Here is a 72,089-nt window from a genome sequence, read left to right on the forward strand (position 1 = left end):
GTTCTGCCACGCAGATCCGCATCATGCCGTATGTTCGAGTTTGTACAGTTTGAATTGTAGCATTAGGTTTTGAGTGCACATCCCGGAACGATAGAAAATACAAAAAAAAACGAAATCAAATGAACAAAAAAAACCTGATTATTGCATGCTCAAACAATGTACCATCGTTTATCCTCATCCTAATCGAACGCGCCAACCAATATACAAATTGTGTGTCTATATTTGTCTATTGTTCGGCATCGGCAAAATTCTATTGATTCATGTATGCAGTAGTATCACATGCCTCGACTTTGCCGCGGTATAGCATCTAGGGTCCGGCGAATTCAATGATCCGGCGAATTCAATGAGTGTCGATCACCCCTCTGAAGAATTGTCAAGTCATGACCAGGTCTAGGGTGGACAGAACAAGCTGTACTTACACAAGCTTAAGGCTACCCAGTAGTATCTGCATCTAAGTGGATTCTCAATAATCGAAAATGGCTTCTTTTACATCTAATCAATGGTTTGTTGGACTGAAAGAATATTATGCAAAAAACGTATCAAGACTGAACATGAGGGGAATGTTCGAAAAAGACCCATCTCGTTTTGACAAGTTCAGGTAAAAACCTTTTTTTACATCTAGAAAAAAAAGGAACAAAAGTCGTTCCGTAAAACAGACTTCGTGGCCTATTAACTCACTTTCTTAATGGTCATAAATTAATTATAATTGTCGAGAGCCTAAATTATCGGAAAAGGACAGTCGTGGGATACGCTGGGCGGTGGTGTCGGCTGGTATCCAACACGTATAGGCACAAATTTGGGAATTAACTCATACTGAGATTGGACATTCAAGTGATAACTATTTTTAATCAAAATCGCCCCTATTCTTCTTACATTGTAAAAAATAAAATAAAATAAAATGATCTCATCAAGTCGTCACATTCTCTAAAAGAAACATCCTGCGATTTTAACTTGTTGACAATAACAATACTTTACCGGACACAAACTGTCCTTGATTTAAGATACTGTACAATAATATATTCCGATGATGTTATGTTGATTCATTTCACGAAATCGTAGCTCCCTAACAGCGGCTGGACATTACATACATAAGCCAGCGATAAGAGCATTGATACTAGCTTGAACTTGGTATTGTTTGTATTGACCAGAATTCAAGAGTAAACGTCCATTTCTAAGCCGTCGTGTCGCACCATGCTGTACAGAGATCTTGTAGGACTCTATCTGAGGAAAAAGAACTTACGAAAGACTCAGGAATTACTTTCTGGTTGAATGACATATACGATTTTCCAGTAAAAGGAGTGATTCAACCGAACTCCCTAATGTATTACTTGTAGCCGAAAACCAAAGTTCAGAAGGATAAATTTGTCTTCATGAAGTCCTATTCACGAAGCGTGTCCAAACCAGTGTCTCTTATTCAAAGTCCGTTCTAATCTGAAATGTTTTGCTGATAAAAATCCACTGGCTCTAACCGTGAACGTTATCAATATTTTATTTAAATTAATGTTCACGCCATAATACAAATTGGTTAGCAAACAATCCCTTCACAACAAGCACTCATTTCTTTACCTTATTTAGAAATATTTATACACACAGTTAATCAGATTCAGAAGCAAACAGTTGAAAACTCAGTCTAAACTCAGACCACCAAATTCGTTAGTAGTCTGAGGTCTAAAACACCCATATCTATACAGCAGCTGAAATCACTAGAGTCGTAATTTATCACTTATTGTAACACTCGCGACCTCATTTAATGACATAGAAGAACGTTCATTGACCCGACTTGCTGATCTGTTTTATTAATCAATCTGACCTTAATACATGTGTCTTCTTCTTTGATTTGATTTATGTCTTGTTTAACTTTGACCCGTAACAGTTTAATGATTATTTATGGTACACCTTTCTTTTCCCATTCGAAGTGACTAAATCACACATAAAAGACGAACTCCTGGCATGTACGTACAATTTTAGGTCGTGGGCAATCTGATCTAAATCTGAATGAAAATGAATACGGCTTGAAGAGGCGACAACCCAAAAACAACAACAATCTAACGACAATACACGAAGGAAATAAAGATAAATAAGGGAATCTAGCCGTTTTTAGCAGATTTTAATCAGGAACTTGGTCTATATTCCCCTTGATTTCGAGTGTAAGATTCGTACTGATGGGTTTAGGTCATTCATTCTTAGTAATAGTTCGATTTTGTTTCTACCCCACTGATGATGCAGGAAACTGCTGAATTTCGATAACTGAATCTGAAGATCAGATTCAAGGCCAAAGGTCAATGTCTCAAAAGAAAGTTTAAACCTGGCATGCAATAAGGGGGTAGATATTTGAATGTAGTCTCAATGTATTAACGTTTTTGAGTTATGTGGTAAATCATGCTTGTTCACTACAAATATGACTACCATTCAGTAAAAAAGTGATATGAGCACCTCACATAATGCATGTGTGTGTTTATCTAGATCTGGTTCTCCATTATCTATATAATCATGATCTGAAAATCATTAGCCACACATAATTGCTTCAAAGTAATAGCTTAGAAACATAGCAATTGCTAAGTAATAGCTTAATTTTGATGGTCTTCACTGTAGGTCAAGGTAAAGGTCAATATACAAGAAAGCTTGCATGTGATTACATTTGAATATATTAGTATTAAAGTTATAGCTACAAATATGCGCCCCCCCCCCGCAAAAAAATCGGTCAAATTTGCATATATAAAAAATACTGACGTGCATATGTCCCACATGATATGTCACCTTTGTGTCAGGTTTGCATGAAATCAGACATTGGATGTCTAAAAAATGACGTATTACGGACGCACGACGCACAGACGGACGGACGGACGCGCGGATGGACGGAGCCATTTTAATAACACCCATTGGGGAAAGGGCTAAAAATAACTTTAAAATACTTCTTCACTTTTTGGAATGGTTTAATTCAAATCATGGGAGATCGAAGTCTTCGAATTCCATATGTAAAACAGACTACTGAATTGGTTTACCTTTTAAAAAGATGCGAATTATTATTCTTTATTTGATTATTATTTGTCATATGGTAACGACCAACTCGCTATGATGTCAAGTGCCCAGCAGAAAACTGTCGGTAATAGCTTCACGAACTCCGTACTTTCTATTTTGGTTCTTGTTCATGATCAGATGAAAAATGTAGATTGGAAATGACTAAATTGTTGAATGTATTTATCTGCTATTAAACCCTCGTCACCAATTTCCTGACAGTTTGCTCTTCTACTAGCCGTCGAGGACATTTTCAAATTAAGAGTTGCGCGATAGTATAATTATCAAATCTATTTTAATACTCGAATATATTGACCTTAATTTTTTATGTGTAATGGATATATTTTTTTAATAGTAAATTTGAACTGAGGTTCAGTAATGCTGTAAGCATAGTGAACTTTTCGTCTGTGAGGTTGTGCACGCATGATCATGAATATAACGTATGATTCAGTCAAAATTCTGCATACGGTTAATCAGGAACAGATTGGTCTGGCAATCGGGTCGGATGATTTGGGGGATATCTAGATGACGAACCGTCCAAGACAACTATGACCAAATCATTGATAATTTATGCAAATTGGTTCAAAACAAGGTCAAATATTTGGTCAAATCTAAACTCTAAAACAGCTAAGTTGTTTTAATCTGAAATTTCACTTGATTTTTTGTATGTATGTCTAGATGAAGAATTTATTTAAACATTATAATCCCTATCATTGATATGCAAATTGAGTCTAAAACTGTGTCAAAAATCTAAAATTAAAAAAAAAAGACTAAACGGTTAGGACTGAATTTAGTTGGGATATTCCGAGGAGTGTCTAAATTCAAATTTAAGTTATTCAACACAAGATGACCTCTGACCTCATATTTGCTTTTATTCGGTCCAATAAACAAAATCTTGTGGTGTCGAGTGTACCGTCATGTGAAAACACATTCGATGGCTGTAAAACTGATATCATAATACTAATTAGCGTCTTCCCTCCAAACTTTTTTTTCCAATACAAACCTCTTCCGTCTAACCTTGCTTTCTTTCTTTCTTTCATTCATTCATTCATTCATTCATTCATTCATTCATTCATTCATTCATTCATTCATTCATTCACAGCATCAAACTAGAAACAGAATCGGGAGATCTGTTATTGGACTACTCGAAAAATCTCATCAATGAAGAAGTGCTTAACATGCTTATCGAACTGGTAAGATATGTTACATCTTATCTCGGTATGTTCGTCAACGGAAAGTGTTAACGTTGTTGATGAAAATGATTGAAGGCAGAATAAATGTAACAAAAAGCCATCTCAGAAACTACATCCACTCGTACAGGGTATATGAAAAGCAGCTATGGTAAATTCTTTTACCTTGACTTTTCTGAAAACACACTTAGCATTGCGATTTATATATAACGATCTTTCTTTTGTATTTTAGGCCAGGTCTTCAGGTCTTGAGAAGAAACGAGATCGTATGTTCTGTGGCGAGAAGAGAAACTTCACAGAGAATTCTGCAATTTTGCAGTTTACATTACGTAATCGATCTCACAATGCGATCAGTGTTAATGGACAGGACATCATGCCAGATGTAAACGCTTTCTTGCTTCAAATGAGAAAGTTCACTGAGGTAATAATATTGATTGTGTAAAAAGTATACACTTATTGCCTGTGAAGTGTTTTATAGCACATCATATTCCCACTAAGGTACATGCTCTTTCTATGGTCAAGCCAAATACATGATAAGACTCCCATGCTACATGTATATTGCCCTGGGGAAATAGAACGCGACTAGTGTGCCTATATGCAAATTAAGGTCAATATGGGAAAATAGTCTATACCTCGTGATATGCCAATCATTGAGTACCTCAAATAGGAGTCAGAACGGTTTCATCTCAATGTATGTCCTAGCCTTGTTCGCGTGGATAAAATTTCTTGTTCCTTTGTCTTTTGAGAGATGTGGATGTGGTTGAAGTAAAGTAAAACCCTATGCACATTACATTATGACAGAACCACATACACAACGAGCGATTGCCATTGTGACGTATACGTACTCATGGTATTTGCACAAGTGTTTGCAGCAATGTTCTCGGTGGCCGTACGCGAGTCCGATCCTGGATGTGGGTAAAACTACAGCAGAAAACACTGCAAGCATGGATTTACCGTGTGTAAACCCACTCCTTCACTGACGCGTTGCGGGGCTGTTATTTTCTTTATCTGAAACAGAAAACTTTGCAAAACTTACAATTGTGACGTCATATTCTGTGTGTATGGAACACGCATACATGTGTTCACTTGCATATAGATATTTAATAAATGCATATAATGACAGTGCAAAAATCATCGGTGTGTGGCGGGATCACCGATGCAACTAATCATAGGTAATCATATAGTTACAAATCCGAAACTCGTGCTATTCTACTACTGTACGTGGGAGTGTGAATGCATCCTGAATTCCTCCTGACGTTGTCAGTAATAGATCTCCTAAAACATTCTGACAATCCCAGAGAACTTTGTAAAATATGACCCACCCACCCCAATTCCCCAGGCCCTTTCCACTTGTAATTCCTAAAGGTGTTCTTACATGTCATTCACTGGATGACATAACTAAGTCTCATCGTGACAGATATGTGATGGGATTACAATATGTCTTATGGGGCGGAGGGAGTATGCATCTTATCCCCCCAAAAAATTAATTAATTAATTAATTAATTAATTAAAAATTAAAAAAACAACAGTCTGACCATGGTCGTAAACCACAGCCGTTTTTCCGGCAAAGTCCAAGACGCACTAGGTATTTTGTCGCGGAATAAATATCAGCTCTGTTTGCGAGAATGCAGTCTGATATGATCATATGCTGTACAGATTGTTCTGGACACTATTGAAAAGGATGGAGTTCAAGAATAATGGAAATTCAGCATTTAAGGTCTTTGAGTTTATGCATTGTGACATGTTTATTCAGTTTTAAGTATTACATGTAATGTTGAATGTATAGATTAGTCATTGCTTCAATTAACTTCTTTGCAGTCTGTCAGGAGCGGAGAATGGAAGGGGTATACTGGTAAAGCAATTACCGATGTAGTTAACATTGGTATCGGTGGATCTGATTTGGTATGTTGCTAGTTTCCTATTAGTGATTGTGTGAAAGGTGTGAGCTCAGTTTGAGAAATTCACATTTAAAGGAGAACAAAATTCTGAAATGAATTGGAGATTAATGTTAAAGTCTAGATAGACCTGTACTGGTGGAGAATCGAGTTATAAAGAAACAGGCGCATGAAAAAAAAAAGGATGAACCAATGCATCTGTTCTGCCCTACTGTAACAATATTTTCTCTACTCAAATATGAAAAAACGGCATCATTACCCCGGTAGTTTGTTAAATTTCAATGAACATTTGTGAAGCTATAAAACATAAAAGATTTTTTTAAATACCTTAGTATCAGTTGTGATTCATATAATATAGCCTGTCCGTAATATTTATGAAGTAGCAATCCTTATCAAATTTCAAACATATGAATATAAGAAACATTTTCCAATTATATCAGCCTCCCATAGCACGGAATTAAAGTGATCATTCATAAGTGCTAATTTTGCCAGGTTTCTACCATTCTTTATCGTTTATTAACAGACCCATCTCTTCTTGATACTGCTAGACAATATCTAAATAAAGTTCTGTATCACTAAACAGGGTCCAGAAATGATCACTGAAGCTCTGAAACCCTATGGCAATGGTCCCCGAGTACACTTTGTCTCCAATATTGACGGAACACATTTGGTAGAAACTATGAAAAAGCTTACTGCTGACACTACTCTATTCCTTATTTCTTCTAAGGTGAGTTGTTCTATTCCAAATTTGCATTTCATCCATGACCTATACCTCCCGTAAGGGGGGGGGTGTTATTGTTCCGTCTGTCTGTCTGTCTGTCTGTTTGTCTGGCTGTCTGTCTACTTGTTTGTCATTATTTCCGAACTTTCGTCGTTGTCATTTTTTCGTCGTTGTCATTATTACCCCAAAAAGCTGCCTTAAATCATAGACAATGGCGTCTATGCTCAAGTAAAATTCAACATCTGTATTTTAGGTAGCTAGATTCTATAATTTTTAAAATGAGAGAAGACATAATTAGCATTATGCTGTATCCATTTTTGCTATTCTGATGTATTCAATTATCCATCCATCTGCAGTTACAGTTCTTGGGCATATTTGTGCAAATAAGATTGTTTATCTATTAAAATGGAGTGTTAAGTAATTAAGCCATATTCTTTTAAAGATTTTAATTTGCCATATCAATTTTTTTTTAACTTTGAAAATGGTCTTTTAAGGGTACACCATCTTCACAATGATTTTCCCCTTTTCTCCACTCCAGTCATTCACAACTCAAGAAACTATCACAAATGCCACTTCTGCCAAGGATTGGTTCTTACAAACAGCCAAAGATGAAACTGCTGTGGCTAAACATTTTGCAGCTCTCTCAACAAATACTGTAGGTTTTTTGTTAAAGTAGTACTTTCAAATGAACGTCATAAACCAAAGACCTCTTTACGGCATCATCCGAAACTACCCTTGCCAAGATATTTCCATTTACATAACAATATGTTTGAGCCTTTCTATATCGGTTTACTCACAGACTTGTCTGTGGTTTACCTGATTACATCACATTTAGAATATCTTCAGGAATTACTATCAAACCAGAAAGACTATACAGTTTCAATTAAACGGCAAGATGATTTTAGTTATGAATTATACAAACAAAATACAGGCACTTATAGTGCGCACACATGACATGATACATTTCATTTCATTTCACTGTGAACACAAATAAATAGTTTTGTGTAACTTTGAATATTCCTTTGTTTTATCGTACAGTGATGTTGATTTACGTTGATAGTGAGATACAATGTATCATTTTATATGTTTGTCCGCTATCAGTTCTGTATTTTGTCATATACTTTGTAACAAAAAACCCTTGTGCGAGACGTAAAAAACATCATACTGCCTAATTGAAACTATGGTCATTCTCTGGTGTGGTAGTAACTGTACACTGCAAGTGTGGAATGTTTACAGTACAGTAGTGATATCAGACAGTGCAAGAAATAACAACACATTGATCATTTGTTTTTGCACTTTGCTAAAGCAAATTGTAATTCTTGCTTTTCATGGCTTCTATTTTTCACAAAATACAACATTTATATATTGTTGTTTTACAGGAGAAAGCGCAAGCCTTTGGCATTGATAAGAGAAATATTTTTGGCTTCTTGGATGTAAGTATAATTACAATCATTATGTCTTGATATACTCTCAATCAAACCATTTTATAATTATCTATGTTTCGTCACCATTGACCTAAAACAAATACAAATAACAAAGTTAAATTCTACTTTTACTAATGATTATCAGGCTGGATCTGAGCACAAATGGTTTCATTTGTTGTTAAATGGCCTAACCAATTGATAGATCAATCAATAACTTTCCATTTGCTGCAAATGTACTGAATTGTTTGATAATAAATCGATCATAAAATAGATCAATTACACAACCTCAACATACATTGATGTTACAGTATTAAATATGTACCAGTGTGCTACAGTATTAATCACACACATATACGTTTGCAAATTGTCAGCCCAAGTATACGAAATCGTGTGATCGCATTTTTAGGGAAATTTGTTTTTTCGGATTGTCACTTTTATAATAGCAGAACCCCATGCCTCGCGACTGCAATTGTAGGTACTCACGGGTGTTTTCACTTGTGGTTGCGATGTTTCTGCTTCACTAATACCCCGGACTAATACTTGCTACGCTCGTGATGAAAGTACGACCGAATTCGAAGACAACACTGCAAGCGCTAGCATGCATGCAAATACCCAGTACGCCACACTTGCACTCGCGCGTCATGGGGTTCTGTCATAAGCCGGAGCCAAATATTGCCCTTTATTGAGTTAGTAATACGTTTCTAGTTGTAAGTATACTCCTTTTAAGGATTGAGAGCAGTAACTCGATATCTCATAGCCTACATGTGCACATGAACCAAACTGATATGCCACAATGATAAACACCACCTGCCCATCACCCGAAGTAAAATCTGATTAAACGTACGCATACCATTCTGCATTTTAATAACACTGGTTTAGTGTAATTATTTATAACAACATACTCACCAATGAAATTACTTTGTAGGTTAGTGGTCTATGGTCTGCCACTGGTATGTCCATTGCTTTATACATAGGTATGGATAATTTTGAATCTCTCCTTGCTGGTGGTTATTACATGGACAACCACTTCAGAACGGCACCACTAGAAGCTAATGCTCCTGTCATCCTGGCAGTACTTGGAATTTGGTATAACAACTTCTATGGTGCAGAGACTCATGCAGTGTTACCATATGACCAGGTGAGTTTCATCAAAGTACTTAGTCTAGAGGCTATCCGTGACTTCGAATCTTTTCTCATGTCTAGCTCAATGAGGCCCTGAGATGACATTTCAAATTCAAACAAATCGAAGCCACTCGTGTCTTTGTTAAACAATCACAGAATTCCCAATGATAAGTTAATGTTCATTGGTGGCAGTTACGTGAAGTCCAAATATGGTATATTTATCAGGATGCTACTTACATTGTTTACACCAATCAATCTAACGGTGGGAGGGGGGTTACTCATTTACATGAAATTTAAAACGTTTGGTTCATGATTTCTCATTGAGCCAAAAATGGGGACCCACATCCAAAGTTCAATGTGGGATAAAAATGTGATTTCTTAATAAGTTTTGCTTCAAACCCTCCTTTATTAACAGGCTAGTTTATACTTTTCAGATTACAGTCAAGTACTCCTAATTCCATGTTTTTTTTCATCACTACCATTGCCTATCGTTACTGTTTCAGTACATGCACAGATTTGTAGCATATATCCAGCAAAATGATATGGAATGTAATGGTAAATATATCACAAGTAATGGCACCAGAGTAGATCATTCCACCGGTCCTGTCATATGGGGAGAGCCAGGAACAAACGGACAGCATGCATTCTTTCAACTCCTTCATCAAGGTAGGTAGGCCGTTCACCCCCACCACCCCCACCCCTCGCATGCATAAATGATCCTAATGAGCATTTTGGCGTATGTGCGTGACAGATATCTATAATTCCAACCTTGAAGCGACAAAATTTACAAGTTATGACCGCCATGTTTTCTTTTTTAAAGGTACTCGTTTGACCCCTTGCGATTTCTTAGCGCCAGTGGAAACTCACAATCCAATCAGCAATGGTTTGCATCATGAGGTATGGTAATATATGTTTTGTAGTCAGCGTGAACTATCACATGTACTCTGATGCAATACATCATTCAAGTGGTGTACTGTTGGCAGGGGCAAAACACAATACTGTCATCAAAGTGGGCAAACGAGCTGAGATGTCAGTTGATAACTCGTTTGCACATTTCTACTTCAATGTACATGCGTTTCTGAAATTCTGAATCAGATTTTGTATCACATTTTATATAATTCCGTGATATATGTGCCTTTTAAATCTGTAGTGTCTCCCCCCAACCCCCGTTCACCGGTTTATTTCTGCAAATTGTCACAAACATTGATTTAAGAAAGTATGTAGTAGCTCCCTCTTTTCATGTACGTATGTATGTATGTATGTATGTATGTATGTATGTATGTATGTATGTGAGTGTGTGTGTGTATGTATGTATGTATGTGTGTATGTATGTATGTATGTATGTATGTATGTATGTAGACAATCTGATTAAAACCTGATGTGGTGAAAGAGGTTAGATGTCTTTATTTACCTCTATTATAATTTCCATCGTTTTGTGTCGTTTGTTTTGTTCCGAGTGGTTGCCGCCTTCCCACAAGCGGCGATCACTTTGAAGAAAACAAACGACACAAAACGATGGAAATTATAATAGAGCTAAATAAAGATATCTAACCGCTTTCACCACATCAGATTTTAATCAGATTGGTAATAGATTGTGTTTTGTTTTCCTCTTATCTATGTAGATATTACTCGCCAATTTTCTCGCGCAGACGGAAGCATTAATGCGTGGCAAATCCAGCAAAGAGGCAAAGGAAGAACTAGTTAAAGAAGGAAAGTCTGAAGAAAATGTTAAAAAGATTCTACCACACAAGGTAATTACAAAATGTAATATGTGGCGTTGATTACTTAATGTAGACTGTTGCTTAATTAACTGTTACGTTATTGTTGCTAGTCGAAGTTGCACCCTCTCTAAGAAACCGTTATCAAGGGTTTAAGCATTATTACTCCCAAGATAGCAAGCACTTCGAATTCGTAAACTTTGCACATGATATCAAACGATGTATCAAGATCAGTGAGAGTACTGATCACAAAGTTTCATGTTGAATTGAGAAAGACACAATAAAGATACCACACAAGTATCCCTTATATAGTGTCTGCTTTATATTGTGTTACATTTTGTTTTTGTTAGCATTTACAAAATACGGTTTCTGTGTTATCTTTGCCGTGTCTATCTCTACATGAAACCTTGTGGTCAGCCTTACTGATCTTCCTACAAGGTTAAATAGTACGTGCAAGCTAAGGCCTAATAAAAATAATCGTCTGGTTCCGGTTACCCGACCCCGCCTAGTTTTTCACTGCCGACCCTTTACTCTTTCTTTACGTATTCTAGAAAAAAAAAAGTAAAATCGCAAAAATTGTGTGAAGTCTCACGAGAAATAGTGGATGCGGAAACTGACATCAACTTAAAGAGACAATACAAAACTGTTCTTCCAATCTGTAATGGCTGTACATCTGATGGGAAGAAATAAATAAAACGGAGACCATTTGGAAAAAAATAGAAAACCTGAACTAGACACTCACACATGAAAAATTGAGCGTAATCGGTACCACACAATTTTTTTATTAGGCGAAACGAAACGAAACGAAATACAAAATCTCCTGTAAGCATTTAGTTTTATATATTTTATAATTATACCATAAGTAACTTATTGAATAATGTATGATTTGTTTCCCTGGAGGTGTTTGAAGGCAACAGACCTACCAATTCTATCGTGTTCCAAAAGTTAACTCCTTACATGCTGGGTGTTCTCATCGTCATGTATGAACATAAGATATTTACACAGGGTGTGATATGGGACATCAACTCGTATGATCAGTGGGGGTAAGTCTGTTATAGAATATTGTCCTTCAAGATTTGTGGTCGTACGTGACACCAGGGATTTAGTCAAGGTTTGACCCGGAAATAATTGCCACAGAAATTATGTTAGTGCATCTTACCTAGAATTGTATGCTGAACAACATTACAAAAAAATCTAGCAAATTCTTCGTGGTTTTTTTTTGGTTAATTAGCATAAATTGCTTATAATTAGCTTTGGTATTTCGCCTATTCTGCATCACGTAACCCATTATAGAGTTTTACAATCTACAAACACTTAAAAGAGATCATTTTCAAACACAAATAGGAGTTCAAAATCGCTTGAAACAATATCCTCAGCATTGTTTGTGCAAGGATTAAGGTACAATCGCACAATATATCGCACAACCTCAATAAACGAACTTCGTTCATTTAGGTCAACACCCACCCCTCCCCCTTCCCCTAAACGATGTTTACGAACGTTCAGAAACTGAAGATCATGTTGTCAGTAATCGGGCCATCAGGCTTTAGGGTGAGAAATCAGAGTTTCAAATGGTAGGGACTAACACAGAACAGAATATGAGCATGTTTTATTTTCACTTTTAAACAAATTAAACATAAAGCCCAGAAGGTATGAACAATGCAAGAAATACAAACACACTGATACTAGACTAATTGTACTTTTCAAATAGAGTACGTTCATTCAAAATAAAGAAAACTACCTAAAATGCACAATTGGGAGCAGATAATGACAATGTGTTCCTACACCATCAATAATAGCATATATATGGTTAACTAGGACCTAAATACAAATCAATCAGTGCTGCCTTAAAAGCCAAAGGACAGCCCTGGTAGACCCATACAATGAAGACATATTTATAGGCAAGCATACAATCCTATCTAATGATCGCAAACAGTGACGAGATATTGATAGAATCAAGGTATAAGTAGTTTTCTATCTCAGTACCTAATGATAGACATACTACTCACAAGAGCTTTCAAAAAAATGTATACTTATTGTACGTTACATATAATCATTGTCCTTAATTAAAGTAAGTTAAATTTAAATTCAATAGGAATGGTTGTACGATCATACAGTGACTCAGAAGTAATTCCTCACCTTCAGACCTACCCATAGACATGTTACTTACATGGGTTTTTCAACAAATGATATTTCACGAATATTATTTTTTCACTAATTATGCTAATTAAGAAACGACATTTTTCACCATATTCCACCACTTAGATTGTTCTATACTTTTGATATGTTATTCAGCATAACATTCTGAGCAACATGCACTAAACTTATTTCTGTTGCAATTTTGTTGAGGTTCGGCCTAAATTTCAGCTAGATTGATTGGACTAATTAATAGATTCTAGAATGAGTGTAAAAATCTGTAGTCATACTCAGACTTTGATATATATACATGTACCTCTGAAATTCTTGATGATGATGATGATGATGATGATGATGATGATGATGATGATGATGATGATGATGATGATGATGATGATGATGGCTTGTTGTATGTCGTGAATAAAAATATTACGAGCTAGTAGTTTTCTGTTTTATAATTGTAGAATTATAATCCTCATTTTCAGAGTTGAGCTGGGTAAGCAAATCGCTAAAGAGATACAGTCAGAATTGAGAGGAGTCGAACCAGTTAGCAGTCATGACTGTTCCACCAATGGTCTTATTAACTTTGTCAAATCTCACCGACGCATCGACCCAGTAAAATCTGAACTAAAACTCAGTTATTTAAGAAATGATATAAAACATACATAAGACAGTCTAGATGTTTGTTATATGTAGGGGGATTTGAAGCAACCAGACAATATCAATTTTTTGCAGACATACCGGTAGTACAGTGTGATATAGTGATAGACTTTTATTGATTGAATATTGTACTTAAATTATGTACATATCAAACACTGTAAATTATAACACAAGTGGATAAATATGGTTGATATATTTTTGAGTTCAGAAGTTTATAGGGCTAGGCCACTTTGGTAATGATTTTATATATCGAATTGATAAACAGTGGTCGGTATTATCAATGGCATACAGAAACAGGTTGAAAGTATGATCGTCGTCGAGATTTTGGGTGCGGACCCGTAAATCAATTTGGTTTGATTTATCGTGTATACACGTACGAAAAATACGTTTACCCACAGGCGATGCAATATTCTTCAAGGTGTATGATATCACGAGTAAGTTTTTGTATTTATCAAAATATTTTTCCCAAAAAAAACGTTCCAGTGCAGTAGCAGCTTTAATTACTTTAATTGTAATTCAGAAGTGTGTGTAAGCTTATACATGTTTCAATATAATCACATTGTCAGAACGTTAAGTCAGAAAGATAATACATGAGCCATTCGATGATGAAAGGTCGGGATTTTAGCGATAAATACAATCCCGAAAGGTGCTTGTCCAGCTTGGTACCATGAGTCAGAGCGATCTCTGCCATTTTCGTGATGTTACGATTTTTGCAAATCCGGTCATAGAGGGCGTCATTACAAAAATGGTCAGATTTCATCCCATATTGAAGGTCGAGTGAGTCATGAGCAGTTGCTCAACATAGAACAAGTCAGTGAATTCAAATTTGTAACTGTAATCAATTCCAATTGTTAAAAAAAATGTTTTTCAATGTGTAAAACGTTCTTTGTGCTATGTCCGTAGACAAACTAGCTAAATGCAAGTTATTGCGAATTTCACATTACCTTGCAGCTTTTCTGTTTGATACAACCACGCAGAAATCAATAAGGAACGTGACATGCTACATTTTAAGATAGCAAGATTTAATGAGTATAGTTTCTTGCTACATTTTGTCTACCTGGAATGAAATACACATACCAGCATACAAAGACATCAAATGAACGCCGCAAAGGACATTTTACGCTCCCTTCATCTGGTGTATGTTTGATATACTAAGAAAAACATTGGCGTCTGAATATCTGCATGGAATTACAATCCATTTAAATGACTTTGGTTTATTTCATTTAGAATAAATATAGCAAAAAGTGCGATCTTGCTATGAAGTGTGGCACATGCAGTTTATTATTGGTTTCTGCATAGTTGTATCAAACAGTACTGCTAGGTATTGTGAAATTCACTGTATCGCTTTTGATCACAATTATAGACAGGTAAGCAAAGTATTGATGAATTAGTGATGTTTCAACATACTAGCAATGGGATGTGACGTACGCATGAACAGCCTGGATGTGACGTAACGTGGTGATTAGCCTACAAAGCCGGACTTGATTTTTGATTTTTGTTCATGTTGTTTCAAATTGTTACTTGGATTTTTTTATATATTTTTTTGTATATTGGGTTTTTTGGGTTTTTTGGTTTTTATGTTTGTTTTTGTGGTTTTTTGTTTGTTTGTTTGTTTGTTTGTTTGTTTGTCTGTTTGTTTGTTTGTTTGTTTTTTTGTTTGTTTGTCTTGGGGTTTTTGTTGTTGTTGTTTGTTTGTTTTTTGTTTTTTGGGGGGGTTGGTTTGGTTGGTTTGTTTTGTTTTGTTTTGGTTTGGTTTGTTTGGTTTGGTTTGGTTTGGTTTGGTTTGATTAGGGGTTGGGGTTGGGGTAGTTTAGCTTGGGTTTTCAAGTAGAATCGGTAAAAACATTATTATTTTCAATAAAAACTTTAAAAACGATATCCATTTCTCATTCATGACCATTTTACCACTCAACAGGACATTGACACACACATGACACAACTAAGCAACAACAGTTCGGAGTTAACCGCCTACACTGCGCTGCTACCTTACAACACATACGCGCCTTCTCAGAGAGCTTGCCTAACAGGCATCATATTATACATATACCCGATTAGTCTGTAACGTGATGTGGAACTGATGATCGACGGCCATATATAAAATTTCTTACGTTTTCCCACTTACTCTATTATGATCAGACTGTCATCAGTCGTTTAGCCTGCATGGCTATTCGCCGCTGTTCACTTTGTAAATTACAGTCAATCTAAATCTCTGATAGAAGGACTGTGCATAAATAGACCACCATAAATAGGCTCGATTTTGAATGATCATGAAAATAAATTACACAAATTATGACAAATCCGTTTTTGTACATGAGTTTGGTAATACATTGTATGTTTTACATTTACAATGCAATGACAGAACAATAGAGCATTTGATTTGATGATGAATGTATGTATGCAAACGCCATGTGGAGTAAAATTTAAACCAACAATCACGTGACCTTGGAGAAACAATAAAACCACTTTGGATGTCTTCTGGTCACCTGACAGTTTATACTAAGCATCACATGACTATACATTGCGTCATATCATCACAACTTGACGAGCGAGGCAAACGATCTCCGCGCGATGACCATACAAGTACGCATTGCAGGCATCATAATATTTCAGCGGTAACTCTGTGACCGATTTCCGCCCATCGAAGACGATGCCTCCAAGCAACTACATTAACAGGATATAGAACGTTCACTGTCGATATGTCCCGTCGACTTATACGCATTTTTCTCCCAACATTAGTGCTGTTAAATTCAACGTTTTCGAAAACTTCGACCCCTTCAGGTAAGCACATCACGTTTTTTCATAATAGTGTACACATGATATGGTATCGGCATCGTTTATTATGGTTCCTGTGCCATAGGGCAGCGACTAGCTTTAATGAAATGAATGCATAATAGTAATACGTATGAGACAAAATGGTATTTTCCTACATTGATCACTCCGTCATCCTTTGGGTTTCAAATCAAAAGGTGAGTGCACCGTTGCATGATGTATTGTACACTTCTTCGAGGTGGTAGCTCGTTTTTCTAGTGTTTTTCTTTCCCTGACTAGTCTTTTAAGTTTTACCTAATCAGTATGCAAAACTGTGTTTATTTGGTGTGATAATCTTCCAGAGGATATTAGAGAACACGTAAACCGTGAATGAAATTCAAACCTGAGTAATTACAAGGTGAGAATTCAGTGTTTTCATTTGGGCAAAGGGAATGGAAATAAAGAATATTAGGACATGTCGTTATTCAGTCAGTAAACATACATTGATCAAGAGAGTGAATATTCAGTCACGAAAAAGTCTACCCATGGAAAGAAAAACAATTGAAAAATAAGTGGTACTCAACCACCAACAATAAATCAAATCTGATCAGATCAAATTGTTACTAATATTTTCGCTGCCCCGTGACATTACATGGCCATATCGTGGAAACTGAGGGAAACACCTAAAAAAATTAAAAGGAATGTGTGAAATGAACGCAAAGCTTTCATAGTAGTCAAAACTTGACTTTAGTATTAACCATAAACCCCCCACGTGGAGGGTCTATGTATGAACGATGCAGGGTAGTAAAGACAAAGGGTTAAACTGTGTAAAAGTGTGAACTGGAAGGTTGGTGATAACATTCAGTGACCTCTTCCTGTTATATAACATAATTACATGTGTTTGTCTACGTTTGGCCTTGTCTGTCTCTAGTGATAAAAGGATAGTATACAGGTCTATACAAGTTCTGAACTTGACAATAGACATTTCTCTAGATGAGGTTTTGCTGTGGTGCCACTATTACACATCATGGATGTATTACTATATTGGAGAAGGATTATGAATGCCTTGTAAATTTCCACTGCTGCCCTTTGTTAAGACCAATTAACCCTTTGTCTTTACTACCCTTTGAAGTAAAATGTCTGTTGTCTACCCAGCTCTCCCCTAATACATGTACATTCATGGACACATTTAGTCTATACATGGAAGTATAACCCACATTATACTTCCATGTTCTATATTTAGTCTTAGCATGGAAGTATAACCCACATGTGGGTTATACTTCCATGGTCTTAATCTAGTACTAGTCTGGATACCAACATGGTTTCTAACTATAAACACACTGTGAGTGGAGGTGTAAATCATAACAATACTTTATAGAAACTAGACTACAGTCTAGTGCCCTGCACTGAATCTCCATCTCAAGATCTCTCTTTACAGAGATGATTTGATACCATTTTAATAAACCATGAATGTATTAGTACACTAATACATCCATTAATAAACATAGTCTAGTTCAGTAGTTGTGAGAAACAGAAATGAGCAAAGCTTATAAGTCAATAAAATTCTTGTCATAATAAAACCACAGCCTCTTTTATGGCACCACCCAAAGATGCACTTTCAAAGTATCACAGAAGAAAAAAAAAGCTCTGGTTTGCAAGAATGATAAAGACATATATATATATAGGTTTTATTTGCGTTTCACGGCCACCGGCCCAAATGCAAAGGTGGATGCATCCGAAAAAAAGAAGAATGAATGTATGTATGACGTAACTGGACCAAGCTACATGTGGTAAGATCGACTCTCCAAACTCTTTCTGATAATTGCGTCCCCGATATACTTATAGCTCACTCAAAGCTAATGTATCGTCTATAAGTGTACTTAGTAACTACCCATCACCATGGGAATATCTACTTTTCAATATCGAGCCAAAATTGGCGCCTTTAGAGGTGGAGACCCAGCAAGGCTCAGAAAACCATTCAAGATGGCCACCCTCGTCATTCCACTACTGAACTGTCACACCTCATTGTCGATCAAACTATGTCTTGTCTGTCTGGTGCTGATTGCCGGTGACGTTGAAAGTAATCCGGGGCCTCCAAAATTACGATCAACTGATCCAGTCACAAAGGAGGATATCACTGGTATAAATGCTAAACTGGACAAAATTATCTCAGAATCAGAATACGTCCATGAAAAGTTAGACCAACTACAAACCAGGATGGATTGCATTGAGGACGATATGGTAGAATTAAGAGACAACCTTCAAAGTAATACAGCGAAACTAGCGGATGTGGAATCAAATAACGAAGCCATTCAAGAGATTAAATCGGTTCTGGATAAACTAAGGAAAGACAACAATGATTTGAGGCGGGCCAATGACGATTTAGAAAACAGAGGTCGACGTAATAATCTTATCTTCTATGGCATTCGACAAGAAAATGCAGCCGAAAGCTGGAGTGCTTCTGAAGCAAAAGTTAAATCTGTACTTTCGAACGAGCTTGGTATTTCGGAGGAGATTGAACTCGAAAGAGCTCACCGAATAACAAATGCACGAGAAGTACACGGAATGAAGCCAGTTATCGCCATGTTTACACGCTTTAAGGACAAGTCAAGAGTACTCGCGGCCGCCACCAAATTAAAGGGTACTAACATCAGCATTGGGGAAGATTTCTCCAAACGAATACGCGCAATTCGTTCGATAAAGACATATACAGGCAAAGTTGATTTTGTCCCCATTTGTAAGTCTACCAATAGCTCTGTCTTCACCACACTGGATCAAGTTCAATGTGAATTCAGTCTAGCTTGGCATTATGTCAGTGATCTTGCCTTTACAATTTTAACCACACTAAACAACCATGATTGTGATCCTGTGAACTGAGAAACCTAAATGAGCTTTGAATGAAACCACCTACATAATGACTTGCTAGTATACTAGTATAGACTTATAATTTGGGATAGCTGAACTATTTCATTGACATCATGAGACAACTGAATTGCCTGATTTTTGTTGCGGCAACTCGGTTGATAGATTGAAAGTCTAATATTGCTGTGACAATAAAAATCGGAAGCAAATTTTTGTTAAGCTTGACAAAGACATCTGAAACTAGTTTGTATCAATGTATTGTGATTTTGACATTGTCAAGGAGTGTGTATATTGACATGTCAACCAAAAGGTACAACTACAAGTTTAAGCCTTTGTTTAAATAATTCTGAAGTATGCAGTTGTGTTTCAATCACCCCATTTTCACACTTCAGGTTAAAAAAATCTTACTTGTCCTGTTGACATTTAAAAACTTTCAAAAGTGTACCAATTAACATTCAGCTGAATTACCAAAGTAAACACATTTATAGCATCAGAAATAGAGGGGGACATTCTAACAAAACAATGAACAATGCAACAATGTTATTACCTGCACAATCAAACAGTGATTTACAATTTTTGTACTACTCTACAGTATTTATCAATCACAGTAGTACAAACCAACAATAGAGTGACTGGCCATGGAGACAAGATTAGGTTGCTGAGATTCATTTTGTATGTAGTCAATAAATGATTCAAATGTTGTCAACAGTTTTCCTGTCCCATAGTCAGTGTTCTAGATAACATACTGGAATTTGAATAATTTAGTTTCATATATATATAGTCAGTCATAACAGTAGAAACAGAAAATAAACTTGTAACAATACATACACATTATCATATGCATATACATGTACATTATTACATACATACATACATACATACATACATACATACATACATACATACATACATACATACATACATACATACATACAAGGGTGAACCCACATCAATACTTTAAGAATATAATGTAAATTTGTGCTTATACTCATACTTAGAATGGATTTGCCAACGTTTTTGAATAATTCAACATGTGTTGTTCTGAATAGCTTGAAATCTTTACTGATGAATGAACTAAAGATACTAACACATTAGTCAATTGATTTTACAGATACAAGTAAAGAAAAAGGGATACTAATACTAAGGAATGATGGTCCTACAATAGCAGATGCCATAACAACTTTCTATGCTGCACTTGTTGATGATGATAATAATGAGGATAACAGTGATAATCAGTACTTGTATGAATGGAAAGACGATGTACCGTGGCATGAGGAGATATCTCAAGTTTCAAACGCTAACACAAAATTCAGTGTAAAATATACAAAGCTAGAAATAGGAAGTGATCATGTCATGGAAGTTAAAGTTTTTAAATACAGAAATGGTAAAAAGAGAAGTAACGTGATAGCAAAGGCTGAAACCATATTCACTATCACAGGTAAGAATTAAGAATATCAAGTTGAATCACAATGACGTTTTTTACATTCTCACGTCGTATTTCATCAGATAAAGTCATTTTAAGTTCTTTTTATGTATTTTTATAATCTGATGAGTGAGCATTGGCGTTCACACTTTCATTTTCATTGTTTGTTCGCCCTAGCTATATATCACGGCTACCTCATTCCCATGATTTCAGTATTCATTTTACATCATGATCCATCCGAGTAAAATCTATGGATGGATGCCAAGGAGAGGTGTCAGAGATGGAAACACTATTAAGTGGATGATGAGTACAGTTCACAAATCACACGAGTTTTCTATAGCGTACACAAACATTAATTTAAATTCCCAGAATTATATATAAAAAGGCAACCCAAACATCTTCCCGACAAGTTTGAATCAAAGTTTGCTGTAAATGAGAATGGAGAATATAATATGATGATATTTAAAAGTACTTGTAGAATTTGATTCAATCTTTTAAAAAACAGAATGTGGATTTTTAAAGTCATAATTATCCAATCTCACAAAATTAATATGATTTTAATGCCATAATAATATTCAACATAGTCATGAACTAAATACAATCTTGCCTAAAGTTGGTTTCAATTGACAAATCATATTCATATTAAATATTAATTTATGACATATTGATATAATGGAATTATCAAAAGGTTGTAATTACAATAAGAATTATATATAATAAATAATCAAAAAGTTGTAATTACGCCAAGAATACCTCTATTTTGCTGCAAATTGAGTTGGATTAAGAACTGATAAGGGGGAAAAAAATTTATTTTGAATTTATGAATGATCACATTTCACAATGTAATATGTGATATTGTCACCTAGCTACTAAACTGATCTCTTGTGGCGAGCATGATATGCTAATTTCAGGATCATATATGTTTATACATACATGTAAGTGCTGTATTATTCAGTCGGTGTTGTGTATTCAGGTTGGAGAAACAAGAAAGCGTACATGAAAGGAAAGAGGAAGTTGTTATACAGTATATCACAGTGTGACTGATACATCTCATCAGGGTGGGGTATATATAGTCACAGATTTTAGAACAGTAAAAAATATTGATTGAACTTGAGATATTTTTTGACACAATCCAAATCATTTTGTTTTGGGAACCAAGGAAAATCATTTGATTATTTGATTATTTATAATTGGAGTTTCCATTTTTATTTCCTCAAAAGTTCAGTAAATAATTGGCTATTATAAGTGGCAGAAATTTGTTTAATCTCTAACTTTATTAAGACTGTAACAATACTTAACTATGAAAACAGGCAATCGACTTGATTTGTTGTGATGTATTACATTTGTAGGTAGTACCACACAGCTGGAATCTAATCAAGATGATGGCCTTGTATCAAAACAATACTACACTGTAATGGGCCTATTTATAATCAATCGACCTATATATGTCACATGCCTAGCATGTGATGCATGTATTGTTATATCCGTACTATTCTACTACACAGTATACATGTGAAATGTCTTGTAGTCCCAAATTTCTTGTGTGTATGTTTTAACAAAAAAAATTACTCTAAACTATGTCTTTTTAGAACAATAATTTTGACTAAATGTACCTTTACAGAGCATTGGTAACAGACTTATTTTTTTGATAATAAAGTACAAAGCCGTCATTGTGTCAATTGAGTGGTGCTACAAGGTGACATATTTTCACTTCTGAAGATGACACTTCAAAAATAAAACTTGAAACATTTGTACAAAGTCCACTCTGTAGGTGTCTCATAAAGTGAAGAATAAATGTTTGTGTTTATTGCATTCAACAGGTTGATATATATTTGCTGAAATGTAAGAAAAGTGATAAACACTTGAACAATCACAGAAATTGATAAGATATATTTACAACTGAAACATAAGAATACAAACAGTCTGATCAACGTTGATTATAAAATATTTATCAGGCCAACATTTTCGGATTTAGCTGCTGAGCATGTAATATTCTACCTTTTGCATACAAACTAATCAAGAAGTACATTATGGAATCAAAAAATGGAAAACTGAAAGGGCAAAAAAACACAAAATATTTCAACTGAGGAGGCACCATAAATGTCATCACTGTATTATGTAAAAAGTAGTTTTCATGAACCATCCTAATAAAAATTAAATACATGATTTTTTTGATTGATTTTTTTTTTATTTATTAATCTTTCATATACAGACATCATTTCAGTGCTTAAGCACTGTTCTCCCAATGGAACCTGTTGCAAGATTGCATACACAGAAAAATAAACAAAAAAGGGACAAACTAGGACAAAAAGTTACAGAGGCACAGTGTACTTTAAAAGATATCCAACTACATTATTAGACTACATTCTTTAAGAATAGCTGTATAGATTTCTTTTAAATATTGATGTGTTCGGAGCTGATCTTATGGATAGGGGTAGATTGTTCCATAGAACAGCACCACTGTAGTAAAATGTCAACATGACCCACTTTAAATAGGGTAATATGTCAGAATGAGTTCAGGTTATCAATAGAGATAACATTCCAGTTCCAAATCATTCCATTTTATTGGGTGTACATGTACTAGGGTGTATGGTGTGACAACAGAATCAATGGTTTGTGTCATTGAAACATACCACGGTTGTCATACATGATATCGTATATGTGAACGTACGTGTGCACACAAACGTAAATTCTGATATATATTTAAGTGATAACAGTACTTTTGACACTTCTGTACTTTTTTTTGACATTATATCATGATTACAGTCTCAGCTACAATGTATATTCATTGTGACCCGATGGCGAGGTTACAATTTTCCAAACAACATGAATATTAATCAGCAAAAAATAACATAATTTTGACATTTACACATCATGGTCATGGGCAAATAATATGACTCAGAAAGTCACTGAAATTGCAATAATTAAGTCTAAGGAAGTCACCATTTAGAGAAACATTACATTATAAATTACTGCCCTGGTATGGGTGTGTACACCTGAGTACCAGGTGGTAATTATCCACCTCACAGGCTGATAACCTCCCAAATTGCGTACATATATACAGATATATAGGGCTGCATGGCCATTACAGCAACCGGTCATGCATTGTAGGGGGAATGGCAATAGCAAAATTCTCCACACCACTGGATTCTAGGCTAGTAGCTGGTAGACATGAAATTTGTTGAATAAAGCAAATTGAACCTTCTCCAGGTATTAATCAGATTGTGTATGTCTTTGCATAAGATTCACTCAAAAACTGCTTTACAAACAAAATTCCATGCAGTTCATCTATATACATCTAAATGCACCACTTATATACAATGTTGCGCTTTCAATCCTTCAGAATTTATGAATGGTGAGTTGAACGCTGTGCAGCAGAATGTGACATCTAGCAAGAAGTGGACATATGCAACTAATGCAACAATAGAATTTACTGCAGGAATCTATGATCCAAGTCATTATTTCAATGCTTCTACTATGCTGTTTATGTGGGACTTTGGCAATGACATGGTTCAGAATACAACCAAGGTAAGGCGGTGAGGATGTCAAAGTATTTGATGGTTAAATTTCTTTTTGCACACAGTCTGTTGATGACAGTAGCTTAGTTGTTTTGATAATTATTGTTCCTGTCTTATATTGTCGTTATTGTCATCTGTCATCTGTACAGGTAGACTATAAGGAACATGTAACATTTGTTGTTCAGTGTATGTGTACGTGTATTTATGAATGTACAATTTATCTGCTGTACCAGGTATATAAGGTAGCTAGCTCAAACCTCAAACTGGGATTATAATTAATATAAACTGGCACTCCCATTTTGGCAAAAAACAGTTTAAGAACCAGTCCCATTTTGGAAATTGGAGTGGTCTCAGATTGGAATTGAAATCATACCCAAACTGGAACTAGGACTGGTCTCAGACAGGAACTGGGACCAGTCTCATATTAGGACTCGGACTAGACGCTCTCACAGCCCTCGGAGCTTCACATAACGTACTACATGACCGTACTCGAATAACCTTGTACTGTGTGCCCTCATCGACGACATAGAGATAACTATTCGTTGACCTGTGACGGTGACACTCCGTGTTTTCGTGAAGCCAAGCATCGCAGTCACACGTCAACAAATGGTTATCGCTATCATGGTCGATGAGGGCGCACAGTACAAGGATATTTGAGTACGGTTATATAGCTGGTATCGGTACATACAAAATAATTCGTTTAGCTTTAATTTTAGTAAAGCGAAGCTCCGAGGACTGTGAGAGAGTCTAGACTGGGACTGGTCCCAGATTAAGTTTTGTTGAAACTGGGAGTTTCAGTTTATGATGTGACTCAGTGATTGTTTTGTACGCTAGCTGTCATCAACAAAACAAGTCTGTCAGCAATGCTTTCTGAATGTGTATGACAAAGCAAAATTATTTTTAAGCAACTCTTACAAACCTCTCTGTACAAGTGCTTAAAGCAAACATACCTGGATTCTCTGAGACTTCTTTGATCAGAATTTATAAATTTTGATAAAACTATTTATTTGACAGAAAAATGAAGATTTCCTTTCATTATGAATGAATTTCAACAAAGATTTTATAATTTCCAAAAGAATGGTACTATTCCTTGTTTTCTCTTATGTTTCCCCTTTTTTATCAAAATTACGTGATTGAACTCCTGAAAGATTCATGTATGATGAAATAATTGACATTCATAGTAATACGTTTACTGTAATTACCAAACATTTCATCTTAATAGTTTTTTTAATGGCAGCCAAATTATTTCCCTACAGCCTAGTGCATTGGCCAGCTATCCATTAGCCGGGAGGTATAACGTGTCTGTGAAAATTAAAGCATCGGTACCATTACAACCCACTGTGTATATTGTCAAGTCAGGACAATTTAATCAGACTCTCACATTGATGGGTAGGTATTTCACACATTGACATGTATACGTCTTGGAGACAGTCTCAAATTGTTGTTAAAACTCAGAAAGTGGGATTGGTCATCTAGATGAACTGAATGATTGTGATAGATGACTAACTGACTAGAGATGACAGCATTGTATTTTACTACCACGTACAATTTTCATTCCTCGCCAAAAAGTGTTACTCATTGGTATGAGGCAGGGTTATACACACCATTATAATTTTATTTTCTTTCTCAAACCTGTATTTTGTTCTCAATCTTGCATTAGATAGCAAGGTACGATCATCACATTTTTTCTGACTTCACAACCAAGTATACATCAAATATATGCTTTGAATGTTTTCAAAATTGCAAAAGTATACTTTTAGTATGGAATAAGGATATTTTAAGTATATTTTTCACCATTCCATGTGATAAGGGTATAGTTTATCGTCTCTCCACAATGAAATTTCATTTCTGAACTTATCCAAAAGATAGTGTCATAAAGGCCTATGATTCAATCCCAGGTTCTCGCATTAGTGTTTATCTTATCAGTGGAGCCATGAGGATTACATAGGATCATTCTTTTGTTCTGGACCTTTTCTATAGCTCTGCCAGACAACTATCATTCACACCTAAATGCTAATCCTTATTTTGAGATGAATCGAATGCATTGCGTAGAATTGAACTTTTTGAAAGTTTCAATGTGATACACTTTGTTAAACTAACTTGCATTCAGGATTATCAAATGTCAACCTTGTGCAGTCACTTCATGCAGCTGTAAATGTATTCATGTGAAAATGATGTTGATTTTAAAATATAGAGACTGCAGTTCAAGACTGCCAATGATCATATCAATATATTTATAAAATATTCCCTTCACAGTCTGTCCACTAAATGTCTGCCTTGAATTAAAAATATGACTTTTAAGTACAAGTCTTATGGCTTCAACAGCAAATTGATTTAATCTCTTCCATAGATCAAATGATACGAGTTTCTGTTGTAGCTGATTAACATTCGTGAATTCTTACTATTGCCTTTTCTAGATCCTGTTGAGAATGTAGCTATGTACGGTAGTAATACAGTAACTGTTGGACATGATTCCAACTACACAATGACATGTACTGGAAGGTAAGTCTGTGTAAATCACCTGCTAAAGACACTGTATGGCTACTGACTTTACCTAAACAGTCAGAATTACTAAATTGTTCACAATTCTCCTACACTGTCTTACAGTAAGCAGCGCCCTCTGGTGGTGGATGTTGCAAATCTGTGATAGCTTCTTCTTTATTTGACAACATGAACAGTGACATTTCAATTTCTGTGTTGTTGTTATGATGTTTGTCCAAGTGCAAATGAACATATACCTACTGGTTGATCACACAGTTTGTGTGGAGCACTAAAATCTCAGCTGAACTACTCTAGCAATCCATTGTTATTGTTAGCTGGATGATTGAAAAATTGACATTTGGTTTTCATTCCAAAGAACAAAAAGTAGAGTACACGTCAAAAGTACCACTTTATATTTTCTAACGTCTACCACTAGGTGGCGCTGGTCATCAAAATGTCAAATTCATCCAAATGCCAGATATAGTTTATAAGTTACACATAGATGTACAACTAGAAAGTATGTTATTGATTATTGTAATTTTATTTATTTCCAAAATTTGTTGTTTGTTTATCGTGAATATTCAACTGCCAGTCTTTAACAAATATACACGTATGGCAGTGCAGTATTGGTATCGGTATCTGTATTTGAAGTTCCAGTGACACCATGTTCAGATAGTCAAAGTTGTTATTCAGGCCTAAAGAGGGTGCTCTTTCCAAAATCCCAAATGCTGTCGTTGCCAAATAAAAATGCAAAATGTGCAGTATACTTACAGATATATGGTGTCTTTTTTCTACTAGTATGCCTGTCACTATGTGTTGGTATCTTAATCTTGATGGGAGCTGTGAAGTCGGAATCAATCAAACTTTCACCGATGTTTGCCAAGAGGTTGTCCTTAAAAAGACGTGCCAACTCAATCTGGTACATTACTTCAATTCTACCGGACAGATGTGTCTGACTGTCATTGCATATAATGATATCAGTTTGGATGTAGCTTCTCTGGACATCAAAGTCAACAAGCCTGGTAGGTGTATAGATCATGTTATTCATCACTGTGAAATACACGAACATATAGTAGAGTTTTGTAATGTTGTAAGTTTATACTTGTTCTAAGTTCCAATAATGCAAAAATAGCAGAAATAACACATTTTGTCATCATGACAAAATTGCATATATTATACAGTATTTTTCCAAGAATCATGCTTTTCACAAGAGAGCTCAGTGACCAAGAACGCTTGAAAATGAAAGGGTAAGTCCAACAACATTTTCAGATCAACTGGAATTTGGCAGAGCAACTTAGATGCAAAAATTAATAGGACAAAATATGTTTTTGAATAATCACACTGCTGTGATCTTCATTGATACATTACTGCAGTGTGACTACATGTAGATCAGCACAAATGTATGAAAACTGATCTTAAAAACTTCTCTACATCTCTGTTTTACTTTACAGCACCAGGGCCATCACCAGCCGTAACTGCATCAATGACATCACTTGCTGCCCTAACAGCCATAGGTGGTATTCTTGTTGCTATATTTGCAGTACATCAACTCCTACGTGCTCGTAGAATGCACCGAGTTGAAGTGGCAGATTTTGACTTCATTAGAAGTTACAAGAGGAAAGAAAAAAGTCAAAGACCCATGTTTCCAGTATTCAGTTTCCAATCTAAAAAGACTGAGAAAAAACCACTGATGAATGAGTTTGGAACAAGTGCACCCAAACACAAGTACTCGTCATTTCAAGAGATATTATAGAAGACAAGTTCATCAATGCAATAATTTGATAAAGTCTAAAATATATATATACGAACATAATCCAGATGAGGTAAATACCAGTGAACTATGGAAATTGGTATTAATACAATTGGTGATATCAAATTCTGCTTTGCCGGTTTCTGAGTCACGTTTTGATCCTCACACCAATTTTTTAGTCCCTGCGGACGAAGTCCGGAACGGGGACTTATGGATTGGGTTCCGTCTGTCCGTCCGTCCGTCCGTCCGTCCGTCCGCAGCCGTTTCTTGGAGATGCCTGTACCGATTTTTTTCAAACTTGGTACAGGGGCAACATGCTATGGCATACATATGCACGTCAATTTGTTTTATGATACGATCCAATATGGCCGCCTAGCAGCCATTTTGTTTGTGAATTTTCCCTGTCTAAAGCCATAACTCAGACATGCTTGAACAAATCTCATTCAGAGTTGGTATTAGGACAGTGTTCTATGGCATATATGTGCATATTCATTGTTGTCATGATACGATCCAATATGGCCGCCTGGCAGCCATTTTGTTTGTGAATTTTCATGTCCAAAGCCATAACTTAGACATGCTTGAACAGATCTCATTCAAAGTTGGTATTAGGACAGTGTTCTATGACATACATGTGCATATCCATTTTCATTGTGATACGATCCAATATGGCTGCCTGGCAGCCATTTTGTTTGCAAATTTTCCATGTCCAAAGCCATAACTCAGACATGCTTGAACAGATCTCATTCAAAGTTGGTATTAGGACAGTGTTCTATGACATACATGTGCATATCCATTTTCATTGTGATACGATCCAATATGGCTGCCTGGCAGCCATTTTGTTTGCAAATTTTCCATGTCCAAAGCCATAACTCAGACATGCTTGAACAGATCTCATTCGAAGTTGGTATTAGGACAGTGTTCTATGACATACATGTGCATATCCATTTTCGTCATGATACGATCCAATATGGCTGCCTGGCAGCCATTTTGTTTGTGAATTTTTCATGTCCAAAGCCATAACTCAGACATGCTTGAACAGATCTCATTCAGAGTTGGTATTAGGACAGTGTTCTATGACATACATTTGCATATCCATTTTCATATTGATATGATCCCCCATACCCGACCAATCCATGTTCCATGTCCGAAAAGCAGACACAACATATCTAAGTCTGTTTGATTTAGGTTCACAAGTGTTGTTGCGTGATCAGAGTAGTGCTAATTCCTTAAAACCCAATCATAGCGGGGACTATGTCATTCTCAATGGCTTGTTAACTGTGTTTTTAATGTGAGTGCATAAACTGTGAGACACTCCTACCAAAATTAGACACTCTTACATTTACACGCTCAAGTATTTTAGAGATCTATCGCGGAAGAACTGAAATCCAACTGGAAATATGGAAATCCATGAGAATAAATTACAACAATGTACACAAACACGATGAAAGTAAAAATGAAAGTACATGTGCATGCACCGGTAAATTCTATTCCATATAAATACTTTATGCCAGTGTCTTGCACAATTTTAATGAATACTTTTAAAATATTGATATTTTTTCACTTTTCAACTTTTACCGTCATGAATTGTTAAAACTATAAATGTAATGATAATAACAGAATTAGAGATTTGCCAAGTACTGATGAAATATGAAGGTATTAGTTGCCGTGCCAGTCTGAGATGTATATTTTTATATACAATCCTAACTATTTCTCAAATGAATTGTATATATAATTTTAATGGGAAATTCAGTTAGTTTTAAATAATGATCATGCTTTCATATAATAATATCTATGAAAATGTACTCAAAATTACTATTAATGTTCTTTAGAAAATGTTGATAGAGCCTTGGAAATTTGCAAAACATGTTGTTAGATGTATTAGTTCGTAAAATTTTTAAGAATCTTAGAGTGATATGTAGTACTCTGTATAAAGCTTTGTATATAGTACTTTGGTCATGTATTATCACTGGCAGAAGACAGCATCAAATGCAATGTACTAAACCCATAGCAAAGGATCTACAATTTATAAGCCCAGTAACCATTGGGCTAATAGCCCATAGGCTTGGCTACCTAACTTAACAATGTAAATCATTAAGCCAGTATGTCAAGGTAGATAGCCAAGTCTCTAGACTATTGAGTTACGTTAATAATAATCTTGTCCATTATGGAGAGACGTAACATTTCCTACCACACCCTTCTTTAATGTAGCAGCTATTTAAAACAAAAAAGAGATAATAGATTTAAAAATTGAACAAAAGCTTCGCAACCTTAAAATATCTCAGATTCATAACCTTATATGGTGTGGAGTAGTATCTCTTCAGTGCAGACGAACAAACAATTGTCTATGAATTTTAGAGAATCAGACTTTAATCCTGAAACCACTTTTATCATTCCAAGTAACAGCAGCACAGCAAATGCACATTTTATCTGTGATATTTGAATATGCCATACATGTTTATACATTTATCAGGTCGCCACTTTTTATATACAAGTTACACATTTAAAGAAAACTCTTAACCAGGAATATTGTGAGTTCCTGGACAGTGTCTGTGTAATATCCAGTTTCTTAATTGTCTTGTTATGTGTAAAGGTTTTAGTCTCCCAAAGCAGAGAGGGGATTATTACAATGGGCTCTGTCCATCCATCCATCTGTCTGTTCATCCGTAGTACATCATTTCTGGTAGGATAGAGGTTGCAATGTGAGTGCTTTAATCCTGTACGCTTAGAAAGGCTGCAATGGATTGTATGTTCCCTAGGGAGTTGAGGAAGTATAAAGGGCTGTTGTGCCGTTATAGATCTGAGCCAGGGGTAATAGTTGTAAAGTGCTTTGAGCACCCAGACTAGGTGGTAAAGCGCTATATAAAACCAACATTATTATTATTATTGTTATTTCTCAGATATGCAATATCTTATTTTTTTCAAATCCGGCACAAAGGTGACGTGTCATATGGGACATATGTGTGTCATTTTGTTTCATTACATATGCAAATTAGACTGAATGGCAGCCATATTTATACTTAAAAATCAATATTTACTGCATAACTCAAAATCTGTATTACATAGAAGTATGTATTTGAGAGGGCTGTGTCTTCTACAAAGACTTGTCTCTTTTGACTTGTTTTGACAAGTGATGATAATATACGGAATAGTTGTGGGTACAGTACTGTTAAGTTATACAGAAACACTTTTTTAAAATGGAAACAGGTGTATCACTCTGTACTGTAGGATACTAAATGATACACCTGATTTTAAATGTACCATATTACATTGTTAGTGATAAGCTATTGACATATATTACTAGTGCATGTAGTTCAACATAAGTATGTTCAAAGGCACGGGGATGTTTTATTTGACATGTTATACAGTTTTAGAATACAAACATTGCTAATCTTCCTGTAAGATGTGCATGAACCGATAAGAAAAATGTTAGCTGGAGGATTGATTCCTCACTTTTCTACACTACCACTTAATGGTCTGTCTGTGGGCTTGATATGTGCATACAGCGAGATTAGTAATAAGTGTATTGAAATGGTGCAATAATTGTATCTACACAATAGATGCGAATGTATGTGTTCAGAAATTTTCACTGGTACTTTTTGTAATTTTGTACAGGTACAACAGTGCTTGTGAAATGAATGACATTGGAAATTTCGTGTCGACGGTGTATGGGTGATATTGTAGTTTGTTTATACAACATATGCAAGCAGTAGCATATGCACCTTATAGTATATGGTTTATCAAGCGATGTCAACCTACCGAATTCTTGTAATATTCTGTAAAACTTGATTCTTTTTCTTGCATAGAAAAACTGACAGGACACATGAAAAGAAATCCTTTTAGATTGTGATTTGACTATTGTGAATTAAGTGGTTGCATTATATGTTTATGGAGGTGACAGAGAAAACATTTGTAAGAATGAAAGTTATGTCAAAACATTGGTTTAACTAAAGTATGAACAACGACAATATCAAATCTGTACCATTGCTGAATGTAACAATAGGAAATACAGGTAACACAGTGTTTTGCATAAGATAGACTAAAAATGTACATAACTCACAATTTTCAGGTCTTTTCATATTGTTAATGTTGTCAATGTCACTTTCAGGTTTTACAAAGTTTTATCAATTTCACAATCGTGTGTTTTCTTCAAAATTACCATTGAAGAGAACAGTAGAATGAAACTATGGTCAGTAGTTATATATGTATGTACGTACGTATGTATGTATGTATGTATGTATGTATGTGTGTGTGTGTGTGTGTGTGTGTATGTATGTATGTATGTACGTACGTACGTACGTACGTACGTACGTATGTATGTATGTGTATGTATGTATGTATGTATGTGTGTGTGTGTATATGTATGTATGTATGTATGTATGTATGTATGTATGTATGTGCTGATAACATGAAAGAGATGATATATCATCATCCTTACATACAGGTACAATTGTTCATCTATTCTCTTCCTGGTCTTTTTATTCACACAAATTTTAACCACATGAGTTAAAAATAGATGTATCATTTATATATTGTGACACCCTTTTGTTAATTGTTATTTTCTACTTTCCTATTTTTTACCCAAGAACCTTTTGAATATTTGGTGCTGTTATTTGTTAAGCTACTGCAACACATTTACATGGAAAATGAAATGACATTATAATCAAGAGATTTGTAAACTTTTTTCAGAAGATTGTCACTTTTAATCAGTACATCAGTCCTTTGTTTAGATATAGTCACTTAATATAGATGTAGCTTTTTTAAAATCTATATACCTTCATGGTCACATCATGTCAGACCCGTAATTCAATGTTACATCTGAATAAATGTATTGACTATATATATATGAATTGGTGGTTGTCTGGGATGCAGTATATCCATGCCTTTTTTAGCATCTAAACTTTCAAAAGTTATTCTTCGACCCTCCCCCTCCATTTGTTAGTTTGTAAGTAAAATTCACTGTGTGCATTGTGTCGCTGTAGGTTTTTGAGTGTGATTTGAAAATATGATGTCATTTAATATGGAGAACAAGGAAGTGTACACTTTGTCCATGTCGCTCTCCATATCTATGTATATATATATATATATATATATATATATATATATATATATATATATATATATATATATATATATATATATATATATATATATATATATATATGTTGAGGGTAGAAGAAAATCAAGTAGGGTTTTTCGTCTCTACAAGCCTGTTTCGTGAGTAAATCACTCGTCAGGAGATGCTGATGCGTGAATATAAATGAAGCCGACAATAACGATTTACCAGATTGCTGGCGACTATAATAGGGGTTAAAAATTGTGTAGTGCGAAAACATAAAGCAGTGAAATGGTTGACAGAGCTAATGAAATGGGTTAGTTCAGACCATAAGATTAATCCTCTGTATACCCATGACTCTACTAATAATGTTAACATCTGAGATTGAAACACTTGCCTTTTATCAGAGTTCAGTACAGTAACTACTAGTAGTTGTTTGTACCAGAAGGTTTTGTTCTCGGACATCGGGGTCGGGAATAGGTCAAAGAAAACGTATTATCGGTCGATTGAACATGTCGGGTCTGATGATGACACGTATATATTTGTCTAAACTTCGGTTGGTTGTCGGTGTCCAAAGGAAGGCGCGAAAAGCACAAGAATATTTCTTGTTGCGTTGAAATTGAGTAAACAAAATTCTCCTAGTTCTTTGTTGTCTATAAAATCCTTTCTACACACAGCTGGTCAAAGACTTCTATATTTAAAATGTTTTGAAATCTCAGACTGTTGTTCCGATTAGATGGTCCTTTAAGTTGTCAGAAGTGGCCCCTTTTAACAAATTCCTCACGCTTGAAGTGACACTTTGTCAGGGTGCACTATTCATCTGGAGGTCAGCAAGTCGTACCAGTACACAGTACTGAGTACACACTATTAACACCATTCCAGCGAATGATATTTAAAGTCAAAATTTGATTTCACTCTGGTATATATACCGATATCTTTCTAGACCCGGTCCAGTTAAGGTAAGGTTAAAGTATATATAGTTCGAAGATCCATACTGCAAAGTCGCACCGTTGTACGCTATCAATCCAGAGCCTGACACCGTTCCATATATGGTACGAATGGGGAAAGGTAACATCCCATGAGTGCAGTTTGAACCCAGAATGCATGATATACACACTTATAAACGCGATCGTCAACATACGTATTCTACCTCGCAAATTCCCTGACTGGTCAATCATTTTACCCGATAAGATATACAAGAGGTGAAACTCGAAGAATGGTGTGGGTTTTTTTATCTTGCTATTTTCCTTCAAAAACTTGCTGAGATAAAATATGTACGGTCACTTATGATAAGTAACTGACGTTTCGGGAGTAACTCTTCTATGAGCTAAAGCCTAACACTGTTGAAATTGTTGGAAATCTATGATGTTAACACTTACTGTTTTCCTTACTCAGCTCGTTAAGCAATTCATTGCAAGTTCGTGTACGAGCTGCACCCAGAAGTTGCTAGCCTTGTCGCACAGGACTCGTGCGTCGTCCAATGTACATTGGCCTGCATAACTTGACTTTACATGAGTGAACATTAACGTGTACGTCGACCCCTAAGTAACTTGTATTGACCCCTTCTGAATATATGCTATGGTACTAAGTTCCGGATTTTAGGTACATTTATAAATTGTAATATTAATATGTTACCTGTCGACTCTGTTATTAGGTTGAGTTGTGACAGAAAAACGATTTTCTCCCCTTTTCTGATCGTTGACACACTTTGCCCCAATTTTTCGACATTCTTTCCTCATTTGTGGGAGAAGTATTATAATATTACAGTGAAAGCCTTGTGGCGATCGTTTCTCGGAGTATATATTTATAGAGATACGAGGCAAAGTTCATATCGATGTAAAATGTAGGTAAAGTAAAAGTGTGACCCTAAAACGAATGACAACTCGAATGACAGAAAACGAATGACAGCATTTACAGTATGTAAACAGTGGAACGACACCCTTTTCTACTTTGAGTTAGTTGAATGACAAGTGGCGATTGTCATTCACTTGTTTAACAGTTTAGAGGGTGTCATTTAACTAACTGAATGTAGAAAAGGGTGTCATTCCACTGTTTATATACTGGAAATGCTGTCATCCCAGTTTCAGAGCATTGAAAATGCTGTCATTCCGCTTATGCTATAGAGTGGCGGATGTCATTCCACCAGTGTAGAGCCTGGTGTCATTCAACTGACTGAATGTAGAAAGGGGGTGTCACTGTTTACCTATCGTAAATGCCGTCATTCGTGTTCTGTCATTCGGGTTGTCATTTGTTTTAGGGTCACCCTGTAAAACTACAGCGCACACCAGTTTCACACTTAAGTTTACAGTTACTGTAAACAGTTTTTCCTTACCTGTAAATTTTGCACAAAGTACAGCTAAAAACAAATATTCTTCTTGCTAGCTCTTTCTCTTCAGTTTCTCTGATATAAAAAATATTTCCTGTAGGCTTATGGGCGTATGTCTCATATTCATATAGTTTCTTAATTTTACTCTTGTTTTCAATATATCCACAGTTACTACGACACAATGGCAAGGACCTTCCAACCGACAACAAGCTATATACACGCAGCGTCACCAGTACCTTACACCGGAATGACGTTATGTGATTCCTTAGATAGAGCAGCAGAGAACTTCCCTGACAAAGAGGCCTTCGTCTTCGTCTCACAAGCTAGAAAGCAGAGAATCACATACAAGCAATTTCGCCATGATGTCATCAATTTGGCAAAGGGGTTACTTCACATTGGTCTCAAACAAGGTGATCGCGTTGGTATCTGGGCCAACAATCGATACGAGTGGATACTAACACAATATGCTTCAGCCTATATGAAAATGGTGTATGTGCGTTTTCCAATAGGATACAAGGAAGAGTATATGGAACATCTTATCAACAAAACAAAAATATCCACTCTAGTTGTTGGGAAGGAACAAATGCACATACTAAGCAAAATAGATTCCGATATGTTCGAGTCGTGTGCACGAGATATCGATACAGTCAAACTACCAACTGTTAAGACAATCATTCTCATCGATAGAGAAGAACAATCTGGAACATTCCGATTTGAAGATATGCTGAAGATGGGTGATGAGAACGACTTACAAGAGATCCTGAAAATAAGGAAAACTGTTAATTTTGATGATGATATGTGTATGATGTTTACGTCAGGCAGCACAGGGTTTCCAAAATCCGTTGTCGTGTCACATAGGTGTATTATTGAAAACATTAACACTCTCGGTCATATTATCGCAAAGATAGTGAGTGGAGAAGATGTGTGTTTCACATCGATGAGTCCATTTGCACATGTGGGTGGTGATGGATTGACAGTAATGGGACCCCTCTGTGGCTTTAAAATTGTCGTTCCAGATCAAGCATCAAACGCAATGAACCTGGCAACGTTAATCCAAGAGGAGAGAATCACAGCAGCATTTCTGATGTTCCATTTTCTGTATGACTTTACCAATCAGTCCATATTTCAGTCGTTTGACTTCAGTTCGTTGAAGCTACTTTATACTGGCGGTAACACTGTTGTTAATGAAGTTCTTGAGAAGGCGAGACGACTCCTCACCCCAAATCTGTACAATTTCTATGGTTGCACAGAGGCAGGTGCCGTCACCTTCAACTTCAACGATGCGAAATTTGAAAAAGTTGGATATCCGATTGACCATCAGGAAATCAAAGTCATTGACGACGCTGGAAACATAGTACCTCTTGGTACACCTGGTGAACTTTGCATAAGATCGCCGTACGTGATGCTCCGATATGACTGTGATGAAGAATCAACTACGGCGGCCATCAGTGCAAGCAGGTGGTACCATACCGGTGACCTGTGTCATGTTGAAGAGGATGGGTGTCTTCACATTGTTGGCCGAAAGAAAGATGTCATCGTCAAAGGAGGACAGAACATCAATCCCTTAGAGGTAGAAAGGATCCTTATCAAACATCCTAAGATCAACTTATCTCAAGTAGTCTCTGTCCCCGATGAACGACTCGTAGAAGAAGTGTGTGCGTGTGTTTGTCTCGAGCATGGTGAAGAAGCGACGTCGGGTGAGATTCAACAATTTGTGGCTAGCACCGCTCCCGATTTCCTCATCCCCAAGTATGTGCTATTCTACGACACATTTCCTCGATCTCCAGTCGGTAAGATCTTGAGAAAAGAACTGGCAGACAATGCTAAAACTCGCCTTGGTATGCAGGACAACTGTTAAGTAGACAGAATAATGTAAAGTTGCGTGGTTATATTTTTGTTGAAGTACAGTTTATAATAGGAAAGGCTTGCTTATATGGCAAAGGAAGTGTTTTATGAACAAAATCTGTGTGTGAAGTTAATTGACGTTTACTGTAAAGTACTGTAAAGAAAGTTACGACTACTTAGAGAGAAAAGTTATGTCGTACATTAGCATTAAACAAATGCATCAAAATATGCTAATTTGATTGCATTTAAAGTTATGTATTTTAAATGTTTATCCGTTTAAAATGTTAGCTAAGCCTTCCAAATTGTTATCTACAGTCTCGAAAAGTGTACAACGCTAAAGTCGTTCATCCTATATGACAATTTGTAAGGCCATTATCGCAATACAAAGCCTGAAAGCTTCTTTCTATACGGTCATTGCAAGTGTGCGAAATTAATGTTGGTCCGATCCGTTAGTCCGAGATCAACAGATTTTCGCCGGTAAGGACAGAGAGAGTTTTGCATTTACCGCAACCCGTCTCTTCTTAAGGAATCTACAGTAATTACATGGGCGGGGGGGGGGATCAAATGGCTAGTCCGTTGTGTTAAAGAATGACCCCCCCCCCCACCTTGTCGCTCATTATGATCAACAGTCATTTCCCCTTAATTTCGCACACAGGTCATTGCTACATCTCTACATTTCCCAGCCCTGCATTTGTACATTATCTTTATTAAAGTAACACAACAGTCGTCAGCAGGTTCATAGGACCCAGGCTAAGATTGCTACTCCAACAACCCAGGTTAACTGAAGGACGTTCAAACGAAACTTTGATTTTGAGGAGTTCACATCATATGATCGCATTAAATCACGAAAAAAAATTCTCCGAGTGAACAAGTTGAAATGGTACCTCAGCAATTTTTTTTTCGTTTTTTACTTTTTTTCGATTAATTTTCTTCAATTTGTTCCTAGTGTTTGTAGTTTTATCCATTTTTCCGTTCAATTGTCTTTTTTTTTAATTGCGTGAGCACTTAAGCTTTTTGTGGTTATATGGTGATATAGAAATATGTATTGATATCATGTATCATGCTGACATGGATGACAACCACTGTACAAGCTGAAGATACTCGTGATGAAATGATAGAAAATTCAGCCAATTTTACTATAATTATTAACATTTACACGTACAATTACACTTACACAGATTGTGAGGGGAGAGGAGGGGGGCAACAGATGAAATGTTTTGATATGGTCTTTTTGGTGACTTGTGGAATCGATGAGTAGACGTTATAAGCTTATTCATCAAATGTGTGTATTTGTCATCATCTGTGTTATTTATGTTAACAAATACATTGAATATTGAGTCAGAATTATACCTGAAAGAAAGTGCATATTTTAAAATAATAACATACATTGTAAATATCTGAGTATTGTCTTGCCAACATATGAGTTGTAACACGTTTACATTGTAGTTCAGTGTCTATAAAAATTCAATCTCACTGACACAATATACCATCAGATGTTCAATCGCGTCCTATTGTAATGAAAGTCGCTGACGTGTGCATTTATGACAACTGATGGACTGAGATGATAATCGTACGTGCGTCGATGCATATCCAGTAATCTGCATAGATCAAAGGGTATGTGAGAAGCCTTATTCTATTAACTCCCAAACACGCCACACTCCCGATATTGTTAGGCCCGGTACGAGGTCAACATCCCCACAACTTTATCCTTATATCTTACCCAGTTGTTCCCGTTTTACTATAATGAGACACACTGTGACTTCTCTCCTCAAGTCACACCTGACATGGTGCTTGTAGCGATCGATTGACATGGTCTGACGTTACGGTACCTAACCCTAACCCTAACCCTAACCCTAACCGTGACCCAATCAACATGACAGTTGTGGGGTGCCAGATTCCTTCAAAAAATGCAAAATAGGACAATATAACGAGTGAAAGTAAAATATCACCCTTCCCTTATCCCATTTTCTAAAATATGGCCCTCCGCCGAGAACCGATTTATATAAAGTGACCACCTAATTCTCCCGGTCTTCCCCCTTCAGCTTGTACGTCGTTACTGAAGGCTCCCTTAGATAGTCAAATTTTAAACACACATCTTGTGAAAATCGTGACTAATACGAGGCACTAATTGTTCTAGGGTATCGTCCGTTGGCGATATAACTTTCACCTGTTCACATAGTTTTGCGGGTGTGCCTATCTGAAACAATAGCAAAGCAGCATCGAGACACGTCATAGAATACTCAAAATAGAACAAGGGACACGTACGTGTCTACTTTACTTTCACTTTATACTATAGTGATACGTTATTATTATTATCCTAGCTAATTTTTAACCATAAATCTGCTTATTATAACTTACATAATTAACATTCCGGTGTTACGAAAGAGAACCCCTGAAAAAGAATGACGCGAATCACAGTTAATTTTGTTAATATTCTATCAATAGCCAATTGCATGGTGTATGTATGTTGCATGTATAATGTTCTCACTCGTGGTGATAGTAATAGGATATCAGAAGATGGCCATGGTCATCTTTGACCTCAGGCTACCTAATCTATGGGTACTACTACATCACAATTTTGTCACGTGAAATATTTGACATTAGTGTCATGAAAAGAGAAACCGAAAGAAGTTTAGAGTCGCATACCATAGTTGGCAAATGATTCCGTCATCTTTGTATGACCTCATCATTAACCAATCAGAAGTATACTACATGTCTACCCAAATTTTAAGGTACGTGTGAAGGAATTAAGTTAGGCATTTTTTGTTGGTGTTAGTAACTGAACTATGGAAAAGGATACTAGTCACAACGGTTTATGGTTTAATTCCACCGCTGCCACCACATTGAAAGTCTCAAAGGTATCGGCTCTTTCCCAACCATTACCAATTGCAACGTAGTGAATTTGTGTGAAATCGGCACTGTATTAATCAATATCTGTGTTTGGATCTTACCATAGATGGACTTATTACGTGGGCAGAATGATTCCGTCATCTTCGTACGACCTAATCATTAACCAATCAGAAGTATACTACGTGTCTACCCAAATTTCAATAAAGGTACGTGTGAACGAAGTAAGTTAGGCACTTTTGGTTGGTGTTAGTAACTGAACAACACAGAAGAAACCAGAATCACCACAGTACTACAGGAACCATGACTGTTACTGAAGTCAAAACAAAGGTAAGACATGAAGAAGTATTGAATTTCGATAGAAAATCATATTTCACCACCTACCTATTTCGGTCCTGCTACAGATCTATGGTTCATGTTGATAGCTTGAAGAAGACAAAGCTGTGACACAGCACACAACATTATAAGAGGGCACCTAAACCGTGACATTCTGTGACAAACTGCATTCACTCATTAAGCTTCGACGGCCATGACATATGTAATGTATAAGCCATAATATAATAGCCATTTCACAGCAGTAAAAATGCTGGATGCTATTTGCCATGGTTTGAATCTCAGACAAATTTTAACGCACTATTTAACACCAATAATCATCACAAAATAATTTTGTTCAAATCAAAATAAGAACAAACTCATGTGAGAAAGTATATGATGTTGATGTTATGGACATTTGTTATATTATCTCAAAAAATATAATTGTTCTTTTTCACCCAGAAAATGTCGTTTCATACAATGAACCATTTCGGTCACTACTCATATTAACCATATGCCACCCTGATAACAACAACACAACAACTGACAAAACGTGACAATACACATATCCTTTGTTGTTGTATGAATCGTATCTCATGGCAACATGGTGTCTGTCCATATCAAACATTGAATTTCCGTACTATTGCAACAGTATTATTCAACTAAAGTTAACAAATTAGGATAGCCTCAGTGAAGGAATGTGTCAACATTTTGATATTTTACTTCCTTTTCAACAGTGTAACAACTCATAAATCGTTCGGGTTTTTTTACGGTCAATTAACTATGCACTCCTTTATTGTGTTCGATCATGGCCATTGTAACCTCTATAACCCATTCTTCACTTAATTAGTTTTCGGGAAAACTAGTTCAGTTGCTATGTAAGAGATGTGACGTAGAGTTCATGATATCTGCCTTTTAATGAACATAGTAACTTACCTAGATAACTAACTCCCAAAATGGGAAAAGGGATTCCATATCTTTTTCACAACGATAACGGGTTCTATATTTATTATTCAGATGTTGATAAATTTATTAAAATTTACTACTAATGTGATATACATTCCTGAGTTTCCGTTATTTTAATTTGTTTATTGCATCGACCATAGTACATGTAATATGACCACTATAAATGTCATCATTGCGACATCATGTGTAAATGTGTCAATGTCGCTCATACTTGTGAACTGGGGGGGGGGGGGGGGGCAAAATGAACGAAATTCATTTATTGAGCATGCGTGACCACGTGATCGATCGTTGATCCCTAACGTGTGCCGCAAAAACAAATATCTTTTAAGCTTAAACTATTCATTGTATATAATAGCCAGCAACACTGCAATCAAATATGATATATTCCCAATTCTTCACTGCAGGCCGAGTTTGATGCTGCTTTGAAGAATGCAGGCAACAAACTTGTGGTGGTTGACTTCTCAGCCACATGGTGTGGACCCTGTAAATATATTGGACCCATATTCAAGGTAGGGTTGATGGAAACGTTACTGCTCCATGACTTAGACTATAGACATGGGTGGGTGGGTATAGTATAGTATAGTATACAAAGAGATATTCCAGTGTTTTACTCTGTTGATCATTCCAAATACTGATTTACAATCGAACATCAGAACGATGGCCTGTGCAAAGAGTTATAACAGAGACATACAATATAATGAACAAGATTTACTACATGTCGTATGAATTAGGTTTATTGATCATCTTCTCAAAACAAGTAATATTTTTATCACATACACTCGAATGTCAGAATTATCGTGACATGGGGCAAATTTCAAGGTAACCGTGTTGGACACCAATCCAAATATGCAACATACAGCCAATGGTATGAATATATTTGAATTCGACGAATGAGCATGCCTGATACCAATGAAGTTATGCCACTTTTATATAATTTTTTTAATTTTATTTTGTTTATTTTATTATTGTGAATTCTACAGGCCATGGCTTCTGAATTTCCAAATGTCGTCTTCTTGAAGGTGGACGTAGATGAGAACGAGGTAATTTTGAATCACTTCATTATAAGGCGGAGAAAAAAGTGTTCCTGGTCAGGACAGTTTGTCTAAAATGTTGCGACCACTCGCTTTTTTTTTAATCCTCAACAAACCTGTCACTCAATCTACTATTTATGGTAGTTACTGTTCTTTTTATTTAGTACTTTAGAGCAAGTGTATGTATGTGGGGCAAATGTCATTTGCTTGTTCATGATATTGGCTCTGCAGTTGTCTTCACTGAAGAAGGGGAGGGGGGTATTTTTGTGTTTCCCCACTGATCTGCAGAGTGCATGGGCTGGACAAACGCGAAAAAAAGACCGACGCGGAGGGTATTTATAAGTTTGGCCTAATGATCTTTAAAAACCAATATTGGTACACAAATTCATTGTATATGTTTATGCACTGCTTACCGATGTAGGACTAGCTACAATCAGAGATCTTAGGGCTCGTTGCAAGTTAGTGTTCACTTCTGTGCTTGATACAACCACGCATAAATCAATCTTACATGACATGTCGACACCTTGTAGGGAAATTTCCTTAATAAATATTTTAACAAAATAAAAGTAAACAAGACAAAAATATTTGTAAACAAATACAAAAGCCTTGTTTGGTTTGCGTTTGTATAATATCTTATACCCGAGTAATTGTTTCATGCCAAATCATTAATCGCTATCTATTATTCAATGATATTTTCATTTCTCTTTTGTTCCATCTAGGAAACCTCACAGGCATATGGGATCAGTGCCATGCCAACGTTTGTGTTCATAAAGAATGGACAAAAGGTAAATTGTTAATTGTTCAGTGATCAATTGCTGTGTAGATACATAAGGCCTTGTTTTGCCTCAGACACATGTGCCTGAAGATTTACAGTCTTTATCTATTATTTGTTAAGCATTTACTTTCATTTGACTATTTTGCAGGTGGAGGACTTCTCTGGTGCCAGTGAAGATAAACTACGTAAGACTGTTAACAAACTGAAATAAGTGTTTGCTGTCTATGCTGTGTGTGACCTATTCAAATCAACGAAGGCCAAATTAATACAAGTTCAATACAAACATGCATTGAACAGCTTACCGTCAGTTTTAGCTTTTAGCCAAAGCCTACACTTGTCAAGAATATCTTTGAAGTAAATGCGGGCCCAATATGCTAATAATAAGTCTATCAATCAATCAATCAATCAATCAATAAATCAATAAATCAATCAATCAATTAATCAATCAATCAATCAATCAATCAATCAATCAATCAATCAATCAATCAACCAACCAATCAGCCAATCAGTCAGTCAGTCAGTCAGTCAGTCAGTCAGTCACTAGTCTATCAGTCAGTAAGGCAGTCAACCAACTAACCAACCAAGCAACCGAGCAACCAACTTAACCAACCAACTACCAATCAATCAATCAATCAATCAGTCAGTCAATTGACCCACTCTACCTACCTACCTACCTACCTACCTACCTACCTACCTACCTACCTACCAACCAACCAACCAACCAACCATATTACATCAACCAATAATGTGTAATAAGGTTTTCTATTACTTTCTTACACAAATGACATATAAGATCCTCTGTGGGAAAGTTAGCAAATTTAATATCATTGTAACAAATATGCTTTCGTTGTATGTTGGTATACCATGTCCACGATCCCTAGCAACTGCTGGTAAACAGTTCTTTGATAGCAAATTGATTTTTAATTATATCATTTCTGTTATATTATTTGAATTGTGATTTGTTAACAAAAAAAGAAAATATATATAAGAACAAAGTGAAAAAAAGTAGAAAATTAAAATTGATATGTAAATCTATTGAAAGCCAGCGCCTTTTGCAAATAAAGACAAAAATATTGTTATTGATATAAATTCACTAGTACTGTTTATTTGTTTATTTCTCTTCTTCATCACTACTCCTAATTTCCTACTTGAACTTGTTATGTCATTATATCATACATAGTTGAACTTAGCCATGCAAACTAAAATGGTCTCAGCCTTACCGGGGGGGGGGGGGGGGTCTTCAAATTTGGAGAGAGTGGGAAACATTCAGCAGATGAAACTAAAAAAAACCCACCAGTTTAGTGGAAATTTAGTGAAAGATATTGAACCAAAGCTTATTTTTCTTCTTTAATGATACATGAAATAAGCTGTTATGGTTTAAGACGACTCCGCTGAGAACATACCTTTTGTATCATCTTAGTCTTTTTCATGACATACCTGGTAGCATTTATCTGTGTAAAAAAAACTAAGCTTATACACTGCCTGGGCTGTGTACAAGTTGTAACTTGTGAAAATTTCAGTGACGAATATTGTCATAGCAAGACATGTGTTGAGTCGCGTCACAGAGTAGTTAATGAAAATAATACTCACCAAATAATGGTATTTTGGGATTCGCATTACCCTTCCATTAAATTACAATACATGATTTGGACTACAGTGTGAAAGGTCGTGTCGGTTTTCGTTGAAAATCCGCTGCTGACCACGTAGGTACGCCCTCTAACATCAATAAAGTATATCCTTGATTCTTTTGTTTTTCTTGTATAGTGTTTCGGGAATAACTGTTCCACTTCCAGTTAGATGAAAATCAAAGAGGGGCTCAATTCGTCTTATTTACTTAATTCATGGCAGGCACATATTTGTTCTTTGGGTTCTCTTTGTATATACGTCAAGCTAGCTGGTTTATATATTCATATTGGGAGTCGGAACCGTATCTAGATATCAAGACATTCCGGTCTCAGGCGCGCCGGAGCTGAGTTGGACACAAACTTAGTGCGAGCTATAGCGCCGATCTCTTCCTTTATATTACAGTGCTTTTCCCCAAAGCGAGTCAAAGCTATTAAATGACCTATCAAGATCAGTGAGCCTGCTCACAAGGTTTCATGTTGAGATGGACACCAGATCAGCTATGATTAAATTGGTGATTAAGCATGCCCCCCCCCCCTCACCCCGGATTGCCACCCATTGAGTAAACATCAACGCAATTGTGCATGTGTTGTGTATGTGTATGTGTATGTGCATGTGTATGTGCATGTGTATGTGTATGTGTATGTGTATGTGTATGTGTATGTGTATATGCGTATGTGTATGTGTATGTGTATGCGTATGTGTATGTGTATGTGTATGTGTATGTGTATGTGTATGTGTATGTGCATGTGTATGTGTATGTGTATATGCGTATGTGTATGTGTATGTGTATGTGTATGTGTATGTGTATGTGTATGTGCATGTGTATGTGTATGTGTATATGCGTATGTGTATGTGTATGTGTATGTGTATGTGTATGTGTATGTGTGTGTGTACGTGTATGTGTATGTGTATGTGTATGTGTACGTGTATGTTCGTGGGGGTAGATCGATCGACGCTAGCTCGGTGCATCATATACATTATGTATCTCCACATGTGGCATAACAGGTGCATTTTTATTTATTTAAACCCTATGCAGGTGACAGTTCACCCAACCGACACTTGCAAAAGTAGTTTTGAAATATATGGTTAATGGTTTTGTTTCGAATATCATACAACAATCACAAGATCTTGTTTGTTATTTACTCGTACGTACGTACGTACGTACGTACGTACGTTCGTTCGTTCGTTCGAACGAACTATTGTTTGTTTGTTTGTTTGTTTGTTTGTTTGTTTGTTTGATTGTTCGCTCGCTCGTTCGTTCGTTCATTCATTCATTCATTCATTCATTCACGAATCATTCGAATTCCTGAGATGAACAAATTCTTTCTCCTCCGCGAGGGTCTTATCTGTAAAAAAAACAAAAAAAACAAACAAACCCATCCATATATAGAGTAAATATATAAGCTTATACGTATACGCTTATGCGTGGGGTGGGGACGGGTGGCAGGTATTATAGTGTCACGTCAATGACTTTTCATTACATGATTTTACTAGATTCGGGAGGGACGAAACCGTAAACTGACTAATGTTTTTCTCTAACTTTCAAATCAAGTTCTCTATCATCACAAGCTGTTCAGTTCATGATATCACAGTGCTCAGTAACTGGTGATTTGTCGTCAAGGGGTTCATTTCTTGTCTAATCAAAGACGCGGCGATAAGTATATTGTCCTAATGAAATTAAAATATGGAAATGAGCACTTCTAAATATGTATTGTCTATTGATGAAAATAAGTTAATAGCATGCAAATGAACACTTCCAAATATGAGCACATGATATACATGCTATTCTAGCGCCATAATGCAACTTACTACATACCCACTGTTGGGACAGCTGGGAATATTTCAACGACGATGTCGACAACCTCATCATGCACTGTACACCTGCCTCTTACGTCAGTTCTTAAGTATCTCTTATAAATAAATTGGTACATAAACAGCGACCGTAAAGTAACGCGGCCACCTGTTGCTGAACTACTGTGGTAAACATTTTAATGTAACTGTAAATTTTCAAACACGACTTTTGATTTTTAAATTTCGAAATCACCTATACCTACATTGTGAGTGATAATAATATCAATGCCCTGCTAAATACCACCAACAATAATTTGAACATATCCCTTAACTTACTGTTGAAGTTGTGGTTTGTACCTAAGGAAAAATCTAATTCTTTAGTGACAATTAACTATCCGAATACCGCTTGTTTGTTTACCCCCCCCCCCCCCCCAACATTATAATGACTGATGGGTCTCTTAACTGTGGGATTTTTCTGATTTTTTTTCTCCTGTTTTAGTAGGTGGACAAGGCATTTCAGTGGATATTCGTTTTTGACTGGGCAACGATAATGGTAGTAGGACATAAGTTTTATTGGTATGACGGACCTACTCTACCGTCGAGTGGATATAAAAGAGGAAAAAAGAACATAGTATAAAAACAGGGTATGTTTTGTGTGGACATCATCACCAAGAGGACCATTCAATTTACGTTACAATGCAATCAGTCATCCAATCATAATCGATGTTTCCAAACATTACGATTGACCGCCTCTACCCCGGTCTTCAATACATGACGTTGGTCTACTGTAGAGAACAGTTGACTTGTGGTAAAGTACTAGATTTAAAGTCAGATTTATAGTCGGACTTATATTTCTGCTGCATGATGGTAGAGGAGCTAGCCAAGGCTCAGAACCATTCATGCATGCATACACATATAGTACACATATGGTGATGAACTAATCTGTTTTTCTTATTCTGTCATGTGCCTGCTTTATGCTTTAAAGACTGTGTTTAACCTAAATAGATTTAGCAAACACTGACTCCGAGTGAGGCCGTCTCCCTGAAAAAATAGCTTTATACTAAGACACAGCTCTGAAAGGCAATATTGACAATCAAACTTATGCAAACAAAACAAATACAAATAATACATACAACATGACAACATTTAGGTTGGGTAGCCCTTACATAGAATCCAAGAAATAACTTGGAGGGCGGTGCCCGTTTATCTGCTATGAATTGACCTACTACTGACAAGTGACAATACAACATTATTTTCTGGCAAAACCCCCGTTCTTGCTTGATTTGTATGATTAAACCAACAGGTTTACGCCTCGTCCATTACTTCTCTGTCTTTTGTCATGTCTTTTAAATAGTTTAGCTCTTTTTTAGCCCTATAATGTGTTAGCATACACTTCCCGTCCATTGTGCTATTTAGAATTTACAATCGTCGATGTCTCTCGTACAAGATTTGATTCGGTTGGTACCACTCGTCCGTAGGCCTTGTGTCACTTGAACGACGGAATTCTGTTGTTTTTACACGGCGTTTGTCGGAAATCATATTGCTTCTGCATTTTAACTGTTAAATCAATTATCAGCTTATTAAAGCAAGAGCTACCAACACCACTGTGCCGCGATCATGAAGCTAGAATGGCGGATAATCATGACACGCATCATTGATTCGATGTCTCATTCTCATTGATAGAAAACGTAAACAACAACACAAACGATGTCCGTCGCCCTTAGTTACAAATTTGCATATTCGTGTAGTGTCACCATTCATCGAACGAACCGAACGCTGCATGGAAGCAACACCGAACTTTTATCTCCGTCGTAATTCTGACATTTTCGTCGCTTCCGTTTACATCTAGACCCATTTCGTACTAGATTTTAATGCGATGATGAAGCATGTTCATGAAAATCTTGGTGAGTAAGGTTTTATAATGTGATATAACAAAGAATTGAAAAAAGGGCGCACGTTCTGCACATGTACAAGTTGTTCACAGTTTGTAGCAATGGCGGATGGCAGCTCAGCTGGGGCTCCGAAGCCTTGAAGTTTTGGCGGTTTTGTGAGAAACAGTTCACTCGATTATCCATATTGTTAGGGAAGACCCGTGGCTGATGATACTGGCCACGCGACGTGCATCGAAAATTGACCAAAATTATATGTTACTGTACTTAATGTATTCATATTTTATATGCTTCATGAATTTCAAACTTAGGAAATGAAATGCAGTGCCTTGTGCATGTTCTTATGAACGATACATATCAGACAGAAAATACCACAGTTTCCGACCACGTTAAAGTTCATTTGTTTGCATTTATCTCATTCTAAATGTTTTGTCAACATGTTAATTTTCTTATATTTATTTTGCAAGACATAATTTGGTAAATATTAATTTGTAATAAAATTAGTCAACAGTAGCCTATGGCATGGCTGTTTGTGGTTATGTACTTGTAGGCCAGTGTGTGTAGCTTGCGTGTCGAGTTTGACAACTTGCAACTCCCAGAACTAATGTACTAGTAATGTGAACGCTCTTTCAGATTGCTAATCCGCGGAAAGCGACGTACAAAGACTGCAGAATTCATCGGACTGCCAGTATAATGCGAGGGATTAGTTGGGCAAACTTATGCATTTTTCAGCGGTGATGTGTGCCAGTTACGGCCTTCTGAATTTCTAAAATTGTGTGCAGAACAAAGTACAGGCGGTAACAACATTCATCATTTCTTCTCCACCAAGAAGACATCAACAATGAAGCATCCGTCAGAAAAGTCCGAGAACTTCGAGTTCAATCTGGGCAAGGCACCAGAGCTCCGCTGTGTGTACAGCGAAGTGACAACAGTATGTGGCGAGTGTGAGTCGTGTAAACTTGGGGCCAAACTTAACCATACCAAAGAATGGTTTTTACGAGCAGGGGAGTACACTAAACGGAAATTTGTGCTGGGGATTGTAAGACGTTTTAATAGTCTCGACCTGTTACAGTATGTTGTTAGCCTACTTCGTCCACTACTGTATAAGGACTTCACATATGCTAGATCACGGTCAAATCCAGCGTCTAAAGAAGACCAAGCAGACATGTCCGGGGACAGGGCTCTGAACACTGGCATTGTTGACCTTGATATTTCAGAAACATGGCAGTGGTTCACAAACGCAAAATATTGGACCAAAGCAAACTATCTGTTAGGACTTATGCAAATGGCAAGTCCAGAACTTTTATATGTCATGGGTTCACAAGCAAGAACGATGCTGATATCAGAACAGAAAGCTAACGAAAGGGAGTGGAATGATGGTAAGTGGAAAATTTTATTTATTATTATGAAGTAGCTACATTGCAATGCTGGCTGCTATGTGAGTGACTAGTTCATTTTGAGTCAATCAATGAAGGAAGTAAAAAAAGATGGAAGTAGTGGTTGTGTACAGTGATATTCCCAGGTTGTCACCAAATGACACAAATAAATTGAAGACAAGGCAAAATATTCATGTACAAAGTACTGTTAAAAAGTGTAATTTCAGTTTTCACACCACTGGTAAAATATCTGTGGGAACTGCAAATGCCAAATGTCACCTGGAGGTACACTATTAAACATGTGGTAGCCAGGTTGTTGGGTCTATAAAACACTCTGCATTTGTCCCTTGCCTAACTACTGGATTTGTAGACATAACTGTCACTGTTGACAAAGTCATTACTTAAACCAAATATCATAACAACAGCTTCTGGAGGTGTCTGATTGGTTGTGGATTTTTTTACTAGGTGCCAGTCAAACAAATTAGTATTGTGCCTATAATTGAGTTAATACTCACAGCCTTTTGTTGTCATGTGTGAAAATGAAATGTGGTGGTATACATTACATGCAGACAAGCTTTCATAATGTTATTTAAATAGTAAAGCCTGTGCAAGCTGTGGCAATCCTTTTGTGAATAATCAGATTTGAGCACAAATGTACACAGATAAAGCTGAATATTTACAGCAATGTCTCTAAAGTATTCAGTAAAGGCCTATCCAAAGATGACCTCTGACCTCCTGATGCCTTTGCCTCAGAAAAATTTAACATATGAAACATAAGCAAGGGAAATCAAACTTCCCAGGTTTTGATGATGGGGTTGGGAATAATGGTGACAGTCAAAATATGAGTGGCAAGTTTTCTGTGTGCACATAGTATTCATATTTTCTTAGTAGTATTTGATCATTTTTCATATTGTTTATTTTTTCATTCTCAATTCCGGACATAATGACTTCTAAGCAGGCTTCTTCAGTGTCACTTTCACTTAAGTTCTGTATTTTATATATCATCAATAATGTGTGTAGTTGGCAATTCTGACTCCAATTCTTTTGTTTCTTTGATATTTTGAGCCGCCTACATTGATGTTAAATCCCCGTGGTCACTTTACTACTGTTCAGCCATACATGTTAAATCTACGAAACCATAATACAGTCTGTATAAATCAGTCATGTTTTGTCGTGTTAATCCCTCTGCAAATACGCCAGTGGCAGGTAACAAGAAAAACCTGGGATCTCTCACCTTTGTTCCCAAGTCAAATTGGAATTTGTCACAAGTGTTTTATGTCCTCAAGGGTTGAACAATGCCGATGTTCCAGTTCGGTTAAATTGTACAGCACACCTAAGTAGCATCATTTGTTACCATGGTAACAATAAGTGATAGGAGTACTTTGCTCATTCCTGTTGATTAGTAAGGTTGTGTCCTGTAGTTACAGGTTTTGGGGTCTCTAACCGACTTTTATCCAAAGTGAACTTTTCTGATCTCTGATGTCATAGAAGTTATTGTTTTCAGAAATGACATCTCCACACAGAAATGACAAGCACACATTCCTGTTATCAGATGGTACATTTGAAATGGCGGAACCTACTAATAAATCAACAAAACTGCCCCCAACTGTGTTTAGGAAGGGATTAACAGGGATTAAAATCAGATCGATAGGTTAGGGAAAAGTTTGACTTTAATGATAGGTGAGCTCATAAATCTATCTTGTCTTGAAACCCCCTCCAAAGTACTTGAAAGTTATGTGAACAACATACATGTAAAGAATACTACTATACTTACGATGTCATAATCACAGTGGTTGTGGTTGTTGTCTCTAATTGATATTTGATATCTCGATAGACCTTTGCTGGTTCCAACATGCACAACAAGGAACCTTTTCCACCCGTACAATGTCATGTTTTATGTATCGTTCGAGGTGGTGGTGGGGGAAGGGGGGGGGGGGGGGGGGGTAGTTTTCACCTGACCTGCACCGTACCCCTGATTTCTGTGTAAAAGTGCTTGTATTATTCATGATGTTTATTCACTCATCAACCAATCAATATTCCTTTCCAATTTGTTTAATGTAAAAATTGTTATTTCAAAAGATATAAAACTGAAATAAGACAAAAAGTAAGCTCCACATTTGTGCAATGCATCTTGGAACTGTATTGTCAACTATCAAACTTTTTGTGATCTCACCAGATTGGACATCAGCATTTCTTTATCTGTTTGGGGTGTGATACAGTTAGATTTGAATTAGTAGAGACCTGCACTTTGTACTAATTAATCAACATAATAACCCCAGCTGTGTTTAGGAAGGGATTAAGGGGATTAAGACAGATCGATAGGTGACAGAAAAGTTGAAATTTTAGTGACAGATATCCCCATTTATTTTACTGGACTTGAAAGCTGAAGCGATAACCATGGAGATATACAATGTACCGCCATGAGATAACTTAGGAATCCATGACTGTGCAAAATGTTGCACAATATCAGAAAGGGTATTTTGTGAGCTATTCGTGACGATCTCTCTTATGAATGCAAACCAGCATCGAAGACAACCATTGGACAGTTTGATTGTTGGTAGCGTCAACATTTTGTGTTGCTTGATTCTGCTGTCCTAGTATTTAACTTATCTGAAAAATAATACTAGAAAAACTTACAGAACTTTATCACTAAGACGTTTTAATTAATATGATAGATTCATTATGACAAGATAATTATCTAACATTTTGGTCAGAAATTGTAAACTCTGAGGAAACTGTTGCAACTGGTTACTTTATATCGTTACAGGATCTTTTAGTTGTGTTGTTCGGATAGATTATTAGTTCACATGTTGTCAATAGAAAATGGTATCAAGAAATTAGAATCTGAATTTACTGACAAAAGAACTTTGAGATTTAGTAGCATTGTGGTGATTTGATAAGTATTTTTATGTGAAAACGGTTTCACTAACTCAGTGATTAGTGTTGACGTGATCACATTACAGGAGAACTTTAAAAGGTGGAGTGGCTAACAATAGTTTTTACATTCACCAATTCTGTTTTGTTGAAATGTTATATTTCATATTGTTGTTTTGCAAGACAATGATAGATCTAAGAATTGTAGGACTTTCTCTGCAATGAAGCTGATACAATCAGAAATAACTTTACTATTGTAAAACATATCACGTTTACTACACATTACTGAAGTCATTCACAGGTAGGTGTCCTGAGTGTACAGTTTTGTGGTATTTATAAATACACAGGGTACTGGAATACAAAAACGGAACACACAGTTCAGCGTACCCCCTGATGAATGAAAGAAGCAACAGGGAGGCTTTTGGTGACAGACTTACCTGTACAATTAAGATGTTTGTAAAGAAACTTGTAACAAAACGTCATTGATTATTACAGCATGGTTTCTTTATTTTGTCCTACAAAACATTCGATGTTATAACTAATCAACTCTACTGCTATACAAACCGTTTCTCTATGCTGACTTTTAAGTTCAGTGCATGTTGTGATTATGTCCACTTTGAATTCCTACAATCAATGTGTGAATGTTGCCATAGAAACAGGAAGTGTTTTGGAGTCTAACTGGACAATGTACTTCCAAGCAGGTGTTAATGGTGAAAACATCTGTGGTTATCAACTCCAGTGGAAATAAAGAACTACCTGTGTAGGGTACTGTTATACACAAAAGTTCACTTTTCAGCATTCGATCAAAATGTTTTGCAGGACATCCTGTTATTCCAAAAGTCGTTGTACGATGCAGTTAGGAGAATTACATATTTGAATCACTGTGAATGAATTATACACTTTCCACTAAGATGTTATTGCCATTTTCATAATACTGGTACTAAAGTAGACAGCACAACTATCTCACACCCCTTATTGTATGGGTATTATTACAGTTTGTAAAGTCTGTGAAAAACAAATAATAAGCTATGGCTTATCCTGATCAGTTTACAAAGGAATAGTGTTGGGAATCCCAGTATCAGAGGTTTGACATCAAAATGTTGTATCTTAATTCATTACCCAGGGACTTTGCTATCTGATACAGTATACTGGCTCAACAGGTGATAATTATGCACAATTAAATTTCAGACATTGTTTGAAAATTGTGTAACACAGGGCACTTGATACATGTATATACAAAGATATACATGCTACACATATATGTATACATGTTTCACTTGATAAATTACTTGTGGTCCAACATCCTTAAGGTAGACTGAACATTCAAACAAATATTTGTAATCTGATTCAGACCTTTTACAAAATATATAATCATGTGTGTGTGTGTGTGTGTGTGTGTGCGTGAGTGTGTGTGTGTGTGTGTGTGTGTGTTATCTGATGTTCAATAATCACTGTTTTTCTTCAGTGAACAACAAAATAAAGTGATAGCATTTCAGTTTACTTGTATCTAAACTACATTCAGATCAATCACACATCTAATGGAAAGGAACATAACTGTGCCAAGATCCTGAACACACAAAGAGAATGCTCTATCAAGGGGATAATTTAGAGGCTATTAAAACTTCAATTTGACATTTTAGTGTTGTTGAATCAGCCATAGTAATTGATGTGGCCATTACTAATTCAATGCAGATAGTTAAAATGTATAGTAGAAATTTATGTGCTGAAAGCATGCAGAAAGCTCTTACATTTTGTAAGGGTGGAAGGGGCTTGGCATAGGGTAACTTCTGTATTGATTGTTATTATAGACAAGTTATAACTTTATATAGATTTAGTCTAGAGGTGGCTATCAAAATTGTGACATTGGTCACATTCAAATTTATTGATTACATGTAGATGGTGATTTCATTTTGATCTTGTACACTCTGTCTCTTTTGCTCTGTCTGTCTCTCCCCACTCCATTGAAATTTAGACATTTTACCGTAATGATTGATGTATTTTACTTTTTAGTTGCTTCCGATCTGTCTCAGGCATTTTGATCACATCGCAGTCATCATAGCCAGACATAATGCTAATTACAATTAAGTTACATGTAGATGTTCTTAGTAAAAATCATGGTCCAGCCAGTGCACACTTTGACACTGGAAAGTTCCGTACAGAGAGACCTGTGAGTTTATGACGACGTGCATCAACCTGTTCTCACCAACCACTCTCACTAATCTAACTGCATGCATTTCTGAGGAATACAAATTGATACCTATCAGCCTCTTTGTGAGAATGCCACAGTTTCTATCTCCACCATTTTCAAATGAATAGACATGTCACTTGTAGTTTTCTAACCATAATCAAATAAAGTAAATGGAAGTACAAACACTAATTTAATTTGTCAACCTTAAAGGAAGTGAAAAAAAAGAAATGGAATAATTTAGGTATACAGGTATTGTCCACAAGTCATCCTTTCAGACAGTGATCCACATGTAATTCCCATGGCTATGTTGCATATATAGTGAATAATGAATACATGCATCCATACTAATCTATCTTTAATACCTTTGACACATGCATTAAAACCACATAGTCCCATGATAGTATACCGTGAAGATAACTTTAGTATAACTTGGCAATATAAAAAAAATGTTTTGTTTCCGATAACATGACTTCAGAAAATAGGGTAGGTAGGTCGGAATATTACTTTATTTTACTTTAGATTTTTTAAAGATTACTTCAAGATACGATACTCAGCGGTCACACTCATCAGTCACAATACTTCTGAGAGAGTTTGATGAGATGTAAAGTATATGAAGACAATTATAAGTTAAGTGAATAAACACGTTATGCAGACTGTACTATTTATAGTCTAAAAAGACCTGGTTTCTTTCTGGAATACGATTTTTAAAAAAGTTGCCACAGATGAGGCAACGGCATGAAGGTGTACACAGAAATAGAAGTAAATTGTTACCATTTTTACATCTTTGCATGCAAAAAAAGTTTTAGGGTCGGGGGCTTAAACTAGGGTCAGTTGGGAAACAGAAACACACTATTTGTTTTATTTGGCCTAAAATGGAGCTTTCAAAAGCCATAAAAGTAGATGACAATTAGACATTATCATGGTCTGCCATCCAGCGTTTATGCACATCCTTCATCAACATACCCAATATTTCATGACCTTTCTAATGAAAAATGCCTTTAAGACTAGTAAAGGTAATTCAGATAGCATGACAGTGTTAAATTGTGGGTTTCTCACAATTTATTACCTGCATACCCCCCAAAGATTGATGAAGTATAGAGAGTTTTCATTATCTTCAGTTGTCAGATACAACATATTATTACCAGGGAGGCCATCGTGAATAATGAATGAAGCCCATCATTTTGTCATAAAAGGATCCCAAGGTAAAAGAATAGATGATGATGACAACGCATGATGAAAAAAAGTCACTCTATTAATTTGGTAGAGTAATAAATTTGTAATAGAATGGTAACCAGGTGACAAACATGTACAATGAACAAGTTGTTGTGCCCATAATGTAAAAACTGGCTGATGTGTAAACAAATACTGCCATAGCAACAAAGGTAGTTAAGTGCAGAATTCACAACCGGTTTGTGACACTGTCAAGAATTGAGTTTTATAGAAAATAGCTGTGTAGTAGTTTCATATGTACATTGTATGTACAGGAAATTCCATTTGTCAAGTTTTCAACAGCTGTCAGATGCTGGTCAAACTCTGTCACCCACTCACTCAGTTACTAACAGACATGGTGATAATTAGGTGGGCATTACATGGAGCTGATTTTGTGTCAGACACTGTGTTAGTTCTGATCAACTTACACTAAAAATACAATACTAAGGACGATGTGCTTCAAGTTCAAACTTTGAATCATTTGCATGGCATATTTTCTAAATTTTGCACAGCAGTCATTGTTGAATTTCGTTACCATCATTTAAGGTAGTCTTCTGTGATGATTTACACATTTGTACAGCAAAACATAGGGGTTAATGATACTTAGGTGTATCTCTAGAACAGGTGAAATGTTACTCCTATGTAATAAAAACCATTAACCCTTGGTCGTGGTACAAGAACGTATTATTATTGTGTGTCCACACTATTTAACAATGCCGATTTGAATTGTATAAAAATGTTCCAGACATCTCGTTCGAGAAATTTTTTCAGTAAATTGATTTCATGTCTGACAAAATATGTCAGTCTATCCCAGTCCCATAGCATTACTGCTCATCATGTGATGCTAGACTAGTATGCTTCTTGAAAATTATAGTAATCTAGTAAAAAAAAAATTAATATTTTAATCGAATTTCTGATTCTGTATGAAACTTAAGAAACACCTTGTTAGGCCTACATTGCATATCGCAAATTCATCACTACATACTCATCCAATATCTGTTTCTGAATTAAAATAAGGTATTGCTCATCGTATCTATTTAAAAAACTGTCTTGAAGCTGATTGCTGGCATGGAATACAGGGTACTGCAAATGCATGTTTATGTGTTGCTTGGCAACCAATGGCTAATGGAATCCTATATTGACACAGGCTCTGTAGTGTGGGTCATGTCATTGAAAATTGCTATCAATGTTCATTTCATATTTGAAATGCAAATATAGATGTAGGCTGAATAAATTCATTGCAGTATGGTAATTGTTATAATGGTATAAATAATCAATATTGGAAGGTGATAGTCTTACTTTTCATAATGTGCTTGATAGATAATTCTATCACAGGTTGTCTTAAATACATGTAGGTTGGATACATGTTTGTTTTCCTGATGAATATTCTGTATGCAGATGTCTAGAATATCACTGTCCATAATGCATCTGTTGGGAGTAGAGGAAAAGTCAAAAAGGTCAAAGTTTACACTCCCTGCTGTCCATCCATATTGTACATTCTACACAAGTGGGTGCCAAATCACTGTATACCTCTGTTGCTCATCATGGCTAGAATCAGCCAAATTAAAGTTCTTGGCATAATAAAAACATGACAGAATTATGTCAAAGATGTGAAGATTTCCCGCTTTTCGTGCTTACATGGTTTTTACCTTCGTGGGGCCTAAGTCATTGTTTTACCTTGAATACTTACAAACACTGAGCCGATAGGCTAACTAAAGGGCTAAAGTGTTACAAACACTGAGCTGTTAGGCGAACTAAAAGGGCCGAAGTGCTGTATATTGTTTATTTGAGTGACATTTGTTTCAATAAGAATGCTTGCTTACACTCAGCCTTTTGGTTAAAACTAAGTGCCTTACTATTTATTTAAGTGACATGTAAATTTCTGTACCACCTGAATACCATTCAAAATTAGTTTAGCCGCCAGGAACCAACTAATACACCCTATGTAATCAATTCAAATGACGTCTATGCCTCAAAGCTATATATATACATTCGTGGGTCTATTAACTCCTGCTTCTGAAAAGATTTTTCTGTCTGGAGAATAATATTTGGTAATACATGTAGTATGATATCAGGTTATTCAACCACTGGCTCTCAGTCGAAAAAGACTAGGTTGTAAGCTTTCCCCTCTCAGACATAATCATAAACTGTATGACATCAGGTGTGTCACCCCCTTCTTATTTTCACTGACAACAACAAAACCCTTGAATTTGAAGTTTTTACAGCTTGCATTACTTGGGGCTAGTAGTAGGAATTAATATTAGATGCTAGAGGATAGATTCAACTAAGCGTGACTTAACATGGAAATGTACAACCCTGTTTGTTTAAATATGGCGTCAGTTTCCTAGCAACCAGTTTATTTGATTGTGTAGTACAAGAAATTTCAATAAGGGAACACATTAATATTATCTTTGATTCGTGTATTTGTTTGATTGTCATTAGCAACAGGTAGGGGACAGCAGGTTGTCTGTGTGTAATATTGATTAAACTTTTCATTTTAACCTGCATTGAATTACTTAATATTATTGAATATTCCCCCAGGGGTTGCCAGTCCAGTAATAACCAATATCAGTAGGTAATTGATTGAATGTGGGTACCAAAATTGTGTTGTAGATGCAAACACTGTATACAATAGTATTGCTAATTAGAAAGCTGAGTATACATTGGAAATTCAAATTTGAACATATTATTATTAAGATGCATTTATCATAAGTCTATGTAATTGTATGGCATCATTGTGAGTGTGTATTTTGTTGAATAACAGGACTATAGGGAAAGCAAACTCAAAGACAAAGTAGAAAATATACCGGTAATATGAAATATCTGAGCATACATTGGAAATTCAAATTTGAACAGTATGTTTAAAATGCATTTATCATAAGTCTGTGTATGAAGTCTGTTGTGAGCATGTCTTTTGTAGAATGACATTACTATAGGGAAACCAAACTCATAAATTTAAATACAAGGTAGAAATGCAATATGAAACATTGGTTGTATCACGAATACAGTTTCATTTCAATGAGGGACTTTCTGCATCAAATAGGGTGTCAAGGAGTTACACTTGTTTTGTCAGAAACTAATTGAAAAACAATTTTAATGTATAGTAACTTTCTAATGCTTGTACATGGACACATGAGGATACATTACATAGGAATATAGAGTGTAAGATACGTAGTGTCACTCCGCCCTCACTGGCCTGTGAAAGTGGTTGACCTATGTGTGTGTGTGTGGGGGGGGGGGGGGGGGGGCACATGGTTTTCTGTATACTGTTTCAATGTACACCTGCCTCCACATTGGAATAAGCAATAATTAGAATTAAACTGTTTCAAGTGTTATACATGTTATTGTGTACACACTAAATATAAAACCTCTGTATTATTATTTTACATTATCAGTAGAGTAAACAAAGTATATTTACCCAGTAAAAAGATTTTGATGTAATAATTACATGACATGTTTTGAACTTTGTACTCTGACACTACCATACAGTGCAATGTATACTACCTGTATTACACAGAAGTAAAAAGGGCCATGTACAATGATGTATACATGCATTAGTTTTTACACCAAAGTGCTATGACAAATTACCAAATTACTGACATGCAATGTAATCATAAACATATCCCATAATCACATTTAATCTAAGAATATAGATAATTCTTGTAGTATGGATTTATTTTAATATCTAACACTGTAAATTGCTAATAATGAATACTTGGAAATGGGAATTCAAATTTTACTATAGATGTATTGATAGTAGTAGTAGTAGGGTGTATGATTGTATGATTTTCAGTATATCTACAAATGGCTGTGTGAGGGCGCTGTTCCTCAAGCAATGTATTGCGGTAGTTTTTACTCACTTCAGTACAAGAAGTTATAGCTGTATACTAGTATAAGGCTAGACATTTTGAATTTTGAAGAAAATCACAAAGTGGGTTGAATAGGTCATATCAAGAAGAACATCAGCCACCGATGTAAAATGATATGTACATGACTAAGAAAGGTATTTGTTGTAAAAGGCATGTCACATGTTTGCCCAGAACTGGCTGAGCCTGCATATTTATTATGTATGCAAAATATATCCCTACCTCTCATTCTCAACCAACAGTTCAAGCCATTGCAATTAATTTATTAAAGGAACTAATGGTTGTGTCCTAATTACATGATAAGTACAAACCACTCTCAGACTATAAATAACGTACCTCTAAATAAATGGTATAAACCACTGAATACGGTTATTTTACCTCCTAATTATTGGTTGGAACCCATCTCTAAATGACATACCTCTTAATTAATGGTACAAACTGATGACAAATTTCCTACCTGTACACTAATGGTACAAACCAAACAGTTTAGAAATGAATTTGGTAATCCCATAGCTGCACTTCCTAGGGCTTACAAGGTAACTATATAATGTCATTGGAGTGATAAGACTCAAGTTGATAATCCCATCATAAGTGGAGTTACTGCAGTTGTGGCATCTCTGATCACATTCAAGGGCAGGTAATGATATTTTAGTTCCAATATAAGCGGTTAATCTAAGGTGATACACACCAATAACGCGCTGTAGACTGTAATTGAATCTTAACCATTGCACATGTAAACATGCTATGTTTACAACACTTTCAATTTGACTGCCTTTGTTGACAAATTAGAACAATTGTTGCCATCAGTGACATGGCATTCAGACAAAAGGGTTTGTAACAGGTTGGTATAGTTAACTGATATGTTAAGAGTAGGACAGTGTATGATGTAGTTTCTAAATTTACCAGCATCTTATAAATCTCTATGTGCATACATACATGGAGGTATATGTCAGATATACTACACATACATATCTTAAAATTCCCAAATGGTTGGTAAAGTCACACAAATGTAAGCACAGTAACTTAAAGATGAATGCTACTTTCAAAGGGACAGCGAATCAAAGAAATTATGTAAAATTGAAATAAGTTGAGTATGTTACATGTAATGATGTATTCTGTATATTGTTTGATAAATTTCATGTTTGAGAACTATACCATGTTGATGCCCTAACAGTATAACTTAACTACATCATGAGAAAAAACAGTTTTTCCTTACGGTGAAAAGAAAACTTACTGGTATAGTAGTATAGTTTTCGAGTTAAAGATGGTATGATAATCTTTCTTTTTTTCTTAAACTTCTTGAGGTATATACTTCAAACAACTTTTTCTCAGGGAAAGAAATATAACACAACAACTGACTGACAATATTGTTGAAATAAGTAAAGTTTCTATATATATATGTGTATGTTGTTTTTTCTTTGTAGACGATCTTTGCAGTGAAGATACCAAGTCATTGGCAAGTTCTGTGTATTCCTTTGAATCAGAGGACCATCCAGAAACTAATCTTTTAAAAATAGCCAACACTGAATATTCCGTACCAGCAACCAATCCATTTACAGGGGATGACATTGCCAGCGATCACATAGTTGTCGAGGATGACAGCGATTCATTCTCATCCGACCCCAGTCATTCCGACATCTCATCCATCGATCCCACCTGTCTAGTCATCCCAACCACACCCACAGCTGTAGCCGGAGTCATGAAATTCCGCGACTTCATCCGGGATTTGCCGGTGCATTTATCCAAGTATATCCTGAGTTTCCTGGATCAGACCAATCTGTATAACATGCTATGTGTCAGCAAACACTGGAGAATGATAGTGGAGGAAGTGCATCGTGACAGGAACCTGAACCAGGCTATATGGGAGGAAGTCATGTTAATGCAGGTTGGTAGGATATAATGAAGTAGTAGGATTATGACCTCAGGAAATACTACTACTCAGATCTTCACAGTGTATGCATGAAGCTTGCATTCCCTCGTTAATGCCAAACATAACTAAAAAAAATCAATGTTTTGCTGTCATTTGCAAGACTAACTAGCTAACAGAAGTAACACTTTGAAATACTAGGATGGAGATAAGGAGCTTGACACATTTTGGCATGGTTTTTTTTATTTTTTTTTATTTTTTTTTCAATTTGTCTATCCAAAGAATATTTAATTTCAGAAATTACTAATTACTAAACAGATTTGTAAATTTTGTATTCTATGAAATTTTAAGGCACAGTGATTACTGGATACAGATAAAATATACATTGTATTCAGATTATGTGTAGAAAGTATTCTAATTTTTTTTTTTTTTAAATTCTGAAAACAATTTTTCTACTGATTCAATAAAACTTTTTGAAGACAATGACATCAGGAATGATACCATTTGATTTTCCCTCATAATTTAGCTGCCGTTTTTTTTTCCATCATAATATTTAAATCATTCAATATTATGATGTCCTATATTTACTTCACTGGCCTTTAGATATTTTCTGTTTTTCACAACGGTTACTATGCCATAAAACAGTGATTACTTGTTTAAGATGTCCTGGTCAGTTGCTATGAAAACATTGTGCTGCCCTTATTTGCTACACAATGGACAAGTGAGGGTTTCCAGCTGTTCGGTGTTGAATGCGGTCTGAAAAGACTTTCAACCACACCCCTTCAATAATGGTTCATTCTTTCGACCTTTGACACTCAGGTGAACAGTTTATAGGGTAGTCACGATAGCCTCAATGTTTTGACAGTCATGCAGAGTGGAAGTATTATATATAGAGTAAGACTTGTTTATAGACTTTACAGAGTCAAGGGTAGTATCAGTGAAATTGAGTCATATAATGCTGTTCAGGTATTTCTTACTTAGTAATATACTTTCAATGTCCGTGGACTGAAATTACTGCAGTATGTAGTCAGTAAGCTTTCTAAACTTCCTATATTTTGTTCAAGCATATGGTCAGTCTGTCAGTTAGTCAGTCAAACAACTTAGTAATTCATCATGTGTAGGTTAGTTTAGCTGTTTGTCAATTTCATGAAATTGATTTGTTATTGTTCAGTTAATAGATTTATCATAAATAATCAAGCTAATAAAACAAAGAATGAAAAATCAGTCAGTGAGTTTAGTCTGTCAGTCTTTTAATCAATCAATCAGTCAACCAGGTAATCAATCAACCAACAGATCAAAAAAGTGTATTCAATCAATCAATTAATCAATTAATCAATCAATCAATCAATCAATCAATCAGTCAGTCAGTCAGTCAGTCAACAAATCAATCAATCAATCAATCAATCAATCAATCAATCAATCAACAAATCAATCAATCAAACATCCTTACCACTCTATTCATGTATCAATACATATACACTTTATTTAACTTGATAGCATTTATTTTAACTGTTGAAACTTTATTTAGCTTTCAGTAAATAGTGACAAAGGGATGCCTTTCCATCAAATGGAAACAACAAAAGAATGGAATAATATGGTTATACACAAACCCAGTAAATCCATTGACATTGAAAAATAACTAACTAAACCTTTGACATTGACAACAAGAGAATTAGAATAGATGTAAATACCTAACTTTTAGATTGTCTAGCTTTCAACCAAAAATCTCACAGGATTAAAATTCTTGAAAGTCTGTTTAAATAGTTTGAGCTGTACATTAGTAGATGTGAGTAGAGACAAATGCTGGTGGATAGTCGCAGTGCTAACCTAGAGTAACATACGTCTATGAAATTTAAAGCAGTATTTTCACCATGGGACTGGAACTACCCATTGCGAATACAAACCGCAATATGTGTAGACCAAGAACTGAGAAGAAAAAGGTTACTTTCAAGGACTTCAATCAGAAGGAGACAAGTGACGATGTATTTCTCGGTCTTCTAGAATTTTTTCTTGTAAGTTCAGATGTTCAGTTTGGAATTCAAGCTTCATGTATTGCTGTACATTTTTATTGCCACCATTTAGAAAGAAGATCTGAGGGCAGTATTTTTATGAGGGGGTTTACTCAACAGCATGTGATGTTATATTCACCTCAAACGTTTTCTGTAATCCTGTATGATAATTGCATGCTGCATGTACATAATAATGTTTGGTGTGTTGATTTTGATTATTATTTTTATCAACAAGGGAATTTGGTGTTTGGTTATTTTGAAGTAATGCATGACACAGCCAGCTTTGTATGTATGCACTGCGAATAGAAACAATGCTATTTATTAGTTCAGCAATCACTGAAATGCATGGCGTGCAATTTTGCTATAAGCCGAGTCACATATCAGTTACCGTAAATTTTGAAATTCAGTTTTTGCTTACTTATTGCATGAATCGTTGACACTTATTTTTAGTACTGGTCAGTGTGATTTGTCACAAGTATAAAGTCTGTTTTAAATTCTGGAAATGATCACAAGTTTACAATTCTGATTGTTGTCAAAAATTACCGTACCCAAAAGATGGCCCTCTTTGTTTGTTAAATTCCAAATTTGCCTCATGTTAATGCAAAATAACAACAACAGCAACAACAACAACAACAACAACAACCCAAGAAGTATTGTGTGCTGAAAAAACACTTATTCATCAATATCATCTTGCCTGACCTTGACTTTTGATCAAAAATTGAAATATGTACATTTATTTTATTACAATACCAATACCATTACATACTGAAAAACTATTTCACAGTAACAAGTTATTTCTCCAAATTCCTAGGATTTGACAGTACTACACAACTCAGACAGAGTCAGGGTAATCCTACAATGCACAAATATTTATATTTTTTATTTTTTTTTCAACTTAAATGCAATTTTGCAGCAGTGCTGTGTTTTGCATGCATGTTCAATGATAATTTTAAAAGTACACATTTTATTATTTTGTGTTGTTAAAGTTTAATATTGTCTAATGTGTAAATGTCTGTTTTGAACCCTGTCTCTTTTTTTATCTAAATAACTAGCTAAATTTTAATGTTGGTTACGTAAGTAATTCTTGTGCTTTCACTATACCCCTCCTTTCCATTCAAAGCCTTGAACTTTCTCTGAGACTTTCACAAATGTATTGTGTCATGCAATTCATTGTGAAAACCTCAGTGTCAAGTTTTGTAAACTACCAGCACCTCACCCAATAATGTATCAATAGCAATGTTGTAATCATCACCTACATTTATAATGTCATTTAACATATATAGATATATATGCACAATTACCTACCCTTTTCTTCCCTTCAATGTTTGTTTGTCTGTTGAGTCAATCTTGTTTCTTTTCTATTACTTCATTATATCTTGTCAATCCTATGGATTAGCATGGGAATGGAACTGCCTGTTTACTGACATGAAATATATATGAATTGTTACTCAACTCACATGGACAAACACACATGCACACACACACTCATACATTGTACATGCATGTACTCACATGCACATGCACACACACACACATACACACACACACACATACATACATACACACACACACATACATACATACATACATACATACATACATACATACATACGTACGTACGTACGTACATACATACGTACGTACGTACATACGTACGTACGTACATACATACATACATACATACATACATACTAACATTGTACATACATACACACATACACATAGATACATGTACATACATACATACATACATACATACATACATACATACATACATACATACATACATACATACACACACAACAAACAAGAACACACACACACACACACACACACACACACACACACACACTTACACACATACACTAATACTGATAAATAAACATACACATACAGCATACATACACCAGACAAAGACATACACTGTATACTACATACACTGCTAACAAATACCTATACAACAACATACAGACAAGCATATTTCACTGACTGAATTGAATCTTTACATTATTTCAATATGTAATATGAATGTCACTATTCTACAACTAAATGTGTCTTCTTCCTGTAGGCTACATATACACAAATAGTACTAGCATGTTATTGTGCATGTCAACACATTTCTAAATTCTACAATATCAAGTAATGTTCATGTATACAAATGTACTTTACATACACTTTATAGTCTCAATATCAATGTATAACATATAATTGTTGATCTATAGTATATGTAACATGTATTGTTGTAGACCAACTAAAACTGAATTTAGAAAAAAGTTATAATGATATATTGTGTGTTTTCCTCTTTTTAAAAATACCCTGCATTCTTACATACTATAGGTAAATCTGTAGATTATTCAAATTAGAAATTTAAAAAGAAGATGAAAAAAAAGTCAAATTTGAATCTTATGCATTATTCATGTACCAATTTGCATATACAGTTGAAAACTTGGGAGCAGAAATAAAATTAAATGGAATTTGTATCAGAAAGTCTTGCTGTAGAAAGTTCTAAAGAATACAAAAATCATAGATTTGTCATATACTATAACGCCAGATGTATATTTGCCACTAGAAAATTTTGCAATTTTCCAGTCTTCAGCTAGTTCTCAAAGATTATATTTTTACTAATTACCAGACGGGTACATGTACATTGTGTTTACGTACAAAAAAGCATTTTACTATTTTAGTCACTGCTTATTTTTGCGTTTTCGTTTTCCAGCAAAATAAGCGAAAATAAATATTGAGCCAAAATTTCCAGGCTTGCGGTATTATAATAAACCTACCCTATGTACATGGATAAGGAGAGACCACATATAACCCTTTCCTTTTCTAAATTGAAAAAAAATAAGATAACAGTACTGTGAGTTATAGAACCTGAGGTCCAAACATGTTTCCAATATGTTTTCTGAATTACATTTGTAGTCTCTGCAAAGTAAGACAAAGAATGATATTATACAAACACACTTTCAGTGCTGTGTGTTTTGTTGTCAATCTCCAAAAGTCTGTGTGTTTAAAACCCAAATATGTTGAAAACAAATACTTGACTTGTAGAAAAACCCATTAGAAAAAACAATACACATAGCATTTTGACTTGTTTACATACATTATTTACAAGTGAAATGTCAACGTAACAAGTTTATTTTGGCTCAGGTATTCATTCACCTTTCCACAAAGTTTCACTACAACTACATGTATTAATAAGAATGCGATGTCAATTGTCAACGAGATTATAACTCCCAAAACCTTAAGTTTCAATTCATGTCTTGTTGCCTTGACTTTCAAACTTCATGCCCCATCAGTGCACCAACTGTACCCATTGCTTGCTGTTGCCCAGATAGTTGACTATTTTTATAAGCTTTTTGATAACACACTAGGACTGTTTCAGTCTTAATCAAAGACAAACCTTTGATTAAATGTCAAACCAGGTTCTTTTATCTCTCGGCAACACAGTCAGCTGACTTCATAAGCCTACACCTTATAGAAACATAGCATATTAGTTACTATGGTAACATCAACTAAAAATATTTGTAAGAGACTCCTTATTAAAACAGTCAGTAAACTTAGTTTTGGAAAAAGTTGATGAAGGTGTAACTTCAATATGTCCAAACTGCAAAATGGTTCGCCACCGCGACTTTCACTCCAACTACTTGCAACTGCGGTTATAAAATTTGAGGTAGGGAATGAATTTGGCTGTTTCACTCTTTAGAAATAAGGTCTTTTGTTGATCGCAAATTCAGAGTTGAGTTCAAATTTGAAGTATGATTGCCTATTTGATAACAGCAGTTCATACAGTGTTTAGCTGTCATGTCATGTTTGTGTTTCCTAGTTTCATAATCTTTGGTACATGTACACAATACTTTGGTAGATTATTCTTAGAAGATTCATGGTAACTACTGTTTTGTGAATACCATCGCATACCCCGAATAGGTCTGAAGGAACACTAGATATAGCTGGCCCATACTAAACTGTTCGTGATAATTATTTGTAATGCACACATGGTAGGACTTTAGGTTGGCATTGAAGTCAACAAATTCATTGTAATTAAGGTAGTGTTAACCTTTTTAGTTTGGGGTGGCCGCTGTTGGGGAAGGATTTGATGGAATCTGTGTGACCATACACCCTCCCACCATAGACCGGAGGGTCTATGGTGGTACAAATGGGTGTAGGTCAACTCGTTGTTGTTGTTAGAATTGTACATTGACATCAACACATACAAACAAACAAACAAACACAATAAAAGAGCATGTGTTTGTGATATCCAATATGGAGATGCATGGTTTTTTTACCCATCTTGTAATATAGGGTGCGTCAGCTCAGGGTTGTAACCCGGTCTATGCTAAGAAGATAGAGGTAGCCGTACCAGTACTTGCTAGTGAGAACTCCTGGACTATTGCAACCAAAGAAGATGAAGAAAAAGAAGAGATACACTTCAAGAGTGAAATCACCTTAGATAAGGCATACAGTGGATACGAAACAAGACAGATTGCTATGGAGGAAAGAAACGTGTACTGTGGAACGTACAATGTAATGGTACTCTCTGACCAGTAAGTATCTACAATAGAATGCTATGTATTCAGAATTGGAAGTGTATATGTGATAGGATTATTGGTGTAGTCACAAGAAACTGTGAGGGGGTTGGGGTTAAAGGGTCTGACAGGATTATTTTGTAGGTGTGGTGAATGCTCCTAACAGATATGATAAAGCTAGTCAATCAACATGTTACCTGAAAGAATAGAGTAAGCCCCTATATCTCAATGTATCCTTATATAATACACTCACCCTGTGACCTCTGAATTGTCCTTTAAATTGGCATGTAAGAAAAATGTGATTGACATAGAATGCGTAAAATGCACTTGTATGGCTTCACTTTTTAATTACATACTTGCTGCATAGTCACCATTACACCACAGTTTTACAGTGACACTGATAGAGGGACTGAGATTAGACAAGGGTACTTGAAGGTGATGACAGCCTGCCTGTCTAGCATGCTATGATCTGTCCATTGTTGTAAACTTTATTGGCTGCATTCAAAAAGATTATCACTTTGATAGCCACACAGTTTGTTTGTTGACTTTTCTCTTTGTGTTGTCAACTGTAAGTTATAGCTGTTACAAGGATGCTATCACAATACACTTCCAATATCAGTAAATAATACACTGAGATATAGCAGTATACACACAATACATATCATGTACACACTTTGTGGCATCGAGAAAACATTGGTTTTTAACAATTTTGTCTTTATATTTTAATTGGAGTCTGCACGTAGGATATTTTGAAATGATTGTAATTATTTTTGCTTGCTTTTAATTTTTGCAACTATGAAAAGTAGACAGAGACTTCAGGTGACAATTTTTTCTCTCTCCAGTTTTGTTTTCATTTGACCAAAAAACACACAGTTATGAAAATAAAGTAATTTACGATATCGCTTTGTTAGATATACATATTAACATGGAATATACTCTGTACATACGATTGTAGCATTTGATCTTGTATATTCGTTGTGATAGGAATCATTTAATTGTCAATACCTGGCCCATCAAAACAGACATTAATGAACACCAGAAATTTCACACACCAAATAGCGGTGGCTCCCTCACTACACAAGTCAGATAATCATGGTATTTCAATAACAAGATATGATTTCGTTTAACATGGTCAAGGGTATAATTCCATTTAACACAAAAGTAAAGGTATAATATTATTTCAACATTTCTAATGTCACATCATTTTTTTAACAAAATTCTGTTTATTCCCTGCATGTTACATTAACCAATATCAACCATGCCCCCTCCCCCTCCAAAGAGAGAAAGCAAGAGTTTGAAAGATGGCACAAATTGCGTCCACAATCCCCCCTCCCCAAACCTACATTCATCCTTCCAAATGTGCTTGCTTTCACTATCCAGCCGGCAGTATTATCAAGGACTCTCAGAGTTTATGAGGCGGTAAGGGACGTGTGGTCATCATGGCATGCTCCGTTCATACACACCATGCACATACACACAAACTAAAACAATTTACCATACTACTAACAAAAAAAAAGAGAGCATGTCAAGTTGGCTTTGCTGTGAATGATTTTTATTTTCGTTGCTTTATTTTGTATAACTAACAAATTCACATTGTAGTTGCACTAGTTACTGCAGTATGCTGCACTCCCTTGTCTGTGTACGTTCATTCACCCCATACCTGTTTTTATCCAGGATCAAAGAATTAATGAAATACAAAGCTTATTGTTATTCATGAAAAGATGATAAATGGTTACATTTTACTGGCGATTTATTGGGTTATTGAATGTTACTTGTATCGTTAAATTTGAACATAAGAGTTTGCCGAGTAAGGTCAACAGGTTTTTGTATAGATTAATTGTGGGTGTAAACTTCAAATAAAGTAATAATGACTGTTAGAAGGGCATTTAGGCGTGGCTACATCAACTTGAATCATTTCACCGTGATGTGGCCATTGACCAAACTCTTCAATCATAGATTTATACTAAGACCTGTAACAGTAAAAAAGGCTATGAACATGTAGAGGTCAGAGGATCATTGTTAGGTGAAGTAGAGGGTTGTCTCCTAATAAAGTCATGAATGTGTAATCTGATTGGTTATTGTTGGGTTAGAGCTAGGTTTAGGAGACGCAATGAATATTTGTGGCTGAAGAAGGATCTTATTAAGAAGTTGTTATTTCACTTTGTTTGATAAAAACTTGGATGTTAGACGTTGAGATCAAATGCATTGGTTTCATTTGCTGATAAGTACTAGTATTCTGTACTGATCAGTCAAAGTGAATGAAACCAGTGCATTGATCCATAGACCCTACGTGTAGGGTCTATGATTGATCTCACCTAGCATCCAAGTTTGTATCAAACAAAGTGAAATCACACAGTATCCTTTACCTTCTTCCACCTATTGTCTTGTTTTAATCATACATTACGATCTTGCAGGGTTCAAAATTAACAGTAGTGCAGGGCTATACTATTGTATTGAACACCTTATCTTAGAGTACAAAGTTTTGAAGATAATGGTCTATGTTAGACCAATGGAAATCAATAAAAAAAGCTGTACCTGAAACAGTTCCGACTTTGCTAAATCTGACTCAGTGATACAAAGTGTAGAAGTTAAATTGTGATCCTGCATGATTGCATTTAATAGAATTTGTTTAATGCAGCTAAATTATACAAATATCCGAATTGGTTAAAGTTGGAATTCATTCGAAGACAGTCTGAGCATATTTCAAAACAAGGGTTTCTTACCCAAAGCACAGTCACTGACTTGTCTTGTAACGCTTTGAGAACCCCATACATGAAGTACAACCATTGCTTTAAGAGATTTGGTCAGCCTAAGATATATACATGCTGTTATTTTTCTTTAATATATATAATGAAAGAAACTTACATGCAGAAATTGGGGTTTATGAGAAATATCAAGGAATTAGTTCTAAGTATACACAGTCAGGTATTTCAGGGTTTGTTTTTTTAACTGTGACCTTTAACACTGTTCCCTACATTTGTTTAGCCATAGTTTTACAATGTGTATTTACTTGTTAAGTGATGTTTGACTTTCTTAATGTTTGTACACACACATAA

General features: G+C 35.6%; 5 protein-coding genes across 5 annotated transcripts in view; all 5 read left to right on the forward strand.

The window, feature by feature from the left end:
* Positions 1-476: 476 nt before the first annotated feature.
* On the forward strand, positions 477-13,909 carry LOC144435059 (glucose-6-phosphate isomerase-like). The gene is made up of 13 exons (XM_078123604.1): positions 477-598; positions 4,118-4,208; positions 4,438-4,626; positions 6,024-6,107; positions 6,684-6,827; positions 7,360-7,476; positions 8,201-8,254; positions 9,171-9,383; positions 9,871-10,033; positions 10,188-10,264; positions 10,990-11,118; positions 11,986-12,128; positions 13,704-13,909. Exons 1-13 carry the CDS (start codon positions 477-479, stop codon positions 13,885-13,887), a joined length of 1,710 nt encoding a protein of 569 aa, XP_077979730.1. The 3' UTR covers positions 13,888-13,909.
* Positions 13,910-16,414: 2,505 nt separating this feature from the next.
* Positions 16,415-29,327, forward strand: LOC144435610 (transmembrane protein 130-like). Its single transcript, XM_078124201.1, has 7 exons — positions 16,415-16,656; positions 20,600-20,926; positions 24,255-24,439; positions 25,686-25,818; positions 26,847-26,931; positions 27,709-27,932; positions 28,362-29,327. The coding sequence occupies exons 1-7, from the start codon at positions 16,575-16,577 to the stop codon at positions 28,661-28,663; spliced, it is 1,338 nt and encodes a 445-aa protein (XP_077980327.1). The 5' UTR covers positions 16,415-16,574; the 3' UTR covers positions 28,664-29,327.
* A 6,893-nt stretch (positions 29,328-36,220) lies between these two features.
* On the forward strand, positions 36,221-37,897 carry LOC144434974 (medium-chain acyl-CoA ligase ACSF2, mitochondrial-like). The gene has a single exon (XM_078123505.1). The coding sequence runs from the start codon at positions 36,221-36,223 to the stop codon at positions 37,895-37,897; it is 1,677 nt and encodes a 558-aa protein (XP_077979631.1).
* Positions 37,898-40,849: 2,952 nt separating this feature from the next.
* On the forward strand, positions 40,850-44,876 carry LOC144435767 (thioredoxin-like). The gene is made up of 5 exons (XM_078124385.1): positions 40,850-41,061; positions 42,414-42,518; positions 42,990-43,049; positions 43,760-43,825; positions 43,964-44,876. The coding sequence occupies exons 1-5, from the start codon at positions 41,035-41,037 to the stop codon at positions 44,024-44,026; spliced, it is 321 nt and encodes a 106-aa protein (XP_077980511.1). The 5' UTR covers positions 40,850-41,034; the 3' UTR covers positions 44,027-44,876.
* A 4,127-nt stretch (positions 44,877-49,003) lies between these two features.
* The window catches only part of LOC144434975 (F-box and WD repeat domain containing protein 10B-like), a 29,866-nt gene continuing 6,780 nt past the window's right edge, over positions 49,004-72,089 (forward strand). The window contains exons 1-4 of the mRNA XM_078123506.1: positions 49,004-49,136; positions 49,755-50,500; positions 62,059-62,519; positions 68,810-69,051. Of these exons, the coding sequence (XP_077979632.1) occupies positions 49,963-50,500; positions 62,059-62,519; positions 68,810-69,051 (1,241 nt within the window). The 5' untranslated portion in view covers positions 49,004-49,136; positions 49,755-49,962. The remainder of the gene's footprint in view (positions 49,137-49,754; positions 50,501-62,058; positions 62,520-68,809; positions 69,052-72,089) is intronic.

The sequence above is a fragment of the Glandiceps talaboti genome, chromosome 5 (genome assembly GCF_964340395.1).
Source record: "Glandiceps talaboti chromosome 5, keGlaTala1.1, whole genome shotgun sequence".
Lineage (NCBI taxonomy): Eukaryota > Metazoa > Hemichordata > Enteropneusta > Spengelidae > Glandiceps > Glandiceps talaboti.

Coding starts and splice junctions, on each gene's coding strand:
- LOC144435610 (XM_078124201.1), top strand. CDS start 16,575: ATGTCCCGTCGACTTATACGCATTTTTCTCCCAACATTAGTGCTGTTA. Junction 20,927..24,254: donor AACCATATTCACTATCACAG/GTAAGAATTAAG, acceptor TCAATCCTTCAG/AATTTATGAATGGTGAGTTG. Junction 24,440..25,685: donor TGGTTCAGAATACAACCAAG/GTAAGGCGGTGA, acceptor ATTTCCCTACAG/CCTAGTGCATTGGCCAGCTA.
- LOC144435059 (XM_078123604.1), top strand. CDS start 477: ATGGCTTCTTTTACATCTAATCAATGGTTTGTTGGACTGAAAGAATAT. Junction 7,477..8,200: donor CAGCTCTCTCAACAAATACT/GTAGGTTTTTTG, acceptor GTTGTTTTACAG/GAGAAAGCGCAAGCCTTTGG. Junction 10,265..10,989: donor GCAATGGTTTGCATCATGAG/GTATGGTAATAT, acceptor TTATCTATGTAG/ATATTACTCGCCAATTTTCT.
- LOC144434974 (XM_078123505.1), top strand. CDS start 36,221: ATGGCAAGGACCTTCCAACCGACAACAAGCTATATACACGCAGCGTCA.
- LOC144435767 (XM_078124385.1), top strand. CDS start 41,035: ATGACTGTTACTGAAGTCAAAACAAAG. Junction 42,519..42,989: donor ATATTGGACCCATATTCAAG/GTAGGGTTGATG, acceptor TGAATTCTACAG/GCCATGGCTTCTGAATTTCC. Junction 43,826..43,963: donor TCATAAAGAATGGACAAAAG/GTAAATTGTTAA, acceptor ACTATTTTGCAG/GTGGAGGACTTCTCTGGTGC.